Consider the following 60,948-nt stretch of genomic DNA (forward strand, 5'->3'; position numbering starts at 1 on the left):
ATAAGCAAGGTACATCAAGAAAGGATATTTTTTATAGCCTTCCCATTCACATGCTAGAGGAGGGTTAAGTGGATATTATGAAGTTCCTCCTTTAAATATCAGGCTTTGCAAAGCTCCCCAAGACAAATCTCTGATCTGAAACACAACCTTTACCTTCTACTCAGCATAAGCCTTATTACAAACACATACGCCAGGTAAACAGACATGGCCTTGCTTGTTCAAGGTTAAGTCAACACTGAGTGGTTACAAGCCAGGCCTGCTTATCTCTGCTCTAAAATCCTCTCGAGAAACAGCACAGGTCTGCATAATTTCAGCACACTGGAAATGTGATATGGGGGGATAATTTAATCATTCTTCCTCACAATCATACCAAAGAGATATAATCATAAACAAAATATCTGCTTCCCCATGCTTTCCACATAAACTGAAACTGAAGACAATGCCCTGTGTTGTGAGAACTGATGTCAAAAAGTAGATTACATTTTCACCTCGCATTAGAGTCGTTACGTGCATCCAAACATGGCAGAGGCAAAGTCCCACACTAGATCCACACACCGGAGCTCATGACATTAAGCGATTCTGCATGCGTACACATCCTCATACCCGTCCACTACACACACACACACACACACACACACACAGGTTGGAGCAGGAGAAGGATGAGCCCTCTCTTGCTTGGCAGCAGGTAGATAATGCATCATCATAGAGCCGTTAAGGAAGGTGGTTTGCCAGCTTGCTGACTGTCCTCCATCAGAGCTGCCCTTCAGACATTAAAAATGGCATAGAGCTTGATACCATGCCCCTTTCTCCTTGTGATTTAATGGAATTCCTTGAGACTAAAAGCACAGTAAATCAGGGGGCAATTATTTTGCTCTGACACAATGTTTGGATCGTGGGGGCAATGGATTTTTCCATGTTTGAGTTACATCACATCCTACCACACAGAAATACGCACACACACACATTAGTTTTGAACAACATCAGAATCTTCATGTGACACTTGGATGTGTTGTTGTACTCCTGCATTGGACAGTTGCCATCCAGACTGCAAGTTGGCAGAGGAATTCAGCTAAGGGCACCTGTATCTTCAGCATGGCTCTGGATGGTTGTTAATGGAGAGAGCCTAAGGAACAAAGCTTGGCAAACAAGCGTGGTTGGCAAAAAGACTCTCCTCAACACACCTGTCCTTGAAGAGGCTTGGGTAAACTGTTCATCTTTTAATGAAGGCCTCTGATACCCACTGGATACACACACTAACATAGTGTTGGATACAGAATATTTGTGTTGTTACGGAACACCGGAATAACATTCAGCCAGCGTGGCTGGAGTCAGTTGGATCTACTTTAGACAGTCTACCCAGTAGAACGCCAGATGGGAGGCTTCAGGTCCATTTGCTTCCTGATTGGAAAGGTACAGAGACGATTTTTATCATGACAGAATGTGAAGGGGGAAAAAAAGAACAATCCGTCTGTTCTCAAAGAAAAATCTACCTTTGATTCCTCCCAATGCTGTATCAAATAATGTTTTTCTGTTCTAATAAAGCCTGGCCCTGTGTCAGCTTATTATGCGACAGACTGGAATGCAACACAGTTTGTGATATTGGCTGCTTTAGTCCTTACGAAAACATATCGCCAGGCATACCTAAGTTTATGATCGGATATGCCGAGAACCAGTGCTTTCTCTTACTGTATGAAGATTTGGTTGACACATGTAACCCAAAAGTGAACAGAAGAGTGACACTAAACAAACTGAAATCTCCACGTCCTCCAGTCTGTCAACAAGGTTTTCATTTATCTCAGCAACCGAGAGATACAGTATTATTGTGTAGGAGAGAAAGGCTCCCGCGCCCTAATCATTCGAGGGAAGCAGGCTGTGGTGGAGTGTGCAAGCATTGCAAGACTGTGTGGGACTCCAGGGAAATGATTCTACAATTCTACATGCTGGTGAGTTTCATTATGGCTCTGGAACTCCCAAACAGCAAATAAAACGCTTTGCAATACTGTCCTCAGTAGAAACGTTTCTATCTTTAGATGGGAGAGCATCTTCAGGGGCTATTTTGAGGAACAAGTAACGATCAAGACTTTGTTTCTAACTGGTGGTAGCAGCTATTGTTGTCATTAGATAGTAATGTAGAGCCTAAGTAGGCTATCTACCTGACAGGGAAGGACTGAATTTCAGATCAAAGACAGGCAGAGCAAATCTAATACTTTGTTTTGAGTATTCCAAGCTGGTATGTCCTGAGCCAGCAATTTCCTGTGTGTGTTTGCAGTGGGTTTCTTTTGGTGTGTTTAAAAGAGCCGCTCCAGTGTTTCCAGAGTGCTGCTGTTGCTGCTGCTGCGCAGAGAGATGTTTGAACTGGGCCATTTGCAGACTGTTGACTTCCCCAACCCTGTTTATACAGTCACACAGAAAAAACATACACCACGCCGAGCGCTTTTAGCCTTTATCATCACCCAGTGCTCTCTTCAGAGCTCTTGCAAGCCCCCCTCCATGATCTGGGAAGAAAAAACATACACCACGCCAAGCGCTTTCAGCCTTTATCATCACCTAGTGCTCTCTTCAGAGCTCTTGCAAGCCCCCGTCCATGATCTGGGATTGCCTCAAACTGTTTATCATTCATAGTGTTGTTCCTAGACTGGGTACAGGCGGTGCAGAGAGTGGGGGATGCACCGTGGGCTCCCGGCGCACATTGTGTGTGCATGTGCATGGTTCAAAGTTCAGCTCAGAGTGACACACTCACACACACAGGAACAGCAGCTGTTGACAGAGGACATCTGTTGGCCCTCGGCACAGAGCGAACATAGGTGTGTGCTGAATGATCGATCTCATTATCGTCATAATGCCTTTTTATGAAAGTTGGCTTCTGTGTTAGTGAAATCCAGTCAAGGGTTGAATAAACTGCCTTCATTAAGTACTAGCAAAGTAAACCAAGGTGTACAAGGATGCAGTGTGTATATGTGTGTGCATTTTGGTATGTTGCACTGTGGACTACAATTTACTGAAATCAGCAAAAAGGTAGAATAAAAGAGAATGCTGAAGGGAGCCAGGTGACTTCCCCTGGGACTGCATTGCTGCACCTGAGCTCCACATGGGGTCATTTATCACAACCTGCTCTAAAGAAATAAGGAAGGAGCAGAAAAAAATGGAGGCAAGGGTAATGCAGTTTGACAACATGGCTGAGAAAGGTGAAAAAGAAGAGTGCATCATACAGGATGACCAGACTACCCTCAGTCAGTGACACCCTGTAGCACGAAATGCTGCATTCAGCCACTTATTCACTGTTAACTCTTTGTAGCCCAGGGAGATGAATCACGTCAGCAGACTTTCTCTCCACACTCGGCAATGGGAGTTTGTTGGCTGAGAATGCAGCAACAGAAAAACATTCCCATCGGCGTTCTGATCTACTTTCACGCCAGTTTGTTAAAATGCAATTTCCAATGTTGTGTATTGCCTGACGCTTGAATTCCAATGTTTATCTATCAAGCACTAATAGCCTAGGCTACTAGTCTTAGGCTATGTAAGGAAATACGACCATACAGCCTTAAACAGGAGCAAAGACTGCGTTTCTGATTATTACATGTGAATAGTCCATTAATTTAAAACAAACTTGAGCCATACGAAGGTTACCGGTTTAGTCGGTTATTCCACTTATTCAGTTAAATTTCGCCTGTTGTATATATTTTTTCATTGTTTCAATAATTCCCATATTAGTTAGGCTACATATGTTTACTGTGGTCGTATGCTGGTGTTCTGCATCAAATGAAATGATTAATTCCTAAACCACGTTTAGAAAGTATAATTCTATGGCGATAACGTGTCTATGGAGGTGTGTGGGATTCAGGGCAATTTATTTGTTCGTTGACAATCAGTTAAACTTCAAGTGTTCAAGTGTTTTTCACCTTGTCCACAGGGCGCCGACCAACACAACGAGCTAATGTTACTCACCTTGCCTATTGTCCATAGTAGTGGGGACAGGTGGCACGGCAGTGCTTTTCAGGATCTCCGTACTGGATGGCACGGAGGGTGTCGAGTGTTCAGTTGGTTTTCCAGTAATGCTCGGTAAGGCACTTGAAATACGTGGGTACATAGTAGTAGTTCCAACTGCTTCAGCCTCTGTTGTGATTTTAATGTTTGCGGTTACGTCCCTGCGTTTTACTGTAGGTTCCATTGTTTTAGTGGACTCTGTAAAAGTGCCAGGGGTGGTTGTCAGGGACGGGGTCATAGCTTCTCCTAGGGTCTTGGTGGTCGGAGTTGTTCTGGAGAATGCAGAAACAGTTAACATCCCTAGTTTATCATCGGGTAAGTGGTTTGGCATTGTGGTGGTGTTGTACAGTTCCAAAGGCGCATTGGAGACCGCACGCGGACGCCTTGAGATAGGCGAGTCATTGTTATCCCCGGCGCGAGGTGCAGCACGAGATGAATCAGTTACGCACAAAAATACAAGTAACCAAAAACCCGGGGATGCTAACATATTTAACTGACTTCGCTTCATGCTTGTCCTTCAACTCCCCATGTGAACCTCCGCGAAGTAATCCTGCAGGGGCGACTTCCGTGGGTGCTCCTTGCCCTCGTAGTAGAGTGCCGTAATAGACTCCGATACTTTGTGTTGCTTGTGTGGATCCCAAGGCACGCTCTGACAGCCCGCTTCTACTCTCTACTACTCTCATTACCCCAACCAAACACATGCAAGACAAGTGACTCCTGGATGATAGGCATGTCCTTCCACCAATGGTAAGAAGATGGGAGGGGTCAAGGTTGTCCGAATGAATGTTAGCCTACAGTAGTTTGAAACAACATTCTCAAACGACGTTTTAGATTAAAAAAAAAGAAAAAAAGATTAATGAATTTCAGCCACAGATCAACTAAATGAACTCACTATACTTAAGAATATAAAGAATAAATAAATAATAACTAATTACTTTATGATAAATAAATAAAAAATAGGACATATATTTTGTTATTTATATCTGTAACAAAGAAAGATAAAGTAACCTACATCATTTAAACGATCGTCATTTAGGGTAATTTCAAAAACACGGGTAATTGCTGGAATAGGCTATAATGATAACGCACATTCACAAAACTTTCTGCTTGTGTTTGTAGGCCTTTTTTCGGATTGTCATATACCGCCATCTTGTGACGATAGTGAATACAAACTATTTAGCCTACGTGGTAGGCCAACTGGAATCAGTTTGTTTTCCAGACAGAGGCTATCACAGGTAAGGAGGAGTCTGTGTTGCTGGGCACTTATTAATCAATTTTTAATTACAATATCAACATCCTCTTTAACTTGAGCTCGCTCTTATTAGAAATTCTGATGACTGAAATCATGCACAGAAATTTTTTAGAGAAATCTACTTATTTGAACAACCTTTCTTTCAATGTCACTTAGTCAGAGAAGACAGACAATTGAACTAGACAGCCTTTTTAAAAATGGTATCCCTGAAAAAAAAAACATTTCTCAATGTAACCATCCATTTAATTCACATGCATTTGATAGACCGTCTTAATTAAAAAAAATGTTTTCATCATAGAACTTTTGAACAGACGTGGTGGAATATTGGTAATGTCACTACCTGAGTATCGGCCAGGGTTCGATTCTCAAACCTGCCTTTGTGGGTCACTATTGCTTTGGCTAAAAGTGTTTGCTACATACCAGTTAAACTTTAACTTGTTGACTTGAGTTCTACAACTATTTAAACATCAGCTTCTGATTCTGCCAGTTAAACTTACAGTTAGACTACAGATAAGCTAAATCATGAGGTGAGATTTCTCTTTCAGCGGAGTGTGGTGTGGAAGAGAGAGTTTGTGTGACGTCATCAATGGTAGTGCAAGTATCAGTGCATGTCTTCGGCCAGAGGCAATTGAATTAAATTTGAAATAACGACATGGGAAACAAACATCATCACCCACTATGTGGATACTGTTTTTAGACTTGATTTAGATTTAGTGTTATTTCATATAATTTGTATTTTAGTTTATCTATCTATCTATCTATCTATCTATCTATCTATCTATCTATCTATCTATCTATCTTGACTAAACAACATCTAGTCTTTGGGTTAGAGTGTCTGCCAAATGAATGTCTAAATGCACATACATATGTATGTGTATATGTCTTAGAAGGGAGAGTTTACAGAAAGTGTGGTGCTCATAAGAAACGTCCACTTTGTCATTGAAACACAAGTGTCTGATGATAGGTTGGTTGCTATTAATAGAAGGGTTTCAGTATTGTTGTTCACACCTAGTAGCTGAGGTTAAAGTGTAGGCAGCTTGCTGAAACCATCGCACTAGATGCAAGGCCCCTGGCCCCCGCTCAATCAACCTGACAGGAAGAGCTTGTTTGTTCCTGTGAAATGGTGCGGCCAGTTTAGTTTCACCCTGTTTGGTGCGGCCAGTTTTGTTCCACTCTTTGTTGTTGGATGATTGAAAAAAGAAACATCACACCAAAGTACAACGTGGTGTAAGCCATTTACTAATTGAATTATGTGGTGGAGTAAAGATTACATGCCTAACAAGATGGAAAGGACTTAGCTGAATGAATGAGAATACGTGCATACATACATATGCCAAGTATGTTCAAGTCATCTTACATTCTCCTTACATAACAATCATAATATTTTGTTGCCATGATTTCAGTGATGAAATACACAAATATAAATCATAAAATGACACTTCACTGAAGACACAGAGCAATAACATGTATGTACACATACGGTAGCTCTTTTGGAGACACTCTAGGTAGGCCTAGTGCCTCTACTTTGCAGTCCTGACCTCGGAGTAGGTACTGAAGTCAGTATTCTGTTGCCTCTTTTTCTTGGGTCTTGGTTTCTGTCGATTGGTAGGTATATCCAGGGAGGCATAACAAAGGTCTTCATCCTTAAACAATAGTCAAATCCACATTGGGGTAAATATAGACAGTATAGAGCAAAGATTCTAGAGCGGAGCTCTGCTCTAGAATCTTTGCTATAGAGAGATGAGTTCCGGATAAGATCATATAATGCTATTTGCTTTTGAATATTTGTCAATATGGCCCCTTGATTGAAATACTCCCCTCCACAAAATGATAATACCACAATACATTCTCTGTTCTTGTGCGAGTACATCAGTCGCTGTGCATGTGAATACCTGTTTCCTGCTTTCCTTTGTGTTTGTAGGTCCCTGATACAGCTCCTTCTCTTCTGACCCTACAGACACAAAATAAGGAGTGATACACACACATTTGAACAATGTCCTTAGTGGGGAGCCATAGGTGAGGAGAACAGGGAGTGAAGAACCTTTATGACGGAGCAGACAGTACACACTAGTGGAGGAGATGTACCTTTATGACGGAGCAGACAGTACACACTAGTGGAGGAGAAGTACCTTTATGATGGAGCAGACAGTACACAATAGTGGAGGAGATGTACCTTTATGACGGAGCAGACAGTACACACTAGTGGAGGAGATGTACCTTTATGACGGAGCAGACAGTACACACTAGTGGAGGAGATGACCGCAGTGACAAGAACACATGTGGTGCACAAGCTGGCCAGCAGAATCCAGCAGTGCCCACATTCAGGAGGAGGACAACTGGGAAGCGTCGGTCTGGGAAGGGTGTCTGTGAAAACACACACACACGCACACACACATACACATGTGCATACATACATACACACACACACACATGTGCATACATACATACATACACAGAATTTACTAAACATTGCAACTCAAGCAATTACACACTACTTGTCATAAAATAAAAGCAGTGCCCACATTCAGGAGGACAACTGGGAGGTGTAGGACTGGGCAGGGTGTCTGTGAATACACACACATTTGTATACATACTGTACATACATATTACATATGGCAACTTAAGCAATTACACACTACTTAGTCATAAAATAAAAGCAGTGCCCACATTCAGGAGGACAACTGGGAGGTGTAGGACTGGGCAGGGTGTCTGTGAATACACACACATTTGTATACATACATACATATTACATATGGCAACTTAAGCAATTACACACTACTTAGTCATAAATTAAAAGTTACATTACTTGCCTTGAAAAGACACCTGGAATTTCATACCAATCACTTCTTTGTTCTTCTCTTTCTTTACTACTGTACAGTAATAAAGTCCAAGGTCGTGCTCTGTGATGTTCTCGATGCTCAAATCAGAGGATTTAGTTGAGATACTCTGTCTAACACTGAAGCGAGGTGGGGCAAATCTCTCTGACATGGTGAGTTTTGGCTGATTCACATGAGAACATTCCCTACCCCATTCTACATCTGCCACATCTGTTTCAAAGTCACAGTGCAGGGTGATGTTGTCTCCTGGTTGGACTGCGTGTTGAACGACTGATGCTCCAGAGATGCTCTCCACACACAGGTATATCACACCTTTAAAAGTATACAATGTTTAGCGTAATTAGCATAAAACGAAGAGCAAAAACAAGCACATAAAGTGACAAAAAAAGGTTCACTATACTTACACACAAACACGACAAGGGAGCCACGCAGCTTGTCCATGTCTGTGCCCTGTGACTGTCAGTGCTGATGTTTGTAGGGGTCTTTGATGCGGATTTCCGTTAGGAGGGGCCCAGTGATTGGTCAGGCTGATGGAAAATGTTCATCTTTTTTTTGTCACCAGGCTGAAGCGAGAGATAGTACGGACTGAAACAGTGTCAGCAAACTTCAAATCAAACTAAATGAGCAGCGTGAATTTGCCTTGAGAGGCATTCACAGCCTCAGTCTTTACATTTCAGTATTGAATGAAATCATTCATATTAGCAAAACTAGGCTGATCACAGGCGTTGATCATCTTAAAGCAAATAAATAACTATGAACTGTTCTTTACATCATAGTATCTTATTTGATCAGTACACAAATCATCATCATCTGATGGATTGATATCAATCTCTCTGAATAAGTGTATGGACCATGATGTTTCACTAGACCAGCTCCAAGAAGGCAAACCTATGCTTACAGTGAGACTGACAGCCAACCCTACATCATTCTTATTAACATTCTTTCACGAAGATCTAGGTGGGTATGGACAATGGACAGTCTAATGGAAATGTCAACATACCCCCACCCTTTTTCTCTCTGAATGCAGTTCAGAGAGGATGTGCATTATGTGCCTGCAAGTTAATGTATGTGATGTTAAGGGTTTTAAAATCACCCTCAGTTAAATACCATCAGGACAAAAGGTGAATTTCATTAGTGCAAAAGTAAATCTTTAGTAGTTTAATTGATATCCAGGGTCAAGTTTGATATCCAAGTTCATTGTTGAAGACAGCTTAAGGTTCCATGACATAATATATATATAACATGCTGAGTAAATGCCATGATTATCACATGAGTGTACCGGTATTTCATAAAGAGGATAAATATAAGAACTTCAGTGGAAGTTAAGCCAACAGGAAGTGCCCAGGAAATGGTATATACAGAGTACAGTGCCGACAGAGACTGTGTAGTTGGTGAAGTCTACATGACCATGTGTGAACCAAACACACTATGTCACATGATCTGTGTTATATAGTGACAATGTTTATTCAGAGATCTGTGGTGTTCCTGAGATTCAGAACACCATAGCAGAAAGGCTGTGCATAACTGTACAGTATAGTATTAAACAGATACAAACAGCCATGCTCTGGTTGTTTCCACTGCATAGATATCAAGAGAGCTACTGTATGAAGTATGCTTTTAGTATGAGGATTTGCATGATAGAGTGCAGAAACCTCAGGCAGACCCATCATGGTAAGACGCAGCATTGCTGAGGCTCATAGTTCTGTAGTGTTACGACCCCCTGTGCCCCTTCAGGTCCTCTTCTGTCAGTGCACAGGCAAGGCTGGGCCTGGTTAGGCTAAAAGCATCCTATGCAAGTTTTTTACCTTAATAGTACAGCAGCTTCAAAGTCAATTTGATGGTAAACAAACTTGTAATAGGAAGAATCGCACGCTTAGCATAGCTGGCATGAGAACCGTGAAACATTAGTCAGTATATACGGCTCTCTGTCTTTGCCTGTTTAGATTTAGTTTCAACTTTATTGTCACTGTCTTGTTAATGAGTACAAGTACAGAGACAGCAAAATCCAGTTTCCAAAAAAGCGGAAAAGTGCAATGTCATATACACAGAACAGGTGGTGCAGTAACAGTATTTGACATAATAGTGTAGTGCAGTGTAGACAATAGTATACAGTTAAGAAAGTGGTATGGTTTAAGAGCAGAATAGATATGGATATGCAGTATGAACAATGTATGAACAACATATGTGCAGTGTAGTAGCAGTAACATTATAAGAGTAGTAAACATAATATAGATAGAACATTATAAGAACAGAATAAAGTGGATATTCAGTAAGAACAGTATAGACAGATATGTACAGTATGTACCGATATGTGCAGTATAGTAACAGTAACATTATAGAGTAGCAAAAATGTGCAGTATGAACAGTATAAAGAGCATTCAAATATGGCTATGTATAAGAGTAATTACATTATGTACATTTTTATAAATATAAATACAATACTATGGGTGGGATAGGGTAGTGCAATTGTCCGGGGGGCCGGGGCTATTGAGGGGCAGCCTTGATTGTCCGCCTCCTTGTTGTCCCTGTCAAGGTTACCATGGTCGTGGACACATCAACAGGCACAGGCAACCTCGAGTAGGCTACTCATCACACATGTGTCACATGAAAGAGCCTTTTCTCAGCTTTTAAACGGTGCTATAGCCACTATTTGCTGTGATAAACAGTTCGCGAGAAAAATTCACTTCAAGAGATTTAATAATTATTCTCTGTGCCCATCTCCACATCCATTCGTCTCGGTGGAATATCGTAGGCCTACACACTCTTCACGCAACACATGACAACCCATGAATCAGAATAAACAGCAGACCTTACCGAACACAAAGGTGTAAAGCATTCCCGTGTATAGTTAGCTGTTCCAGAGTAATCCGGTTTTGAAATAAATTGTAGAAAATTTCAACATGGTCTTTCGGCTTTAAGCATTTCTTAAAACTGAGCTGTGCTTACATTGCCTAGATATCTGTAAATAGGCCTATTAGAGAATATACAGGCAGCTTATGGTTAAGAGTTGTCAATGTAGCCTTAATGATTCTTTTCACAAAATGCTAAGCATGCATGTAAGTTTCTTAAAACTGAGCTGTGCTTAAATGGGTCAATGCATGATTTCATAACAGACCAAATAGAAAATAAATGTCAAATATAGCCTACATATGTATACATATTAAAATCAGATTATGTGCTACACAGTATAGATCAAGTTGGACAGTAGCACATTTTAATCATGGGTAGTTGGACAGTAGCACATTTTAATAATTTTATATATCTTATTATTTATTTTATATATAGTGGCTGCTGAAAGAGTTGAGTGGCTTTTCCTTTTTTTTTTTCCGGGGGAATTAGTGTGTAGTGTCCCCACCAAAGCTCAGACCAAACCTACGCCCTTGCACTCACTGGTCCAGAAAAGCAACTGTTGCATCAAAGAATTTATAACCACATGCTCTCATTGATTGTATGATTGCACTATTTGTGGTATTGTCGTGGCCTTTATTGAAATATATCCTTTAGTTTATATATCTTTTATGTAGTATCTTTATTCTGTGTAATATCATTGTTTTGTGAAACTGAATTCTGTAGTATGTTCAGTGTGGGAAAGGAAGACTGGTTTAAGGGAAGAGCAGGCCTGGCAGAAAATGGCATAGATAAGGTTTGGTGACAGGAAATGTATACAAAACCTAAAGAATGTATGAATGACAGGATGAGAGGGCAAAGGTGAAGTACCATACGTTACTTGGTCAGTTATCTGTAAACAAAGTGGGTGCTGTCTGGGATGACTTGAAGGGGTATAAAGGCTGGACAACAGCCAGAAGATGTTAGCTCACTGCTCACTGCTCACTTTGCTTAGCTTAGCTTTCACTTACTTGCTTTCTTCACTAATGCTCCGGAGTGCATTAAAGCCATCATCTGCAGTATACATCCATGGTGTGTGGACTTCTTTTGAGTTTGTATTATTTAATGTGGATTTTGACACCACATAATTGGCGAGCCAGCCAGGAGTTGGAAAGGACAATATTTAAGTATCATCTCAGGGTCCGGGGTTTGGTCAGGGGAGAAGCTGATGCGCAACTTAAAATAAGGTGAGCAACTTTGCTTAATAGCAGCTAGTCTCCTCTGATCAGGCTGTACACTGAGTTATGAATGCTTGTCTAAAACGTCCTCCAGTCAAAGAATCTTGCTAAAACAAAGACCAAGGGATTAATACTGCAGATTATGGTAAGCATTTGTGTGTACACTAATGTAAACAAAAGTTCTGCATGTGGAGAACTAGGCAAATTCCTGCATGTGGAGGAATACTATAGCCATATCAAAGAAGTTTTGCATGAGGAAAACTTAAAGTTCTGCATGAGGAGAACTGACTCAATTCCTGCATGAGAAGGAATGAGAGAGATAAAAGTAACAGTTTTGCATGTGAAAAACTGAAAGGTCTGCATGTGAAGACCAGGTCTGCATGTGAAGACCTCATTTCCTGCATGTGGAGGAAATAATATACTAACAAGTTGAGTACAGCTGATATCTGATATCAGGTCTGAATAAGTTGAAGTTGAAACACTCCAAGAGTGAGTGGACATGTTGTGTAAAAGTTGTGGATGTAAAGCTAAAAGAGAATACAAAGAAGTGTTGAATGGAAGTATAATAGATTTTTAGTATATGTTGCTGGTAGAATTAGAAGTCCATGGCAGAGCATTGGTAAAAGACGTCATATATTTGCATAACTTGTGATTAAGGAGAAGAGGCTGTGTGTGTGTGTGTGTGTGTGTGATACCAGGCAGAGGAGCTGCTGGTTGAAATAGGAAAAGGTGGGGGCTTGTGTAAACAGAGCAAATGCTGGGGACAAAGGATGTAGATCTGAGATGGTTAAAGAATGTTGAACTGGGAAATATTGGAAAATATTTCACTTTGAAAGATGTTTGGGGAATGTTTAAAACTGCAAAGTGTTGGGTTGAATGTTTTGGTCTTCCATGATCAAGATATTAGAAATGGTTGATAATGAGAATGTGGTAGTGGGAAAATGGTTTTGAAAGGTTGGTAACGCCAGAACAGAATGGTTCTGAATTACAGTGGGCAGTTGTCCGCAGAAGTGGAGTGCTGCTTGCTGAGAATATAATATTGCCATAATAGATGGTCAAGGCAAAAGAAGAATAGTTTCATTGCTTGACACTGGGGCTGTCATAGTCACTTTGACCTTTAAAAATTGAATTTGCAATAATGAGAGATACAGATACAGTTCTGCTGGTTTTTGATTTTCTTTAAAATTCTATAGTTCTATGTTAAAACATTTTCATGATACTGGATAAAGGCAAATGATATAAGTGTTTACATATTTTAGTCATATAGCTTACGTGCATAAATAATTCATTATGGTAGTATTCCCATAATGTATAGTGTATTGGCTGGTTAAGCTAGTCTCTTTAGGTTTCTGTTTTGTTTAAAAGGTCATTTCATGTTAGCATTGTTTATAATAAGATTATTATTACAAGTTAAAGAGAGCTTGTGGGAAAAATCACATCTGTGCTATGCTGTGGATGAGTAGGCCTACTGACAGATGCATAAGTAGGCCCATCGTGATTATGGAGTTTTAAGATCCAGGATTTGGGATGAACGCTGATGGTGGTTCCAGGTGTTGGAAAAGTGTTGTTGTGTCAAGTGTTGATTAAAAGACTAAGATATATTATGTATAAGAAGTAATATGTTGGCAATTGATAGGTTATATTAGTGGTAGCCTACTAATGATATATATTAGCTTATCAGTAGGTGGTAGGTTCAACTGTTAAATTAACATTGTTAAGGATATGATAATCATGATAGTAGTATTAACAATAGGTCTAATTAAATAGCTTAGCTATTAGCATGACTAGGCTAGGTTAGCATAGTATTATTAGGCTCAGATAGCTGTTGGCATTATTAGGCTAAAGCTGGGTCAGCAACTGGCATTACTACACTGGATAGCAGTATTGAAGTTAATTTGGTTCATGGTAACATTGTTGAAGCTTAGGTATGCTACTCATACATCAGAAGACTTTAGATAGATTTTAGAAAGATTTTGTGATGGATTATAGTTCATGGAGCACCACAGTGTTATTGGGGGAAAATAATTGAATTTAAGACTCCTTTGGATAATGTTCTAGACATATATAGGAACTCAATAAGGTTTATCAATAACTCATATTACAGTTATATGTTTGGTGTATTGTGGTATGTGTGTTATGAGTAACATCCTACCTTGTGGTGTTATGGGTGATAATATACAATAAGATCAGGTATTGTTTCCATGTACATTTACAGGTAAAGGTACAGGTGACTGTTTAGCTCTGAAGAGGTGGTTTGGGCAAGGTCATTTGGTTATAAAGCTGTCCTGCTATGTGGAAAATGTTTATGGCTATAGGCTATGGTTATAGCCTTCCCACATAGTCCTTTTTTTGTTAAAAGTTGGAAAAGGGGTTTTGTATTGTTCACATCACGGGTTGCATAAGCCAAGATCAACTGACATATGATAATAATCAAAAAAATGGTTAATATTTGAAATAAGGTGACACTGAAAAAGACTGACTCTGACTGACTTAAAACGTTTTGGATTACTACTTTATATTTAACAATCTAGATGATGGGGATATTGATGGTTTCAGAAGATCTCTGGGGATATTTAGTTTCTACCTGTCAAATGGTTTGAAGAATCATATGGTATAAGGCAGCAATTGTTGTTAGCACTGGGGGGTTATTTGATGGAAAGTGGTGCTAAGCTGTTTGGCCCTATAGAGTATAATTTGTTATTTGTATAGCTATATTATAATTTAGATAATACTGTTATAATTAAGTGGTTATAGGGTTATATGGGGTGTTAGTTAATTTGCTGTTGGGGGTTTTAAGGGGGCTCAGTACAGAGGGAACTGAGTAGTGACTCCCTTAGTAAAAATGAGTTTGTGAAATGTACTGTGGGTCTAGTTATTTCTAACTAAGAATATGCATAGCTTAAACTTTTTGTGTAAAAAATCATAGAAATGGGAAATTGATTTGTACTTTGTATACATAAAGAGTTTTGAGTATATCTAGCCTACATTTATGCTTAGATTTATACTTAGAGATTGTATATGTAGTATAGTATATTTATACTGAAGGAAAGGTTTAAGGATACTTATTTACCTATAGCTAGAGGTTGGATAGATAGATGGATGCTTTATTGATCGCCAAGGGGAAATTTAAGAATGAATGTTGAATGTTGAGAGGAGGTATGATAAGGTATGATAAGGTTAATTTCATAAAATGCATTTAGTAAATGTTAATATTACACTTTTGATAAAGTTACAGTGCTAAAGGATATACAAATACATGGAGACAACTGGGGAATTATACTTCAATGGCTTAATTGATAAATTAACTGGAAGTATGTTTTGGTAGTGAGGAATGGCATAATATATTAGACCATTCACTGTGGAATGCAGCATATGGACAGTAAGAGCCTCAAAGGTATAGAATTATATAAGATAATTACTCTAGTAATGTTTAGAGAAACTGGGTAAGCTGACTAAGGGTAAAGGGAATGCCATGGTCAACCAAGTAAGTATGGAAAGTTGATAGTCACCTATAAGGTAATAAGTAGTGTTACAGAAACCCCAGGCTAAAGTAAAATGACTTAGTCTAAAGACTAAGTGTTCCACTTAGTGGAATCCCCATTCTGATAGTTTAAGAGACCAAAAGGGATGAGTGGGTAAACAGAACAATGAAAAAGTGTTGCAGGAAAGTGGTTGAGAGAATGAGGAAATATACAGATTTATGGCCTATACAAGAATTAATGGATTTAGCACTGTTACAAAGATCAGGGATTACATGAAAATTGACAATAGTAGAGCTATAAGAAGAATAGGTCAGTCATAGTGGAAATAGTAGGAAAAAGAGGTATTTAAAATGCTCAAAAACATCTTGACATCTTGATAGATTAATACAATAGGAGATAAGAGGCAGAAGTAAGGAGATGACTTGGGAGTGAGTGACCATACATGTAGGAATAATAATAGATGCAGATGTTATAGGAAGATATAAGGGATAAAATGTACAGTTAATGGTAAATTACAAAAGGGCAAGATAAAGTAGATGATAGATAGAGAGTAATTTAATAAATACTACAATCTGCCTGCAGCATGAGTTCCTCATCCCCTCCAGCTAAACAGTAAATGTAATGCTGCCTCTTATATCTAAGGGGGGAAAGGCTCATTACCAGCCGTGTGAGGACATGCTGATGTGCAGGGGTTAATCCAAGTACTCCCTGTCCTGACTGAGTTCGGAGCAAGTTCAGCACAACAGTGCTGAGCATGGACAAACTGAAAAGAGATAAAGACTCTGAGGCCTTTGTTAAGGCAACAGTGGCAAGCTGGAGAGCAAGGAGGGAACTTGGAAGTGCAATGGAAGCGCTTGCAGCATCAAAAAGACAATACAGGCGCCTACAGTAGGGTGGCCTAAGGCTTCAAGTCTGGGGAAACCAGTAGCAGCACCATCCTCAACACTATGGCAGTAGGAGCAACCATCACAGGTGTTCCCAAACCTGTCAGTCTACTGGCCTATGGATACCTATTATAGTGGGCACAGTCAAGCCCATGGCAGCCACAATCTCCATGTCAGTGGGGGTGGAGACTCAGACAAGATGGGAATAACTAAGGCAGAGTGAGAGGCAATTACAGAGGAGGCATCATGTGAGAATGGACATCTGAAGCAAGACAATCATCAGTTTGTTTTGACTGTCAAAAAAGTGGACAAAAGAAACAGGACAGGGAGAGGGAGGAGACACCCTGGCACTGAAGGATGAGCCCAACGAGCATGCCTTCCTCTTCCCTTGTGAAATAGTATAGTTTTAAGGAGGCCTAGTGAATTCTACAAGAGAAGGTTTATACCAGTACTATCAAAGGGAGTTGATGAGGACACCATGCTGAGGGACTATCTTATGGGTAAGCCCACCTGATACCCAACGATGCCCAGACTAGGTAGAGAGAAGGTAGTTAAGAGATCGATCTCAGGGTAAGTAGGTAAATACTTTGTTAAGCAAATTTAAAGTATGATTTACTCTTATTCTTACCTTTATTATATTTTGATTGTTATTTTGAATAGAAGTGACTACTGTTTAATTAATTGTAAATGCAAATGTTTTAATCAAATTAAGTGACAAAGTGATAACATTGCTATTTTTAATGTCAAATGACACTCCATTAATTTTTCAGGATAGGTGGTGGTGTAAGTAGGTAAGACTAACTTGGCTATGTCCTAGGGACAGTTCCCTAGTGGTCACTCACACTCAACAAGTCTAAGGAATAGAATTATTTAGCTTTAATGGGAAAAATAAAGTTTGTAGGAATATTAAAATGATATAATATCTGCTTTACATGTAACTAATGTGAAGCCAAAAGATCTTACGTACTATACTATGACATTTGATAAAGAAAGCAATAGATAAAACAAAGAAAGCAGAGAAATAGGATTGATAGAATAAGAAAATAGAACTAGGATTTACTAATAGTTTAGATAGCCTAGATAAAGTAGTATAGGGCTAGAAGAGGTAAGCGTAGTTTTTGAAGAATAAAACCTTATAAAAATCTATGACATGCAAAGAAATTTAACATAAGAAAGGTATGTTGAAGAAATGATGAGATTACTGCATGTCCTAGAACATCTAATTAATATAGCTTGCATAATAACCAGTCTTCAAGTAGTATTCCAAATTGACAATAAATAAAATAACAATGCTTATAGGGAAATTTGTTTAATCTCTATGCAAAAAGAGAATAGATGGGATTAGGATCATCATAAGTCATTGTCAGAAGATTAAAATGTTTTATTATTTCAGAAATAGAAAAGCAGGTGGAAAGCTGTTGGTCTTCATGGAAGGAATGAAGGTCCACCAACTCTATTCTGTTAATCACAGTAACAAAGGGGGGCGAACCCCTGGTATAATGTTAAATTGTATGATTTGTTACATTTGTTACCTTGGGTTAAAGATTTTTTATAATTTTCACTTTCATTATTTGATTAATGTTTTATTTGAATGTCCCTTTGGAGAAAAGAGTCTGCTAAATTCCATAACTGTAACTCTAATGGTTAGTGGCATTTATATGATACTAACCAGATACTTTCCCAACAGATACTTGATATGGTGCTTTCCTTTGCGCATATTTGGATCTATGCGCAAGGGGGTTGTAGGAAAGAGGAATATTTTTATTGAAGGATTTTTTGATTTTCATAGTTACAGGAAGTTATTGATGATAGTCTAACAAATGTCATGTGTATAGTCATAATATCAGGAAAGTGATAGTGTTGTCTAAGACACATATAGGTCCCAGAAGGATCATAAAAACACTTAGTTATTGATTACATTGATATGATAAAAATAAGAAACTTTGGTAGAGGTTTGTAGGGGTTTTCAGATAATAAGGGCAAATGACACTTTAAAAGGGAGAATTGCTAAAATATGTGCCTCAACAGATTTAAACTGGTTTGATGCCTTACGCATTGCTTCAATGCAAATAAGGTCACAACAAAACCAGAGTAATTACTTTTTGCATTAAAGATAAAAGCTGAGAGGTCCATCAGAGGCCCACCTTTGGATCAGCTCCGAGGACAAATTAGAAATGATATGGAATAATTGTCATTCATTCACAGAACAATTTATAAGCAGGAAAAGGACTTTCGGAAGGACCTACAGGAAAAGAGTCAACAACCTACAGTATACTGCCTGGGGACAGAAATGGTCCTGGCAGTGGTGGGTATAGTGTTTTTGGCATGTATGCTCCTGTTCCCCTGTTGATTGTAGACTTCCAGGCAAGGAATCCAGTGAGGAAGGGGGGACATTGTCCCAGCAACATCTGCCCTGATAATAACCAGGGAATGGACAGAAAACTGCAGAGATCCCAGTCCATGACATACCACCAAACCACCAGGAAATGAGCTATTCAATTGTTTTTTTTCACAAACTGTGAGGCCACAAAGAAGAGTCAGGTAACACAGAGATTATTGACTGACGAAATCTTATCAGCCACCAGGAATCTGGAATATTGACGAATTTTCCAATATGAAAGAAGTCTGTTATGTGCTTGGAGCACTAAGAGAACAGGTGGCTGCAACCTTCTGGGTAGTTATGCACCACTGGATGATGTTGGATCAGATATTAGCCAAAGAAAATGGAGTGTGTGTCAACATAGGAGTAGTATTGTAGTAGTAGTATAAGTAGTATTGTTATTCCCATAACATAGCTATGGCAAAACTAATAATGATAGAAAGATAGTTTAAGGGGGCATTAGGAGGATTAGAAATATGGCTAGCACAAATAGGAATAGTTGTAGGAATAGGTTTGCTTGTATTTGTGCTTGTTTTCTCTTTGTTTTTTCCTTGTTTGAGATCCATAGTGCTTAAAACAGTGGCTGGGAGAAATGGATCACAAATGCCACTGCTGTTGATGAATGAAGCCAATGGCAACCCTTGTGGAAGGAGATACTAGTGCCAGGACAGATGACAAGGAAATGGAAACATGACAGTGATGCCAGTGATGCCAGAACTGATGCTCCTCATAGAGGAGTGGAGAAAGGAGGAACATTAGGATACAGTATGCTGGTTGGAAGCAAAACCAGCTCTTTCATTGATGAAGTGGGATTGGGTGTGGACTCCACTCCGTCCAACAGCCAAGCCACCAATGTTCTCAAAGCATATGAGATGGAGTGCGGAACTAAGACAATGGCTTTTGTTTTTGTGAATTGCAACATTCGTAACATACTTCACACTTGAAGCGCAGCATCCAACATTTGCTAATACATCTGCGATTGCATTTACACTCTGCCATCTCCGAGGAACAATGGACTAAAAACTGTGTGTAATATGAATATATTATTAATAGTTTGGTGTTACTTTGTTTCCAGAGAAGAGGGTCATTATAGCATGTAACCTATCTTCATGTAGAAGCTTAGAATATTATAGGGCTAGCCCTATCTGAAAACACCCATCAGGAATTCTTATGTGATCTGTTTGCTCATTTGATGAATTTATGGGGATGGAAAAGCATATGTGTAGTTGAAGGAAAGTTTCTCCTCTTGCTTGTTGTAAACAAGTGTTGCTGTAATAACAGGACAGTAGAAGAGTTTCCCTTATGAAGGTTTTTTCCTCTAAAAACAATGAAAAAAAAAAGAGGTTTTCCCTTAAGGGTTTTCGCTTCCACCGAGAGGATTTGAAACTTGCCATTCTATTTGATAATAACACTACACTATTGGATTTGATTTAAGTGAGGGTTGGTTCAAGGGTGTAATAACAGTACTAATATAAGAGTTTGATGTTTATCAGTGGTATTGGGGACAATTGCTTAATATTATAGTTGCTGCTGTGGTAACTGGTTTGCTTAGCTGACTGGTTGTAGTGTGACTCAGCTTAGCAGCTGTATTTTCTTGATAGTAGGGGATGTGTTAAAATAGTGATAAATGTTTGATCTTGCTGCATAAGTGAGCACTTCATGCTCAAAGGGGGGAATGTCGTGGCCTTTATTGAAATATATCCTTTAGTTTATATATCTTTTATGTAGTATCTTTATTCTGTGTAATATCATTGTTTTGTGAAACTGAATTCTGTAGTATGTTCAGTGTGGGAAAGGAAGACTGGTTTAAGGGAAGAGCAGGCCTGGCAGAAAATGGCATAGATAAGGTTTGGTGACAGGAAATGTATACAAAACCTAAAGAATGTATGAATGACAGGATGAGAGGGCAAAGGTGAAGTACCATACGTTACTTGGTCAGTTATCTGTAAACAAAGTGGGTGCTGTCTGGGATGACTTGAAGGGGTATAAAGGCTGGACAACAGCCAGAAGATGTTAGCTCACTGCTCACTGCTCACTTTGCTTAGCTTAGCTTTCACTTACTTGCTTTCTTCACTAATGCTCCGGAGTGCATTAAAGCCATCATCTGCAGTATACATCCATGGTGTGTGGACTTCTTTTGAGTTTGTATTATTTAATGTGGATTTTGACACCACAGTATGCAGGCATTGTACAACGGGGGCCCCATATCCAGAATTCACAGAATCATCACATATCCAGTTCAAAACAACAATTAAATTAGAAATAGTCACCTACAAATGACAGAGGGCGCTTGTTTTATTGAGCAGGTCTTGCATAGAAGCCATAATAAGGCCATCTGTGTATTATTTGAAATTTTAGGCTATGGTATGTTTATTTTTTCTTCACACAGGATGTTAGTGTGCCGTGGGACATTTTAAGTGTCAAAAGTGTGCCGTGGCACAAAAAAGGTTGAAAAACACTGGCCTAGGCTGTATAAGTGCCCTCCGCTGGCTGATGTTAACATTATTGCAGTTTAACCGTAAACAGCAATCAGAGGTCTAGTTTTATTCCATAAATATATTGTTTTTATAGACGTATAGTTGCACGCGCTACTGCACCTACTGTAGTGCGGTTCTGTCAACATAAAAAAAAAACTACGGGTAGCCTACAACCGCACAACTTGGTGGAAAAGTGTAGCGCAGGTTAAAGAAAACCCATTCATTTTTGGAGCTGATACTACTCAAAAGGAACTTCAAAGTATTTCCCATATAATATAGTAGGCCTATCCTTTTAGCTCACAACGAAAGTGAAACTTGGAAAGTGGTCTCTCCACCGAGTGTTAGCCTACATTAGATGCACAATCAATCGCGAGTCGATGCAGGTAAAAAGTAGGCTATCAACTGGTAGGTTAGTGACGAAGGTATTGCAAAATGTGATGACGGCACACAAACTAGGGCAAAAACGTTTAGTAGGCTATACACTTGTGGTGATAGCCTACAGTTAATGTGAATCGCGGACTATAACCAAAGTAAAGGAGAAGATTTGCACCAAATAAAGGCTGTGTTTGTGTTTCTACAACATGTTGGCACAAAACGTAATTTCTGTCAACTATGACGATGTCTATGTTCAGTAGCCTATATTTTTCATTTAGTCAAGCAGTGACATGTGGTTTAATGCATGGGGTAACATGACGTGAGACAGACAGAAGATGAGCCTGTCTTTAGTAGCCTATTCCTGAATCCTGTCCCTCTCAATTTCAAATCACTTTAAAACGGTGTGATTAGCAACCAGAATTTTTTTTTAAATCCCGGAGAGAGACACCCCCGGACCCCCGTGTTATTGTGATTAGGCTATAGGTCCCAATCTAAATGTTTGGGTTCAGTTTATGAAGTGTTGCTACAGCATAATACTGTGTGTTTGTTATTTATGGGGGGGATTTTTTTTTTGGGGGGGGGGGGGGGGGGGGGGGGGGTTGTCGGTCCAGTGGTGGGCCGGAATAGGAGAAAATTGCCAGGGCCGAACTTTGCTCCCAGTCCGACCCTGTACACACGTCTGCACTCCCCAGTATTTGAACTTGTAGGCAACGACAAAACAAAGTCTTACACTTAGTTATTTACTTTCACTACTGATTGACAATCGTAAACATACCCCTGACAGCAATAATTTTAGGGTTTCAAATTATGAATTGGCATTAAACACAGACACCCTCCCCTCCCCCAATGAAATGCTAATGTACTGGTTCCAAGGGCTATCAGATCCAAGACAAAGGATGTTACCTTGCTATACTGAATCCATATGTCATGAAATGTAAATGTACTCATGTTTGGTATCATTGTAATAGTCTCAGTACAAGGATTGTAATGATTTAATTGTAAGAATGTTTGGAATGAGTGGAGTGATATTTCTGATGTATAGGATATCTCTCCTCATGCTGATTCAGATAAGAATGCATAGGTGTGAAGTAGGTGTGTGTAGGCGTGTCTGATGCCATCTGGAGAACCAACCACGTGGGCTTGTTTTGCCGCCAATTCTTTCTTTGTTTAACCCATACAAAAGTGACTAACTTGCATTGTTAGAAGAAGAAGAATTAGAACTAGAAGATGGAGTACTGAATAAGAGAGAGAGAGGTTGATCCAGCAGAGGACATGGCCTACATAGACCATAGACCATTTTTTACCCTCTCTGCTTGTAACAGAATAAACCTGATTCCTGAGTGTTCCTGAAGTGTGCCAGTCTAAGTTAATATTAAGTAATTATATCCACCCACAATTACTTTCACCCCGAAAGAAGCAACATTGACCCCAAACATATTTGAATGACTGAATAAAAATCCAAAAGGACATTCATCCAAGCAAAACAACACAGTCTTTGCATTGTGTTTCCAGGGACTTGTTGCTAAGGTCCCGCCACTTGTCAGACTTATTAACAGTGCGCTCTCAAAATAGCAGTGTAGAACGGCACATTTCACTTTAGACCAGGTTTTTCTTGGCCAGTGCCGTTACCAACGTTAAAATAGCAATTTATGATCATGCGCCTGACCACACCTAGTTTTTTCATCGTCACACCCGTAGGTGCGCTAGGTTAATTTTACAACTCGTTCAAATAATGCATCTGGCGAAATTATGATAATTGTGCCGGCCACAGAACAGACTTGTGTGTAAGATAAGGCCCTGAGTGCCTTTACACTACAGCCTGAAAAAGAACATGTGAGCAACCCAATTACTGTTGAGGTGAAAATAACAGATAAACAAGGCTGGAGTGGCTGATTGGTCATTTATTGCTCACAGTTACCAAATCTTCTATAGAAGCATTTTATACAAGTGAGCAAGTAGGCCTAGGACATGTTTAAGTTGGTCAGTCTTGCAAGTCAGAGATGAGAACGATCTACATGTTGAAATAGGGAAGCTATAAAGAACTAAAAGGGAATGTCAATCCATCTTTAGAGAAGATAAACATAAGGCGGCGTTAAAGGAATTATCTGGAGTAAAATGCACTTTAGATCAATTTATGGATGATTGGGAGTACATACGTTGAGTTGACATCCAAATCATGTCATTCGGATGTGTTTTGAGAAAGTTCGATGTTTTTAGTCAAAACTCGTTAGCGTGGAAGTGAGAAGGGCATATTATTTCGCCGCTACAAAACGCTATTTTTATACCTCTTCTACAGTTCCAAACAACATTACACTTACGTGGTAGTGAGTAGAGGGTCCCTAAAGCCAAACCGAAGTATCCCGAGGTGACGAAATTGTGAATTTCCAGAGCACACTTGGCAATCGACTCCTACGGACTTTCCCCTAAAGATGGCAGCAAAGATGGAAACATTTCCGGAAAGGTACTGGCTTGATGAAATTCATTCTGGACTCTCTATCCGACCACATAAAGACCTCGGGATACTTCGGTTTGGCTTTAGGGACCCTTTACTCACTACCACATAAGTGTAATGTTGTTTGGAACTGTAGAAGAGGTATAAAAATAGCGTTTTGTAGCGGCGAAATGATATGCCCGCGTCATTTCCAGGCTAACCAGTTTTGACTAAAAACGGTAACATCGAACTTTCTCAAAACACATCCGAATGACATGATTTGGATGTCAACTCAACGTATGTACTCCCAATCATCCGTAAATTGATCTAAAGTGCATTTTACTCTGGATAATTCCTTTAACACTGACACTTTTTTCACCTTGAGTGTTCCAAAATAGTGAGTGGTGCGAGAAAGATGCAATATTATTATAACATGAGGCACGTTGTAACAGTCAGTCACTTCATTCCATAGGGAAACAATTGAATTTGAGTGTCTTGAGAAAAAGTGTGTCAGTCTGAACGACCCCTAATATAAGTATATATACTTTTTTGATCCCGTGAGGGAAATTTGGTCTCTGCATTTAACCCAATTGGTGAATTAGTGAAACACACTCAGCACACAGTGAGGTGAAGCACACACTAATCCCAGCGCAGTGAGCTGCCTGCAACAACAGCGGCGCTCAGGGAGCAGTGAGGGGTTAGGTGCCTTGCTCAAGGGCACTTCAGCCGCGGTCCACTGGTCGGGGCTCGAACCGGCAACCCTCCGGTTACAAGTCCAGAGTGCTAACCAGTGGGCCACGGCTGCCCGCAATGCAGATTACAATGGACAGGCGACAGTTCACGGCAGAAATAAAAAAAACACATTGGTTCCAAGTCAGGTTTATGTCGTCAGGTTTATTTAGATTGATATAAATATATATATATATATATATAGATAGATAGATAGATACTTTATTGATCCCCAAGCACTTTAAAAACAACATCAGTTGACCAAAGTGCTGTACAATACGTAGAAAAGTTGAGAAGGTAAGTAATGATCAGGCATCAAACAATAAAAGAGACATTTGTACAACACTCAGAACTCACAAAAGCAGGGGGAGAAAGTAAAAAAAAACATAAATGAAAGCAGTAAGTTATGTTATACAATAAAAGGAATTAAAATTAAAATTGAAAATAAAAAAGATAGAATAAGCACTTACAGAGTTAAAAGCCAGGGAATAAAAGTGAGTTTTAAGATGTGATTTAAAAACAAGAAAGAGCCAGTCTTATATGCAGTGTCAGCTTATTCCAGAGTTTAGGGCCAATTACTGCAAAGACCCAATCTCCCCTGCTCTTTGACCTTTATGATGGCACTACAAGGTGGCATTGGTCAGTAGACCTAAGTGCCCTTGATGGAGCATGTGGTTTTAAAAGATCTGACAGATAAGAAGGTGCAAGCCCATTTAAAGATTAAAAAACAAATAATATAATTTTAAAACGAACAACCTTAACATACCAAAACATGAAGAGATTAAGCTTGAGCAAAACATCTGCAGCCACTGGACTGCGTTACTCCATGTTCCTGTAGATGACTACGGTGGTCGTGGTGTCTTCTATGAACGTTGTGGTCGGATGGATCTTGCTATTCATGAATTCTTTTTATAAAATAGGAGTAAAAAAGAAAACAGTGTTCATAACTTCTCAAAGCAAAACAAGCTGTTAATGGCTAACGGTTTAATTCAATAGAGAGTGCAGTGGTGAATGCATCATGTGTACAGTATGCCTGTGCGAAAGAGACTGCACCTTTTTCACTGGTGAAGCAGTACACACAGGTGGAAGAGATGATGCAGAGAAAAACACAAACGGGACACAGACTGACCAGCAGTATCCAGCACTGATCATGACCTGGAGGAGGACCAGTGGGCTGGGGGCTGGGGAGGGGGTCTAGAGAAAACAAACACACTTTAAGGTAAATATACATGGATATTGATATGTACACACACACACACACACATGGATGCATACATACACATATACAGTATACAGTATATATATGTGCATACTTACATACATATGTACTGTACACAGAATTTACTACACATAGAAACTCAAGCAATTACACACTACTTAGTCATAAATTAAAAGTTACATTACTTGCCTTGAAAAGACACCTGGAATTTCATACCAATCACTTCTTTGTTCTTCTCTTTCTTTACTACTGTACAGTAATAAAGTCCAAGGTCGTGCTCTGTGATGTTCTCGATGCTCAAATTAGTGGATTTAGTTGAGATACTCTGTCTAACACTGAAGCGAGGTGGGGCAAATCTCTCTGACATGGTGAGTGTTGGCTGATTCACATGAGAACATTGTCTACCCCATTCCACATCTACCACATCAGTTCCAAAGTCACAGTGCAGGGTGATGTTGTCTCCTGGTTGGACTGCGTGTTGAACGACTGATGCTCCAGAGATGCTCTCCACACACAGGTATATCACACCTTTAAATGTATACAATGTTTAGCGTAATTAGCATAAAACGAAGAGCAAAAACAAGCACATAAGGTGACAAAAAAAGGTTCACTATACTTACACACAAACACGACAAGGGAGCCACACAGCTTGTCCATCTCTGTGCCCTGTGACTGTCAGTGCTGATGTTTGTAGGGGTCTTTGATGCGGATTTCCGTTAGGAGGGGCCCAGTGATTGGTCAGGTTGATGGAAAATATTCATCTTTTTTTTGACACCAGACTGAAGCAAGAGGTAGTACGGACTGATATGGTGTCAGCAGACTTCAGATCAAACTACATGAGCAGCGTGAATTTGCCTTGAGAGGCATTCACAGCCTCAGTCTTTACATTTCAGTATTGAATGAAATCATTCATATTAGCAAAACTTGGCTGATCACAGGCGTTGATCATCTTAAAGCAAATAAATAACGATGAACTGTTCTTTACATCATAGTATCTTATTTGATCAGTACACAAATCATCATCATATTGATGAATTGATAACAATCTCTCTGAATAAGTGTATGGACCATGATGTTTCACTAGACCAGCTCCAAGAAGGCAACCTATGCTCACAGTGAGACTGACAGCCAACCCTGCATCAAGTTCTGAATGCCAGCAACATACCTCATTGTTATCTCTACCCATGGTTATGCAGAACTACATCAGCAATGTGTTTTTTCTGAGTTTGCAAATATGATACAAAAAATATGAAATAATGATCTTTAACAGCCATGATGAAGATGTTTCATGTTTGTAGAATTGTAGAAGTGTGAAAAGACCAAGCTAACCACATACCTCAGTAACTATTGGCGGTGTAGAGATACGTAGGTTTTTCAGATTAATAGTGACATACCTTGTTTGACACAAATGTCTGATCAGTATTTGAAGCTGTTATTTTAAGGTTAGAAAAACTACATTGTGTTGCTTTAAAGTGCAGCTTCATCTGAAAGAGCATAAGGAAATGTAGCCTGGTAAACCAAACTCATTCACGAAGATCTAGGTGGGTATGGACAATGGACGGTCTAATGGAAATGTCCACATACATGTGCCCTCCCTTTTCCTCTCTGAATGCAGTTGTGCATTATGTGCCTGCAAGTTAATGTATGTGATGTTACGGGTTTTAAAATCACCCTCAGTTAAATACCATCAGAACAAAAGGTGAATTTCAGTAGTGCAAAAGTAAAGCTTTAGTGTAGTTGAATTGATATCCAGGGTCAAGTTTGATATCCAAGTTCATTGTTGAAGACGGTCATTACCGGGAAATAGGTCCCGACAGGGCGAACCGGACCCTGACGCGCAGTGGAGGTTTATCACATAAGTGTATTTCATAGAGGAAAATTATAGTTTATATAGCTTATCCGTGTCCGGGTCTGCTTCAGGAGGTGGGATCGGGCACGGTCCACTTATCCGTGTCCGGGTCTGCTTCAGGAGGTGGGATCGGGCACGGTCCACTTATCCGCTTCAGGAGGTGGGATCGGGCATGGTATGGTTGGGCTTATGATCGCACCTATGCAATGATTCTAGAGCACAGCAGCTCAACCGTGCCTGGGTACAGTTTGATCATATGCAGTGTGAGTGCGGACCAAGAATGGGAGAGAACCGTACTCCGGCACGGTACAAGTGAACCGTGCCCAGTGTGAGTACGCCCTAAGAACTTCAGTTAAACCAACAGGAAGTGTTGAGGAAATGGGTGACCACGAACACCTTGACAGAGATACTACGGATGGAGTAATCTACTTGACAATGTTTTACAAAGTCACACTGACATTATAGCAGAAACTATAACTGTATAGATGCTCAGGCTATTGCCACAGCATAGACATCAAGAGAGCTGTGTGCATCTGCTACAGTACGTTGCAGTTCATAGATATAGTAGTATAAAGCCCATATTAGGTTTATAACACTGGAATGACTTCAAGTGCACACCCCCTCACTGTTTCATTGATGTAGATTTTGAAGTTTCTCTCAGAAAACAGAACAACTCCTTGCATACGAGAGTCTGAAAGCCCTATTATTTAGCTCATCACAATCTGTATCAAAATAGCTCCAATCTATAAAAGGCAGTGCTTATACAAGCCAGAAAATAAAACTAGTGTAGTCTCTTTTCAATGTTTTATTGCTTAAAAGGAGCCAATGGATAAATATGTCTAGATTATTAGATTAGTTATAGAAGCCTTTTATTTCAGATGTATTGCCTCTTTCATTGCTTGAAGAAATTACAAAAGAGATGATGGATGAAAAAAGCAAAAAAGATGAGAAAATCAAGGCCTCCTTAACGGAACATGGCAGCATTTTGGGAAATGAGCTCATTTGCTGTCTACCCCAGAGTTATATAGGAGGATACACACAGATCAAATGTTCTTATTTACATGTTGTGACTTGTGTATTACCATGTGCAGAAATAATAATATAAAACCAGACACAGCAATTTTCTAAGCAGATAAGCACAGCTACCTGGGCGGACATGAGAATGTATTTTGAGAATGTATCTGCTTAGAATATTGCTGTGTCTCATTTTATTTTGATATTTCTACACACGGAAAATAAACAAATTTATCGGACTTCTGATGAAGACGTGGCACACGTCGAAACGTTAGTCCTTATGTTGACACCTTAAATAATAAAAAATACTTAAATTCCACATCTTTGTCGCTCTGGTGAACTCTCTCTCTCTTACTGGATTCGGTCCTCTCCCGTCGATGCGCTAGATGTGACCTGCAGTAGCGCGGAGGTACATTTGTTTTCTAGGTGATGATTCTACTTTGTACCAGTCCTGACCTCGGAGTAGGTACTGAAGTCAGTATTCTGTTGCCTCTTTTTCTTGGGTCTTGGTTTCTGTCGATTGGTAGGTATATCCAGGGAGGCATAACAAAGGTCTTCATCCTTAAACAAGAGTCAAAATACAGATCATTTTAATATCAGATTGTATTATGTTTTATGTATCAGAATACACAAAAATATAGACCATAGATCTTATTGTGTGTAATTATACTCCCTCTGGGAAACTACATACATTTACTGTACCTATGTAAGTGTGTCAGTGTAAGTCAGTGTCTGTACATATACCGTTTTTCTGCTTTGCTCTCTGTTTGTAGATCCCTGATACAGGTCCTTCTTCTTTGACCCTATTGACAAAAACAGTCGAAAGATAAAATACATGAACCCACATTTTGTATTTTAACATGATATTGAATTGAATTGAATTTCCCCTGGGGATCAATAAAGTATCTATCTATCTATATCTGTCCAAAGTGGAGAGCCACAGATCAGGAATGAAGAGCGAGAGCAAAGTACCTTTTTTGGAGAGGAGACAGTACACACAAGTAGAGGAGAGGAAGGCGGTGACAAGAGAGCATACGAGACACATGCTAACCAGCAGAATCCAGCAGCGCTCACATTCAGCAGGGCAACTAGGAGGCTTAGGGCTGGGACTTGTGTCTATGGGAAAACACACACACACACACACACACACATATATAGTCATGTATAGACATACTACAGATGATATCAAACAGAAAAAACAATAACAGTATTGAAAAACTGTGTTCTAGGGATTACCTCCAAATACCACTTTGAAAGCATTGCCAATTGCCTCTGTTTTCTTTGCTGCATTAGAACAATAGTAGAGTCCAAGGTCCCCCTCAGTGATGTTCTCAATCCTCAGAACACTGGACTTAGAGTCGTTTGTTGTAACACTGAAGCGAGGTGGAGCCCATATGCTTGCTATGGAGAGTGTTGGCTGATTCAAGTGGGTGCAGTTCCTATGCCACTCTATAAGCGACACATCTGTGTCCGAGTTACACTGCAAGGTGACGTTGTCTCCTGGTTGAACGCTCATCTCAACCTCTTCTCCAGAGACTCTCTCCACGCAGTAGAATATCACACCTGAAAGTGTAGTAATAGAACATGAACAACATGTTTGACAGTTGTAGAGGAAGATCAGAGGTACAAATGTGTACTCACACAAAAACACGATGAGACTGACGCTCAACCTGTCCATCTCTGTCACTGAGCAGGCTGATTACTGCAGGGGTCTTTGATGCGGATTTCCGTTGGGAGGGGTTAACTTCACCATAGGACAAGTGCTCAGTGATTGGGTCATACTGATGGAAAATTTTCTTTTTTTAACACCACAATGATGTGAGAGTGAGACGGCAGAGGCAAAGAGGTACAGAGACCTCACGACAAACTAAATGAACAGAATGGCCTGCCCTGCAACCTTTTACATGCTGGACACAACTTCATGACTGTCGCAAATTAAATAAATTATATTTGTAACAATGGTTTGCTACAGATCATGATCAGTCTAAACCCCATTAAAGCCAACCCTGTTCCTTATGGGTAAAAGGAAGTGTGTATATGCTGTTTTGCTTTAAAAGACCTGCAAGGCCTTGAGCTCTCTTCATATATTACAGATACTTATTGTGATGGTAGCCAGCGGGTACAGAAGCTGTGCAGTAAGAATGTAAATCTTCTTCTTGACACCTTGAAATGTGCTTGTGACAGATGCTAGCACCCTTGGGTTTTATCCTACGCCCACCTCCCAATCCGAGGTGTTGCAAGTTTGTAGGTTTGAGCCTAGTCAGGATGGCATGATCAAAACACAAAGCAGGTTACACCAAGTTAACTGCTGTTCATAGACAGTTTGTTGTTTGTTTGACAGTTTGTTGTCATGCTGTTTGTAAGCGCAAGACCCAGCCATGGCGTAATTGTCCAAAAATGACATATTCCAACGTCTTAATTGATATATGGGTAGGCAGCATCAGACAGCAATTTTAGTTTTTCTGTTTGGTGTTATCGTTGACAATGGAACTCTAGAGGTGGAGAAGCTGTGAAAGTGGGGTGAAGAATGTGCCTTATTTTTAACATGAGCGAAATCAAGGAAGTTACCAGTGGTAGGAGGAAGGATAAGGTCAACCACGTATCTCAGAAATTTGGGGTTAAGTGCACAATGGTGAAAGCCAGGTATTGAACCCTCAACTTTTCAGGCTACTGCATGGCCCAGGTCCTTCACACTACGCTACCACCCCCCTATTATAACTACCGCCAAATCATGACTTTATAGAGTGAAGCAGACACGCACAGTCATGCTCTAATTGTATTCACTGTGTACTGCACCAGTACCGTGCACGATGCAACCACAGCACATGACATCTAATGAACTGACTGAAGTGTGGCCAGAAGTAGACATGACACGGACTTCTAGTACATACCACACACCAAATGACGGTTGCAGTTGCAACGTTTCAAGGACTTTCAGTTAAGAAAAACAGAGCATGTTTGTTTAAATCTGCATGATATAATGCAGAAACCACAGGCAGAAATGCCATAGTTAGCCACAGAGTTACCTCCAAGTCCCTTTCCACTGCAGTCTGTCAATTTGTCACTGACAAAGTGACAATTTTATAAATCCTATTATGCCCAAACTGACCATTCTGTCATGTTCCAGACGAGAGCAATGCTTTCATCTAATAGATTCAGGGCTTATACAAATCAGAACACAAAGCTGGAATAGCTGACTTATCATATATTGTTAAGGGTTACCAAATATGTCAACATGATCTATAGAAGCATGTATTACTTGCAAGTCAGCAATAAGAGTAATGCACTAAATCATTGCTTTCACAGCTTAAAGAGATATGCTGTGTGATGCTATACAGTCCTGCGCTGAACTCATCCCAGAGTGCAGTGCAGTGGTTGTGTTTCTGGGTCAGGCTGTGGCCTGTTGCAGATGACGTTCCAGCACGGTGTGGTGCCTGGTAGTTGCACTAGACGGTACTCTTTCACTAACACACCTCAAACACAAGGGGACACCAGCGTGTTTCTTTGGCCTGGTAGCTAATGACTAGCTATTTAAAGCCATGAAGTAGCTATAACGGAGAATTTGGTTTGGCATGGTCAGACTGGCATGCTCAAAGGTCTACAAGTGCCTCTGTGTTTTAGCTCTGGACGGTCTGGGCTCCTTGGTTGGGTTGGTTCCCCACCTTCTGGGAACATTGTGGAAGTTAGGAGATAAGAGTGTCAGGCGCGGGATGGTCATTGTGAGGAGACATTGTGCAGGCTGGTCCATGACTTGGAGGTAAACTGGATTCCTCTTGCATTGCATCCACTATTAGTTTGTACACTCTGACTTCCACAATCTTGCACACACCTAGGTTAGGGACTTTGATCTGGGCAACACATACAACCCCTAGACTTGTTGCAAGCATGTTGCTGGGCCTTGACTTCCTAAAATCACAAAAAATTATACTTGTGTATACTATGCCCCATGTATTTTAAGGAAGAACATTTATTTATTTACGATACATTATAAATTCATTTTTTAAACTAAGGCATTAACATCAATTTCCGAAAGATATTTTTTTTATTCCTCTTTAGTCAACTTTAGCATGGGTGTGTAAACTTATGAGCAGAACTGTATGCATTTGGCCAATGGTTTCATCCAAAGTGTCTTACAGAGACCAGTTGCAAGGACAGTCCCCTTGGGGCAACTCAGGGTTAAGTACCTTGCTCAGAAGTACAATGCTGGCAACTGGCAATCAAATCCATGATTTAAAAAATAAAAGAGAGAGAGAATTCAACACAACAGGTAATGCTGATGTCAGGTTCTACTTTGTACCAGTTCTGACTACAACAGGTAATACTGATGTCAGATGTCAGGTTCTACTTTGTACCAGTTCTGACCTCAGAGTAGGTACTAAAGTCAGTATTCTGTTGACTCTTTCTCTTGGGATTTGACTTTAGTCTACTGGCAGGCATGTCCAAGGAGGCATAGCAAAGGTTTTCATCCTTAAACATTTGTAAAAATATAGAACATGTTTCGATAAACAATATACAAAATATTCCAAATAAATATAGATTTAAATCTTCAGATTTTTTTTGTTTACCAAAATCCAACAATGTGCATATGAGTACCTGTTTCCTGCTTTTCTTTCTGATTGTAGATCGCTGATGAAGCTCCTTCTCCTTTGACCCTTTTGACAAAAAAAAAAAATAGTGATAGGAAACAAAAGCATTATAGGCTCCCAAAATCTCTCAGACAAAAACCCACATTTTGGTTTCTACAACAGATATCTGTCCTGAGTGGAGAGCCATGGGTGGAGTGAGGAGAGTGAAGTACCTTTTGTACGGCGTAGACAGTACACGCAAGTAGAGGAGATGAACGCGGTGAGTAGTATACATGCGGGACACAAACTGACCAGTAGAATCCAGCAGTGCCCACATTCAGGAGGAGGACATTTGGGAGACTTAGCACTGGGCAGGGGGGTTTCTATAGAACAACACACAAACACACATGTATATGTATAGAAATATACACACATAGATGATATCTCACAGGCAAAACAATAGCAGTATTTGAAAGTTTCACCAAATGGTTCCCTTTTCTGTAGCACATCAGTCTTTGAGCCGGTGCAGTAGTAAAGACCAAGATCACCCTCAGTGATGTTCTCAATCCTCAAAACACTGGAATTAGTTGAGGTTGTAACACTGAAGCGAGGTGGAGCCCATATGCCTGCTATGGAGAGTGGTGGCTGATTCACATGCGTGCAGTTCCTATGCCACTCTATAACTACCACCTCTGTTTCTGAGTTACACTGCAGGGTGATGTTTCCTCCTGGCTGGACTCTTTGCTCAACAACTTCTCCAGCGATTCTCTCCGCACCACAGAATATCATAACTAAATAAAAATAACAAGTAAGGTGTCAGCATCTATAAAACATGAACAACTGTAAGATCAGTGGTAAAAATGTTTAAGCTACTACTCACACAAAACCATGAGGACGGTGACACCCAGCTCGTCCATCTCTGTGACTGAGCAGGTTTTTACTGCAGGGGCCTTTGATGCGGATTTCTGTTAGAAGGGGTTCACTTTACCATTAAAGACAAGTGCTCAGTGATTGGGTCAGACTGATGGAAAATTGTCATCTTTTTTTTTTTTTAAACACCATGATGATGTCAGAGTGAGAGGGTTGAGGTAAAGAGAGGCTGACACTTGTTAAACTAAATGAACAAGATGAAATAACCTTTCATGTTTTGGATATCTTCACCTTAAATGAAACAGTGAGTGTTTTCAAATTTAGTTTATCACAGACCATGGTCAATCTAAACCATATCAAAACCATAAACTGTCCATGTTTTCGATAAACCCTCATCACATATATACCTAAAACACTGGCATTAGTAACTGCTGATTATGCTTCGTCTCAAGACCACTCATCCCTAGCTGTGTTCAGAATTGGTGCACTTGTTAAGCAAAGAAGTTTAATTAAACACACTTTATTTCTTGCCATCTGACCTTTTAAGTGACGTTGTAGAACCCAACCTGAGAGACTATAGCTTGGGCCACACCTGGGAGGGGCTTTGGTCTGCTGTAGCTCCCCCTAGGAAAGGTCCCCTCTAGCATCACTAATGGATACAAATGTGATAATCATATACATTGTACCCCATGGTGAAATTATGCTATGATGTGAATGTATTTTTTATAAAAATGATTGATATACAGTAGTTTGAGAAATTCAGTGATGAGGAGGCCAAACAGGAAGTGTCCAGGAAATGGTTTGCCATATGCACCCAGCACAGACAGAGATGCTACTGAGATTAAGTGGCCTACTTAACCAGAAGTGGAACACCAAAATGTATGATTGGTGTTGTACACTGGTTTATGACTGTGCTTATTTAGAGATCTGTGGTGTTTCTGAGATTCAGAGAGACAGCACATACCATGACAGTGTAGAATTAAGCAGAAAAGCACTCTCATGTTCAGGGTAATTCACTGCACATATAAGACAGCTGTGAGTAGCATATACTGTACAAAATGCTGTAAACATAACACTGTCTTCCTATACATGAACCATAAACCATGTGGTGGTTGCAGCTGCATAGGACCCTAACAGAGCACTTAGCGTACAGGTGACAATCTGCACAGTAGAGTGCAGACACCACAGACAGAAATGCCATACAGTAGGTGGTTACTCCGAGGGCCTTATTTTGACTATCTAAAATGCATGATCTGGTCGGGAAAACTGTGATTGCTCGAGTTGCTGCAGCCAACAGCTAGAGCAGACAGGCAGCTACAGTGCTACACTGTGGGGGCATGATTTTAAAGAAAGATACAGAAGTATAAACCATTACATTCACAAAAGCATCGACTTATACAGACTTTCTTCTCATATGATGGCAGAAACCGGAAGGATACTTTACATTTACTTTCTTCTTCTTCACTTTACAAAGGTAAAAAAAGTACTTCAGTGTGTCTGCAGATACCTTCTCCGTTTATGTTTAAAGGGGGACTATGCAGGGATTTTTTTTAGCTTAATTTACCTTAATTTAACAGCGTCGAAGTCATTGGAATGGTTATATGACTTTTTCCGGGTTTAATGCTGGCTGTTTCGCTTCCCCCTAGCATTTGTGAGCGGAAAAAGCAGCCTTGTAACTTTGGTTCGGCGAGCTGCCGACCTCAGTCAGAAAGTCTTGCTGTCTCGCAATGAAACAAATTGCTTTATGGCACTACACACACACACGCCAGTCACCACTAGAACAAGGTAGCGATGGAGTTTATCAGATATCCGTCATGGCAGAGCCAGCGAAAACAAGCAGAAAGAGAGTAAACCGTTGTTGGAGGAACATGGAAAGAGGAAACGGCAGAATGACCAAGCGAGGAGTGTCATAGAATTATACTCTGGACCTGTAGGGGGAGCTCTGTAGAGAAAACTGCGAGCGAAAAGCAAGAAAACAACGAAAAAATTGCCAAAACTGCATAGGGTTCCTTTAATGTTTTTTTCTGAACTTAGTTAAAGGTATACTATGCAGTTTCAGGATTTTTTGGTGACTCTAGAGCTCCCTCTGGAGTTGTGATATATCTATATTTCACTTTGCTGTTGTAAATAGCCTACTTCTCATGGCTTGTCTGCCCTGTACACAATGAAAATGTTTTTGTTGTGGAGGCAAAGGACTAACAACAGGCAAAAACTATCTCCAAAGAGCTGTATCTACTGACAAGGCAATGTTCCACGATTCTCGCAAGATGTCTTCAGGTCGGCAATTCTTAAAGTTGTATTGCTGGTTTTCTCGGCAGTGCCCGCTACAGCTATGCATTACGGCTGTGCTAGGTGAACTATTCCCCTATTACAAGTATGTTTACCATCAAATTGGCTTCATCGAGGTTGTATTAAAGTCAAATCTTGTGTATCTTTAATGGCTAAAAAGAGTGATTTACCTTGATGTAGTGAAGTTGTCTTCAAAGGCTATAGGTTGGGCTATTCCGTTGTAAATGCATACTCCGGTGTTATTCTAAACTGCACTGATTGACATCATTTTGGTCCTTAACAGAAATGTACCCTCATTATCATCCAAAACTAGAACCTAGATTGTTGTTAGTCGGGAGTTTCCCTTCAGGTTGTTTACTCATTGCAGTTCCATACCTGCTGGCTACCATTACACAGATGTAGAAACAGGAAAATAATAATACAGTTGGAATCATATTTAATTAGTTACTATTTTTATTAATTTATGCATTTAGCCAACATTATTATCCAAAGTGACTTACAGAGATCAGCTTTAAGGATAGTCCCCTGAGGCAACTCAGAGTTAAGCAAGTGGGAATCAAACTCATGATGTTCTGGTTTCTGTGAAATCTGACCGTGATCTATAATTTTTCAATACAGAAGACGGTGTTTACACCATTCAGACAACAATATACATTTCTACTTGTATATATAAAAAATAAAATGTCATGGAAGCATTTTATTATGCTCCTCAGTATCAAAATGTTCTATAAGCACTATCGTAAAACCACCAATTACCAACCCTTTCGTTTGAAAATTCTAAAACAACAATGTTTTTTAATACTTCAAAATAACATATGATTAATTAACCTTACATTTTTCAGTAGCCATAGGTGTGCAGATTAGAAAAAAATCTAGTTTGGTTCTTACCGGGGCTTTTACTCCCTGAAATATCCGATTTTGTTTACCACGCTCAGAGTTTAATGCTGGGCTGGTGGGTGCCTATTTCCAACCTTTCTCACGGCACATCAATGGTTAGACTGAGAATTCTCGTTGCAAATCAAAATTCCACTGGAGCTCCAAGCGGATTTGTACAAGCAGCCTTATAACACTGTTTACAGCTCTTCGAGTTACGGTAAAATGTAATTTTTGGTACATAGCTAATTTAGATACACTTATGGTGTGGGTGCTTGCGTTCCTTTAGGAATCCGCCGTCTTGGTTTGTATAGAAATGAATATTAAGTGACACATACACGTAAGAGGTTGGAAATAAGGGACAGTTGGTAATAGGTGACGTTCCTATATCAGTTTTCAAATAAAAATAATTTTCATTACTAAGCAAAAAAGAAAAAAGAAAGAAATTGCAATTAGACTTAACAAGAGACAAAAACAAACCATAATGTAACAACATCCATAAAAACAGCCTGGAACGCAACAAAAACAGTCTGGTGCAGCCTGGACCAGGCTGTTTTGTTGATGTTTTTGGAGCCTGCACTGTACAGTGTATTCAGGGGACAGGCAGCTAGCGTATCATGAGGAGATGGTTGCTGTATGTGACAAAACATTCTTCAACTAAGAAACCGTGTAACATCGCTTAAACATCAGAATGACACATTGGAAGCATGACGCATTACATATTCAACAACACTACATAAACCGCTTATTGTAAAATAACAGTAAGTAAGTAATTATGTGTTAACTTAAGTATGCATTGTAGTACATGGTTAGGCCTATTATCACACACACATTCTTAAATTTAGCTGGTTTCAATGGTAAAATATATCGGAAAGTAAATCCGTAAATACCAGATAATTGTGGAATCATGGCAGGAGAGAAGGCTGAAGTCTCAGCACAGCAGGTAATACTTCTAGTTTGTACCAGTTCTGACCTCTGAGTAGGTACTGAAGTCCGTATTCTGTTGTCTCTTTCTCTTGGGATTCGGCTTTTGTCGACTGATGGGTATGTCCAGGGAGGCATAGCACAGGTCTTCATCCTTAAACATTTGTTAAAATATAGATCATGTTTAGATATAAACAATACACAAAATAGAAAATATTGATTAAAATCTTACGATCTTTGGTATGCTAGAATGCAACAATGTGCATACAAATACCTGTTTCCTGCTTGACTTGCTGATTGTAGATCCCTGATGAAGCTCTTTCTCCTTTGAATCTTTTGACAAAAAAATAAAATAGTGATAGAAAACAAAAACTTTATAGTTGCCAAAATCTCTCAGACAAAAACCCACATTTTGGTTTCTACAACAGATATCTGTCCTGAGTGGAGAGCCGTGGGTGGAGTGAAGAGAGTGAAGTACCTTTTGTACGGAGTAGACAGTACACGCAAGTAGAGGAGATGAACGCGGTGAGTAGTATACATGTGGGACACAAACTGACCAGCAGAATCCAGCAGTGCCCACATTCAGGAGGAGGACATTTGGGAGACTTAGCACTGGGAAGAGGGGTTTCTATAGAACAACACACCAACACACACATTCATATGTATAAATATACACACATAAATTATATCTCACATGCAAAACAATAACAGTATTGAGAAATGAATTTACCTTCAAAAATCACTTTGAAAGTTGTACCAATTGGTTCTCTTTTCTGTAAGTCAGCCTTTGCACCGGTGCAGTAGTAAAGTCCAAGATCACCCTCAGTGATGTTCTCAATCCTCAGAACACTGGAATTAGTTGAGGTTGTAATACTGTAGCGAGGTATTGTCCATCTGCCTGCTATGGAGAGTACTGGCTGATTCACATGGGTGCACTTTCTGTTCCACTCTATAACTACCATCTTTGTTTCTGAGTTACACTGCAAGGTGATGTTTTCTCCTGGCTGGACTCTTTGCTCAACCACTTCTCCAAAGATTCTCTCCACACCATAGAATATCATAACTAAAAAAAAACAAGTAAAGTGTCAGCATCAATAAAACATGAACAACTGTAAGTAAGATCAGTGGTAAAAATGTTTACTACTCACACAAAACCTTGAGGACTGTGACACCCAGCTTGTCCATCTCTGTGACTGAGCGAGTTGATTACTGCAGGGGCCTTTGATGCGGATTTCCGGTAGAAGGGGTTTACTACCATTAAAGGACAAGTGCTCAGTGATTGGGTCAGACTGATGGAAAATGTTCATCTTTTTTTTAACACCATAATGATGCGATAGTGAGAGAGTTGAGGTAAAGAGACTGACACTTGTCAAACTAAATGAAGATGAAATGGCCTTTAACCTTTCATGTTATGGATATCTTCACTACTGTCTTAAATGAAACAGAGTTTTTTTTTTTCCAAATTTGGTTCATCATAGACCATGGCCAGTGTATACCATATGAAAGCCATGAACTTTTCCTTATGGGTAAGAATCATCATGTTTTCAACAAACCCACATCATATAAAACACTGCCAAAAATGCTGTGTTCAATGCTGGTGCACTTGGTCAGCAAAGAAGTTTAATGAAACACATTTTATTTCTTGCTATCTAACCTTCTGAGTGAAGTTGTAGAACCCAACCTGAGAGACTCTAAAGAGCTTGGGCCACACCATGGAGGGGCTTCGGTCTGCTGTAGCTCCCCCTAGGATAGGCCCCCTGTAGCATCCCTAATGTATGCAAATGTGATAATTACATACACTGTCACATACACTGTACCCCATGGTGAAATTATGTTATGATGTATATGTTTTTTTTATATAATAATAGCTATAGTTTGAGAAATTCAGTGATGGGTAGGCCAAACAGGAAGTGTCCAGGAAATGGTTTGCCATATGCACCCTGCAGACAGAGATGTTATTGAGATTAAGTGGCCTACTTAACCTTAAGTAGAACACACCAAATTATATGATTGGTGTTGTACAATAGTTTATGACTATGCTTATTTATAGATCTGTGGTGTTTCTGATGTTCAGAGAGACAGCAGAAACCATGACTGTGTAGAAATTTTTTTTGTCACATACAGCTAACATCACCTCACCATCCGCTACCTGCCTGTGCACCGAATACACTGTAAAAAAAACACGGTCTCTGTTGACAGCCTAGGCTCCAAAAATGGCCATAAAACAACTTGAGCAAACCTAGCCCATAAAAACATTCCAGCAAATTACCAACGAGATGCACGTTTGGGAGAGTTTCAATTGCACAGGAGGGAGGGGGAGGGAGTAGCGAGCTAGCTCTCTGTTTTGTTTGAACGTCAGCAGAAGTGACGTTACCCTGCATCGCTTATAGCACCTTTAAAGCAACACCAAAGAACTTTCCCTCTGTCGCACACACACTATTTGTTTATCCAGCACCGGCTTTGCAAATAACGATGTCCACAGACTAGGGGTGTAACGGTACACAGAAGTCACGGTTCGGTTCATACCTCGGTTCGGACATCACGGTTCGGTACGAGTTCGGTACAATGGAGGAAAAAGCAAAACAAAAATGCAGAAAGCATTTTTTTTTTTTTACATGTCTCAGGCTGTACCACCTAGTGTCATACAGTCTCTTCCCTGAGCTATCTGCAACAGCCTGAAGTGTGTAAGATGTAGGCTAAACAGTACAAACAGTACCCAGACTCCATCTGTAACTTGTAAACAAAATAAGACAATCAGCTATAAAACTGAAAATAGGCCTACAGCATCTCTTATTTCTGAAAGTGCAAATTACATAGGAAAATTATTTTTAAAAATCCACTTAAGCAAGACCTTCAACATCTGTGTTTAGTTGTATATGGAAGGGTCTACAATTTGCCTCAATATTTTTTTATTGTGTGTAAAGTAATAATCTAGCCTACTAACTGTGAAAATATCACACTATTTTGCCTTTTTTTTTAAAAACGAAATTGGCTCCTTTCATTTCATAAACAGACTACAACTAGAAGTCACGTGACTTTGCCCTTTGACGTTAACTCACCGTAGCATGGTTTGTTTATTAGCCTGGTTAGCGTTGTCACTTTATTTTACTGTCTATGCACTTAACACTATCAGAACCTCATGTGAGAAGTTACAAGTTACCCCAACATAAAGGTAATTACCACGCGATTTACATAGCTTTCTGTCATTACGAAATCATTTAATTTAAGCCATAGGTTTTGGCCCTATTTGTATGTGTATCCAAACGCTGCTGAAGCGCAGGGGAAGTTTTTTCCCCTCGTTTCAGTGATTGGTAGCCTACATCATCTGGGTGATGGCTTCGAATATGTGTAGCATTTTTTCCACTCACATACCCAACAACTGCTTAACAACGCCGACACACAGTTTCATCTTATCCACCACTCTTTCGCCTGTACTAACGTTACTGTAACTGAAGCTGCTGCTAATGACTGACGGACTCGACCGACGACCTGACAAAAAAAACATAGGCGCCAATCAGAGCGTCAGAGCTAAGGCGAGGCTACAGATTAGCGTTAGGTGTCGCTAAAGAACTCCCGTAACTCTCGCTAACAGTAATTGCGCATGACATTAATTAATCCGCACACGAGTTTTATGTATTTTTATACCGTGTATTCTCTGTGTAAATTCATGCACCGAACCGTGACGCCCGTACCGTTTCGGTTCAATACGAATACATGAACCGTTACACCCCTACCACAGACAAGGTAGAATATTTTGCATGACTTATAGAAGTACAATGTATTACGGCATCAGATGCAAGTCAAATTTGTAGTTTCTTATGTCTCATTCCATCGAACTACAGATCCGCTACCCGATCTGGCAAACTTACATAGTGCGGTTATAGCCGATAGAGGGCCGCGAAGCAAATGCAGAATTGCCGTTGACCCTGTTACGAGTTGATGAACCACTGAAACGATTTTGGAAACATTATTTTAAGGTACAAAAAACTCTTTGGTGTTGCTTTAACTTAATATGCAATAATAAATTAACTATTAATTAACTAAATATGCATCTTTTGCAACAAAGTGTAAACATAACTCGGATACAATAAAGAGTAGGGCTGTCAAACGATCAAAAAAAATTAACTAATTAATCTCATATTATGAAATTAATTTATTTAGATTAGTCGCGATTAAAAAGTATATCTCCCTAAAGACCAAAGCTTCTTAAAGGGCATAATCAGGGCTTTAAACCAGAATTTTTTGCCAATTGGTTCGTTCTGAACAGAAACAGTATTTTAACGTTTCCGGTTTTGGTTCCCAACCTAAAATTGACGTTCCCGAGGTTGTCCTGAGCCCATACAATGACAGGTGTGGAAACATGTCTGGTGTTGATGCAGTGTCATCTGAGGTCCAAGAGACAACGACAATTCAGTGTGTTTTTCAGCAGTTTTTTCTTGTTTGGATTCTTTTGTTTGGATTCTTTGAATCTTTTTTATAATATTATGTCCTGTAGACGATAAACCCCCCAAATACTTCACAATTTCACCCTAAGAAGCATTGAAATTACATTGTTTCATCATTTGTGCACACAGGTTTACACAAAGGGGCAGCTGTGGCCTACTGGTTAGCGCTTCGGACTTGTAACCGGAGGGTTGCCGGTAGGCACGGCTGAAGTGCCCTTGAGCAAGGCATCTAACCCCTCACTGCTCCCTGAGCGCCGCTGTTGTTGCAGGCAGCTCACTGCGCCGGGGTTAGTGTGTGCTTCACCTCACTGTTTGCTGAGTGTGTTTCACTAATTCACGGATTGGGATAAATGCAGAGACCAAATTTCCCACGGGATCAAAAAATATAGATACTTATACAAAGTGATGAATACCCCTACATCTTTACTTCTAAGAGACCCTGCCTCTCTGGGATGCTTACTTCTAAGAGACCCTGCTTCTCTGGGATGCTTTTTCATACCCAATCATGTTGCCAGTTACCCTTTTGTTTTCTTTATCATTACACAACTTATCCAGCATTTTGTTATCCCCGTCCCAACTTTTTTTGAAACATGTTGCTGGTATCAAATTCAAAATTAACATATATTTTCCATGAAATAGTCAAAATTTTAATTTTCAACATTTGATACATTTGTTTTGTTGTCTGTGTCCTTTTTGCAACTAAGTTGCCCTATACGCACAGTGATGCATATGGTGGTAGCGGCAGCACTGATAACTGTGCTTTTAACATCATGAACACAAATTTTTCACCTCCAAGCTCCTCACTGTTCCTCTCCATCTTCAGCTAACTCATAGACAGTAAAATAGGCCCGCTTCACAACGGGAACGTCGCATGTCTGATGTGTGTCAGTTGCGTGGCAGCTGCATGGCGTTTTCTATGTCTTTGCTTACCAGAAGCATATCTGATGCGGCGCTGCGGCGGCCTCTCTGCCAATTCAAACTTATTCTCACGTCATTTTTTCTTTACTGTTTTGAATGGAAACGTGGAGTGAAAAATAGGCGTGAGTCCTATTCCTGGCATGCACGCGTTTTCGGCGCGGCTCGAGCCGTGTCTGAGACGTGCCTGTCAAGCAGGCGGTGTGCAAGGAACGCCCCTGATCCACTAGCACGCGATGCGAACACCGCAACGCAGTATCCCTATTCATTTCTATGAGAAGCGAATTCCGCACCCGCATAGGATTCTGGGTATGCGGTGCGACGAGTGCTGTGGCTGCGGCGCGTCAAAAAGTTCAGCAATCCCCAACTTTATGCAAATGAATCTGTCCATCGCGAGGCGATTATCCAATAGTAGAGCAAAACGCAGGGGAGGTCCATCATCACATAGCCTAAACAAAACCTAATTTTCCGGTAGTGTGGTTACCGCCAACGTACAGAAACATGTCAGATGAGAAAAAATAATCATAGCAGTGTCTATATTTCCGTGTTTGTATGATGTTTGGCTAGAATCCTACAGAGACAACTTCATGATTGAAATGACCGCCCAACTTGCAAACTAATTTATAGATGTGACTTTCCCTCGGTAATTTCAAAATAGTGGAGGGAAACATTTTGTTTGGTTGTTTACTAGGCTACCTGCTCTTGCCCTGCCGTTTCCACACATCTACAAAATGGAACGCCCATCAAAGCGTCTTCATGGAGGGTAGCGTCGCGATTTGGGGAATTCGCATTGCGTGCTAGTGGATCAGGGGCGTAACCTGTTAACATGGGAGCCGAAATAAAATCGGACACGCCACGCAGCTGAGACGCTCACGCCTCGCACCCGGTGTGAAACGGCCCTCACGCCCCTGATCCACTATTTACTCTCACTACTGACTGATAAGGAGCTACAATCGTAAATATACCCTGAAAAAAGCAACCCTTACCCCAATCATATTCGAATGACGGAATAAAAATCCAAAGCAAGCACAACAGCACAAGTCGTGTCTGGCAGAATAAATATAATAGTGCTGGCTACAGACTAGCGGCGAGACTTGGGTGTAAGATAGGGCCCTGAGTGCCTGTGCACTACAGCCTGAACAAGAACATGTGAGCAACCCAATGACTGTTGAAGTGAAAATAACACAGAAACAAGGCTGGAGTGGCTGATTGGTCATTTATTGCTCACAGTTACCAAATCATCTATAAAATGCATTTTATACAAGTGAGCAAGTAAGCCAAGGAAGTGTTTAAGTAATGGTCAGTCTTGCAAGTCAGATATGAGAATGCTGCACATGTTGAAATGGGGAAACTATAAATAGCTAAAAGGGAATAGCAATCCATCTTTAAAGAAGATAAACTTATGCAGACTACAATATTCAATCGACAGTTCACTGCAGAAAACAAGTTACACATTGGTTCCAACCTTGAAATACAAAAACATGAAGTGATTACAACTGGATCAAATGGACTGTGTTACTCCATATTCCTGTAGATGACTACGGTGGTTGTGGTGTCTTCTATGCCCATTGTGGTCAGATGGATCTTCTTATTAATTAATTCTTTTCATAAGAAAAATAGAATAGAATAGAATAGGAGTAAAAACAGTATTCATAACTGTGCAAAGCAAAAGAAGCTGCTAGCGGTTTAATTCAATAGAGTGTAGGGGTGAATACATGATACATGTGTGAGCGAGAGAGACCGCACCTTTTTCGTCACGGGTAAAGCAGTACACACAGGTGGAGGAGATGGTGCAGAGAAAAACACAAACGGGACACAGACTGACCAGCAGTATCCAGCACTGATCATGACCTGGAGGAGGACCAGTGGGCTGGGGGCTGGGGAGGGGGTCTAGAGAAAGTGTGTGCGCACACACACACACACACACACACATACAGACACACACAACACAAGCACAAACACACACACACACACACACAGAGACACACAAACACACCGTACACACACACATACACACACACACAGACACACACACACATGTTAAAATATATGCAATATACATACAGTAGATGACATGATATTGATATGTACACAGAGACACACACACACATGTGGATACATACTGTACATACATACATACATACATACATACATATTTACATACATATGTACACAAAATGTATTACACCTGGAAACTCAAGCAATTACACACTACTACATAAAATAAAAGTTACATTACCTGCCTTGAAAAGACAGCTGGAATTTCATACCAGTCACTTCTGTTTTCTCCTCTTTCTTTATTCCAGTACAGTAGTAAAGTCCAAGGTCGTGCTCTGTGATGTTCTCAATGCTCAAATCAGTGGATTTAGTTGAGGTACTTTGAACACTGAAGCGAGGTGGGGTAAATCTCTCTACCATGGTGAGTGTTGGCTGATTCACATGAGAAAGATCCCTATGCCATTCTACTCTTACCACATCTGATTCAAAGTCACAGTGCAGCGTGATGTTGTCTCCTGGTTGGACTGCGTGTTGAACGACTGATGCTCCAGAGATGCTCTCCACACACAGGTATATCACACCTTTAAATGTATACAATGTTTAGCGTAATTAGCATAGACGTTATTCTTATGTTACTCTATTGCTGTAAGTCGCTTTGGATAAAAGCAATGTAAATGTAGAAGTTGAACAATTGTAGTGGAAGATCAGAGGTAAAAATGTGTACTCACACAAAAACAGGATGAGACTGACAACCAGCTCGTCCATCTCTGTAACTGAGCGAGTTGATTACTGCAGGGGTCTTTGATGCGGATTTCCGTTAGGAGGGGTTCACTTTACCATTAAAGGACAAGAGCTCAGTGATTGGGTCAGACTGATGGAAAATGTTTTTTTAACACCATGTTGATGTGAGAGTGAGAGAGATGGCAGAGGTGAAGAGACCGACACTTCCTAACAAACAAAATGAACAGAATGAACTGGCCTGCAACCTTTTACATGCTGGATACACCTTCATAAAGGTCATTAATTAAAAAGATAATTTTAATGTGATCTGTCTAAACCACATTAACTGTTTCTTATGGGTAAAAGGAAGTGTGTAGATGCTGTTTTACTTGTCATATTGCTTTAAAAGACCTGCAAGGCCTTGAGCTCTCTTTATAGATTAGAGATAAGATAACTATTAGTGATGGTAGCTGGCCGGTACAGTAGCTGTGCACGCACCAGCAGCTGTAGCAGGTTTGCGTCTGGGCAGGATGGCGTGGTCAAAACACAAAATAGGTTACACCATGAAGTTAACTACCTGAGACCACTTGTTCCAAGCTGTGTTCAAAGTCACCAAAGAAGGTCATCTTCTTTATAGTTGTAGGTCCAGGAGCATGTGTGGAGAGTGACTCAATCAAAAGGCAACAAGAGTGAGTGAATACTGTTGATTCGTTAGTCAAGGTGTTGGTAACTGCAGCATGAGTTTGAATGATCTCAGAGTCTGAGGCTGAAACCTGCAGTCTGTTGCATGCTGCTTGTATGTGCAAGACCCAGCCATGGCGTAATTGTGTGAAGAGGCTGTGTGAAAGTGGGGTGAAGAATGTGCCTTATTTCTAACATGAGTGAAATCAAGGAAGTTACCAGTGGTACCAGTGGTAGGAGGAAAGATAAGGTCAACCACGTACCTCAGCAGGGGCGTTATTAGAGGGTGGACAGGGGGGATGTGTCACCCTCAGCTTTTAAAATGGTGGTGTTTGTATCCTCCAACATTGTCATCGAAAAGATGGACAAATGCCAGCGACAGAGATAAATCAGTTCTAACTACTGACCAATTATTCTAGCGGCAGGCTACACGCAAGATATCCCAAACAAAAACGAGATCGCAAAAGGAAAGCAGATAGAAAGTACTGAAAGAAATCTACAACATGCGTGCAGTTTTCATGCGCACGGGGCAGAGAGCACGCACAGGTCTTGCAGGTCTTGTTGGTTTCTGGTGGTAGCTTGCTAATCACACACAATGAACAATATGAAAACGAAAGGAACTGCAGTCGCACAGTGCAGGCTAATCGGAAGGTACAAAGAAAAATATTCAAACATCATGCAGAAACCACAGGCAGATACGCCATAGTTAACCACAAAGTTACCTCCAAGTCCCTTTGTACTGCAGTCTTACAAAGAACGTGCAATCCAGTGACCACTGAAGTGACATACATCATATCCTAGATAGCAAAATCAGATTGGCAGATAGCGGACCGCTGGTGGTATGCCGCCGGTGACGTGCCACATGTGGTCCACCGTTGGACCATCATCTCTTTAAATTTAACTTGTCATGAATATTAAGAAAAGTTAATAAAAATGATATATGGAGTACAACTAAACAAATGAAAAAGATTTTAGACCAATAGTGGCACAATATTGGCCGCCAGAGAACCGATGAGCAAAATGCCAGCGGACCGTCAGCTACAGTATGCCCCCAATGGACCGACAGTGGTGCGCCAGCCTCTTGCCATCTGTGATTAGCCCCATATTATTCCCAATCTGACCATTCTTTTAATGTTTTAGACTACAACAATGCTTTAATGTAAGAGATTCAGATCACAGTCATGGCAGCTGCTTTTTCATTTCGGCGCCCATTTTAACAGGTTAGAGCGTGCGCTCTGCCTGCGTGACACGTCTCAGGCGTGGCTCGAATCGCGCTTTTAACAGGAGACGCAAGCGTGTCAATCGTTTCCATTCAAAAGTGAAAGTGAAGAGATGTTTTGCGCCACATCAGAGACGTTTCTGGTATGAATGCAACTTGAAGTCATGACGCAGCAGCAACAAAACAGACATGCAACGCACACACCACGTCGGTGGTCTGAGTGAAACCTTAAGGCATACATGGGCAGCATACGGCCCGCGGGCCACATCCGGCCCGTGGGCTTTCCCTGACCGGCCCGCGTAAGGTCCGTGAAAGAACAATTGTCAAGAGCATAGCATAGAGATAATGCACGCAAATCAATATCGTTGTTTTTTTTTTGAAAGCGACTGCTATTTGTACGCCCATACATTTGTGCGTGGATGCATACGACGTAAACACCCTCACTGGTGCTGGTGAATAGAATTTATGCTTCTGCGTCGACACAATGCAGTTGCCTTTACGTCGGCGTAAACCTTTCAAAGTTTTGTGTCTCTTATGTCTGCGTCGCTCACCACCGCAAAGGTTGTTAGAACGAACTCCTACTGCTGCTCGTTGGCGATACAAAGTGTTCATTTCAAAACGTTACTGGCAGATAGACAGTTTACAATCGGATAACCCCGTAATTGTAACCAAAATATGTCTGAGTTTATTTGCAAAGCTTATGTAAGCGAACTAGTATGATGCTACTACCCACAGGTTGCTTGAAGCAGCCGGCTCAACACACAGATCGAGTTGACCAATCACAGTTATGTGCATAAAGTTAAAGCAAAAACATAGCCTACATTTTTAAAATAGTTTTCTTTGTGCATGTTGATTAACTAATGACAGCCTACTGTTGTCTGCTCCACATTTTCGTAGTCTAATTCTACATAGAGTTACTTTAATGATTTAATGATGAAATATTGCTGAGTGTTGATGAAATGGTGGCACAGGCCTATCGGTTGTACTGACTCCTTCACATTTCCATGACCTAGCCTAATTATAGATATTGTAGTACTTTTTTATATCAGTCTTTGTAAACTGAAAAAAAAATGTCAATGTCAAAAAATCATTTTCGAGAATGAGGATTAAATACTGGACATAGATTAAATATTGCTGTTTTTCCTTTTTCTCCCTCACATTTTCATCTGTTCTTACAACTAGTAAACAAAACCATATGATTTACTTAATGTTATACAAGAACAGAATAGAATTGAACAGAATTGAGTTCAGACTTGAGTTCGGTATTTTGGGTCCGGCTGTCACGGTACACAGAAGGAGGACTAGGAGAAGTGAACACAGTGATGGAGATTCATTGAATGGTCAAAAGTACTTGTAGGTCCAGAATACAAAGCAAAGCAAACACACAGGAGATCAGACTAAGGCAACTAAAGAGAGAGGGCAAAGTCCAACAAAGTTCATAAGTCCAAAACTTAACTGAATCCAACGAATACAGAAGCGCAGGCGAGGGAGCGAGTCTTTGGCTGGGTCTTTCGTACAGCATTGACGAGGCCAGACAAAGTGTGTGTGTGGAGGGAGGCCTGATATAGTGCAGCTGATCAGCTGATTGATCAGCTGCAGGTGTAAGGCTTCAGTAGGTAGGGGAGAGAGAATGAGTAACAGGAGTGTGAGTCTGATGAGTGGGTGTGGCTGGGGAAGTGGCTGGTGCAGAGTGAGGTGCTGCTGAAGAACCTGGCAAAGCTGTGACAGTACCCTCCCCTCCGTAACCCTCCCAGTCAACTAGGTATTCCAGGCGGCCCCTGCGATGCCGAGAGTCGAGGATCTCGTTGATGGCATAGACCGAACCCTCGTCCAGCAGAAGCGGTACTGGGGGATCAGCAGCATCACCAGGTTCTGTGGAGGAAGGAGAATGGGGTGAGTGGTAGGGTTTCAGGAGAGACACATGAAATGTGGGGTGGATCTGGTAGCTGGTTGGAAGTTGGAGGCGGTAAGTGACTGGATTAATCTGGTGTGTTATGGTGAAGGGGCCAATGTATTTAGGACTTAACTTTCTGGAAGGAAGTCGCATCCGGATATCCTGGGTGGAGAGCCAGACCCTTTGGCCTGCTTCATACTGTGGTGTGGCTGACCTCCGAGTGTCTGCGTGCTCCTTTTGCCGACGGATGGCTCGCTGCAGGTGGTGATGGGCCTCACTCCAGACCTGCTCGCTCTCCCGGAACCAGGAGTCAACGGCTGGGACCTCGGAAGAGTCTCCGGACCAAGGGAAAAGTGGAGGCTGGTGACCGAGTATGCCGTAGGGAGTTTTGTGCATACTCGGCCCAGGGTAGGAAGCGACTCCAGGAGCTTTGGTGGCGGTGGCAGTAGGTGCGGAGGAAGCGGCCAATCTCCTGAATCTTTCGTTCCGTTTGCCCGTTCGTTTGAGGATGATATCCTGAAGTTAGACTCACTGTTACTCCCATTAGCTGCAGGAAAGCTCTCCAGAAACGAGAGATGAACTGTGGCCCCCTATCCGATGCCACATCTTCTGGGATTCCAAAGTTGCGGAACACATGTGTGAACAGGGCTTCGGCGGTGATTGCAGCTGTTGGAAGGCCTTTCAACGGTATTAATTTGCATGCTTTGGAAAAGCGGTCGACAATCACCAGGATGCACGTGTGGCCCTCTGAAGGGGGAAGGTCTGTGACGTAGTCCACACCCAGGTGTGACCATGGTCTTCTGGGAACTGGCAAGGGGGTTAGCTTCCCTGCTGGGAGGTGTCGTGGGGTCTTTGCCATGGCACAGTCTGCACACCCGGCTATGAACCCTCGGACATCCTTGGCCATACCCGGCCACCAGTAACGATCTTGCAGAAGAGAGAGTGTGGCATTGATCCCTGGGTGTCCTGTGCCTGGGGAGGAGTGTGCCATGGTTAGGAGTTGAGTTCGGAGACTGAGCGGAACATAAGTGCAGTTAGCAGGAGTGTTGGCTGGTGCAGGATCGTCAGTAGTGGCCTCATGGATCTGCTCATCTATGGTCCACTGGATGGGGCTCACGACCATATCAGCGGGGAGTATGGTTTCAGGCTGCTCCTCACCTTCCTCCGGGTGGTGCAGACGGGAGAGTGCATCAGCTTTGCCATTGTGAGATCCAGGGCGGTAGCTAATAGAAAAGTTGAAGCGGGTGAAGAACAAGGCCCATCTTGCCAAACGGGGATTGAGGCGCCTGGCTTCCCTGAGGTACTGGAGGTTTTTGTGGTCCGTAAGAACCAGGAAAGGATGTTTAGCTCCTTCAAGCCAATGGCGCCACTTCTCCAGGGCTAGTTTAATGGCTAACAATTCTCGGTTGCCGATGTCATAGTTGCATTCCGCTGCACTAAGCTTTCGGGAGAAGTAAGCACAGGGATGGAGGCGGGGAGGGTCTCCATGGCGTTGCGAAAGAATAGCTCCAACTCCAGAGGTGGAGGCATCAACCTCCACAATGAACTCCCGGTCTGGATCTGGATGACAGAGGACCGGCGCTTTGGTGAAGGATTCCTTCAGCAGGTGGAAAGCTTGGGAGGCTTCATCATGCCAGGAGAGGGCCTTAGGTTTCTTGCGGAGCAAAGAGGTTAATGGAGAAGCGAGTTGACTAAAGTTGCAAATGAATCTTCGATAAAAGTTGGCAAAGCCCAAGAAACGCTGGAGGTCCTTGACGGACTGTGGAGTGGGCCAAGACAAAACCGCTGTCACCTTTCCCTCATCCATGCTTACCCCCTGGGCGCTGATGTTGTAGCCTAGAAACTGGGTGGAAGTCTGGTGAAAGGTGCACTTCTCGGCTTTCAAAAAGAGTTGGAACTCACGCAGCCTAGCAAGGACCAGGCGTACATGCTGGATGTGTGTCTGGAGATCGGGGGAGTAAATGAGGATATCATCAATAAAGACTATGACAAATTGGTTGATGTAATCTCTGAAAACCTCATTCATGAACCCCTGGAAAACGGAGGGAGCATTGGATAATCCATAGGGCATCACAAGGTATTCATAGTGGCCTGTAGGTGTGATAAAGGCGGTCTTCCACTCATCCCCTGGACGAATGCGCACAAGGTTATAGGCACTCCGTAGGTCAAGCTTGGAAAACACAGATGTACCTCGTAGTTGTTCTAATGCAGCAGGGACAAGTGGCAATGGGTAGCGGAACTTCACTGTGATTTTGTTGAGGGCACGGTAATCAATGCAGGGCCTAAGACCCCCATCTTTTTTGGCCACGAAAAAGAAGGAAGAGGCAGCTGGGGATTTTGAGGGACGTATATATCCCAGCTCTAGGGCTTCCGTAATATATCCTTTCATAGCCTCTTGCTCAGGGAGAGAGAGTGGGTAGACCCTTCCATGGGGTAATGGCTGATCTGGCACTAGATCAATCGCACAGTTCCATGGTCTATGAGGAGGTAACTGGGCTGCACGTTTTGGGCAAAAAACATCACGGTAGGTAGCATATTCGGGTGGAACAGTAACGGGTTGATTAAACTTGGGGCTTTCTATCGATGTAGCATTAAGGGGAACAACCAGTTGGGGGTTGCGTAGAAGTGGGAGTTCAGGGAAGCAAGTGACCTGACATTGATCACCCCAACTAAGAACTTCACTATTAGACCAACAGATTGTAGGTGAGTGTTGCACTAACCATGGACGCCCCAAGATCAAATCAGTAGTAGACTCATCAAGTACAAAAAACGAGATAGCCTCAGCATGGAGTCTCCCAACTTGCATTTCAAGAACAGGTGTTTGGTATTGAACCCGCTTGCGGGCTAGAGGCCTACCTACTATGGAGTGGATGTTGAAGGGGGTCGCACAACGGGTCTTCGGGAGCTGGAGGCGCTGGCAGAGGGAGCCGGAGATGAAGTTCCCAGCTGAACCGGAATCGATCAGAGCGGAGGCCGTATGGGAGGACACAGAATCCATTAGAATTACAGGCATGAGAGGAAGTTTCAGATGAACATTAGGGTTACATACAGTACTCACCACCGGTCAGGGTGGTCTTGTAGAGCATTGAGCAATGATGTGGTCTGAGGCTCCACAGTAGAGGCATAAGCCCTGAGTGAGACGGCGGTGGCGTTCAGTTGGTGTAAGCCGCACAGTGTCCACCTGCATGGGCTCAAAAGATCTTGTGGAACTTGCTTCCCACCTGGGTGGTGCTTGTACTGGTGGTGGGGCTGAGCGGAGTTCTTGTAGGCAACTGTCCCTCCGGTGAGCAACTCGGACTGCTAGCTGGATGAACCGTTCCAGTCCCATGGCATCATCGTAGGTAGAGAGTTGGAGACACAGGTTGGGCTCTAGTCCTTGTCGGAAAGCTGAGATGAGTGCGGCCTCATTCCATCCACTGGCTGCAGCGAGGCTGCGGAATTGGAGGGAGTATTCGGTGACTGGTCGTTTTCCTTGTCTCAAAGCATGCAACTGGGCCTGGGCCGATGAATCACCCTCTGGGAGCCCAAACACTTCCGCGAAATGCTCCACAAAGTCGTCCACGGATGTCGTCGCAGGGCCATCGAGGCTCCATACACTTTCTGCCCATTGCAAGGCACGCCCAGAGAGCAAAGAGATGATGTAGGCAATTCGACATCGCTCTGTTGGAAACCGGTGTGCTTGCATCTCCAGGGCCAGGGAGCATTGCAGGAGGAAGCCCTTACATCCCTCGGGTGCACCAGAATAGGGCGTGGGGTTGACTACTGGGCTGGAGGGGACTGCTGGTGGAGGAGCACGGGATTCTGCAGCTGTGAGGGCCTGGCGAAACTCATTCACGAGCTCCCGGAAGGGGTCTGCATTTTGAGGCTGCATTGCCTGGTCTGGCCTTCTGTCACGGTACACAGAAGGAGGACTAGGAGAAGTGAACACGGTGATGGAGATTCATTGAATGGTCAACAGAAAAGTACTTGTAGGTCCAGAATACAAAGCAAAGCAAACACACAGGAGATCAGATTAAGGCAACTAAAGAGAGAGGGCAAAGTCCAACACTTAACTGAATCCAACGAATACAGAAGAGCAGGCGAGGGAGCAAGTCTTTGGCTGGGTCTTTCGTGCAGCATTGACGAGGCCAGACAAAGTGTGTGTGTGGAGGGAGGCCTGATATAGTGCAGCTGATCAGCTAATTGATCAGCTGCAGGTGTAAGGCTTCAGTAGGTAGGGGAGAGAGAATGAGTAACAGGAGTGTGAGTCTGATGAGTGGGCGTGGCTGGGGAAGTGGCTGGTGCAGAGTGAGGTGCTGCTGAAGAACCTGGCAAAGCTGTGACACCGGCCCTCCTCAACAGTCCCAGTTTGTCATGTGGCCCCTTGGGGAAATTAGTTGCCCACCCCTGCCTTAAGGGTTACCAAATATGTCAAAATGATCTATAGAAGCATGTATACTTGCAAGTCAGCAATAAGAGTAATGCACTAAACCATTGCTTTCACAGCTTAAAGAGATAATGCATTCTGATAAGATATAGAGCTTAAAAGAGAAAATCTATACATCCTTAATGAATGTAGTCTACGGTACACCGTACTGTACATGGTAGAAGTTTCTATCTTTTGAGTTTCCAGCATGAGTCTGTGTAATACACACAGGTGGAGGAGATCATGCAGAAAAAAACATAAATGGGCCACAGACTGACCAGCAGCATCCAGCACTGCTCTAGAGGAGAAGAACATGGAGGCCACACACACACACACACACACACACACACACGCACACACACAGAGACAGAATCGCATTGTTGTACTGAAGCTTGTTTTCACCTCTCCTGTATAAATGGCTGTACTGACACTGCTAGTGGGAGTGTTTGTGTGTGGGTGTGTGATGCTATACAGTCCTGCGCTGTGCCTGCCATCTCACAAAGTCTGTGCAATGCAGTGGTTGTTTCATGGTCAGGTTGTGGCCTGTTACAGATGACGTTTCATATCATCTGAGTGTTGGACCACTGACCGCTGAGCCTCGATGGTATGTTTATACCTCGCTCTACATTTAGTCTATATCACACACACACACACACACACACACACACATAAATGTTAGTCTATATCACACATAAAACAATTTGACAATTACGAAAAATGACGTTACAGTATATTTCTTTATTCTTTACTCCAGTGCAGTACTAGTTCAATCCTGAGGTCAATTGATTTAGTTGGGGTTCTATATGACACTGAAGCGAGGTGGAGCCCATTTGTTAAACACAACAAATGTTTAGCTGATACTTTTGAGTACAGTTCCTGTGCCATTATATACAGTATTTACCCATATTTGGTTTCAAGTCAAAGGGAAGGGAGATGTCTTCCTGTTGGACTCTGCATTCAACAATTGATGTGCCATATGCCATACATCACACCTAAATATATGTTCGGAGTGATTAATTGCACCCGGGTATTTTTAGTGGAATGGAGGCATTTTTTTTATTTACACCCAAACCAGAGAATGAGGGGAGAACTGCCACTCTCGGAAAACTTCCGGTTTCTGAACTGGTTGCAGTTCCTTCTGTGGTTCCACATGAGGGCGCTCGTCCACGAGTGCAGAATGCATGGGGGTCTATGGAGCTGTACCCCTCAAAATCCACTTTTCTCGGGATTTTTTTCCAAGTCATTTGAATATTGTATTCGAAAGGGGAGGCAAAGAAAATACACTTGGTTGAGTATTATATTTTTTAAAGTCACTTAATTGTTCTAAAAAGCCTTTCAAACGTGTCAATGACGTCACTCATTAGCACAATGCTAACGTGTTATGGGCAACAACGACCCAACCTGTAAGAAAACAAAAGGACATAAGTACTCGTTCATTCAACTTTTGACCTATAACCCATGTTGAAGTTATACAAACTACAATCAAATCTGAGATTTGTCAACGACAATCAGGTGAAAGAGACAAATTTAGCCGTCTAGCTCCATTGACTCCCATTCATTCTGCACTCATGGCGATCGCCCCCAGTGGAAATCTGGTGGAACTGCAACCAAAATTCGGTACAATGGGACTTAATACGGAGTGGCCAGGCTCTCCGTAGATGGGCTCTGCCCAAACCTAAAAACTGGAAATGCGTGCTATCCAACATGGCGGACCATTTTGAGAAACGGTAGGCCTAGGGGATGGCCTACCTAGGTCCTAAGTTATCCTAACAAGTTAAGATTTTTACAACAAGCTTTCTGATGGAAAAGTGGTGTTTAATATGCATAAACTTTGTTCAGTGAACGCATAACACCATTACCCTGGAAATCCAGAGTTCTCGAGAGAGCACAATGGAATTGTCTCTGCGAGACACTCTGGCAAAAAGCAATAATGCACGTTACTTTTACCCCAACATTCCGGGGAACCAGCTAAACTGATGAAGACAGCGCTGCAACGTTGGAGGACAGTACACATTGGTCGTAGTGTTATCCGATTGCGTCGAAGTCCGAATAGGTCTAGTGTTATCCATTTGCGTGCAGTGAGATTTTTAAATGCATGCTTGTTGCCGCCCCTCGAGTTGGGCCATTACATTGTTCTTTGCCAGACCCTTAATCTTTCTAGATTATCAGGGTCTGGATTTTCCAGGCTATAACACCATCAGTTTGTAAGCGAAATCAAGAATTACGATCTTTCAAGTTGTTTACCGTTACCTAGCAACCAAAGCTTCTAGTCATTCAACTTTTTAGCAGTTTTAACGTGAACAGGATGAGGCTTAGTGTAGCGGAGAGATAATCAGGATATGGCTCCAGGATCTATGGTTTGAATCTCGGTGAGAGTGATGTCATTATATTCATTTTGGACTGAATATTTGCATGGCAACACAAAATGTTGTGAAAGTATGTATGAACGACTCTCTCTTGGCTTTAGTGACGTTATCTCGCGGCAAATTAGCTTGAGCCAACTAAACAAAAACAATCATTGTTATGGTGTGCCTGGTAGCAGTGCACTTTCACCAAGACACCTCATCTGCTTGCTTCTTTGACCTGGTAGCTACTGACTAGCTATTTAGAGCCATGAAGTAGCTTTAATAGAAATATTTGGTTTGGCATGGTTGGACTGGCCTGCTCGTGGGCCTACCAGTGCCTCTGTGTTTTAGCCCAGGACCCTTGGTTGGATTTGACCTCTTCCTGTTTGGAGAGGTCCCTGTTTAGTGTGTGTTTTTGGCCGTTTTCATTTCGTTTTTGCACACAGTCTGGTTGTTCTGAGGAGACGGTGTGTGGGCTGGTACAGGACTTGGAGCTAAGCTGGTGTCCTCTTGCATTGCATTCACTATTAGTTCATCCTGACTTCCACATAATCGCACACACCTAGGTTAGGTACTTTGGTCTGGGCAACATATACATTCCTTGTTGCAGGGCTTTGACTTCCTAACAATCAAGAGACAAACAAACCAGACCTGATATCAATGCAGAATAATTCAAACGTAACCTGTCAAACAAACAGGACTTGAAGTAAGTATGGGTACTAAGTAACCATAACGTACACAAAAGCATCGACTTTCTCCTCACAAGATGGCAGCAACCGGAAGGGGGGCAAGATAAAGCACTGACTGCACAAACAGTCCTTTTTAAACCCTTGCTTTACACTTACAAAGGTAAAAATACTTCAGTTTGTCTGCAGAGACCCTCTCAGCAAAGACATTTAATGTTTTTTACTGAGCCTAGATAATGGATAAAAAGAGGAATTTTCTTTGACGTAGCGAAGTCAAAAGTCTCCAATGGCTATGCTATATGATATTTAGTTGTAAATGCATATTCCGGTCTTACTCAAAACTGCATTTCGCTTGGGATTTTGGTCCCAAGCGAAAATGTAAAAAAGTTGTTGTTAGTCGGGAGTTTCCCTTCAAGTTGTTTACTAATTGCAGTTCCATACCTGCTGGCTACCATTACACAGATGTAGAAACAGGGAAATAACAATGCAGTTGGAATCATTTTTAATGAGTTACTATTTTATTCATTTATGCATTTAGCCAACATTATTATCCAAAGTGACTTACAGAGACCAGAGACCAGCTGCAAGGACAGTCCCCTGAGTTAACTCAGGTGCTTTGCTCGGAGGTACATTGGTGGCAATTGGAAATCAAACCTATGACGTTCTGGTTTCTGTGAAATCTGACCGTGATCTGTCATTTTTCAATACAGGAGGCATTGCTCACACAAATCGGAAAACAAGACAAGTTCCTTTTTGTAGCAGAAATGTTATGGAAGCATTTCAATCTGCTCTTCGGTATCAAAATGTTTTACAAACACTTCTGTCAGTTTTGAAATTAAAATAATGCAGTGAAACATTGCTTTCATTACTTAAAAAAGAAAGATTGCATTTACACATAAAGACAAAAACAAGACCAAAGTAATGTTATATTAACAAAGTCAACAGTACACTTAAACATCAGCATGACACATTGGAGTCATTTACACAGTACATTTTGAACAACACTACATCAACAGCTTATTTTATAAATAAAGTGTGTTATGTGTTAAGTATGCATTGTAATATACATGGTTAGGCCTATTATCACACAAACATTCTTAAATTTAGCTGGTTTCAATGGTAAAATATATCGGAAAGTAAATCCGTAAATGCCAGATAATTGTGGAATCATGGCAGGAGAGAAGGCTGAAGTCTCAGCACAGCAGGTAATACTTCTAGTTTGTACCAGTTCTGACCTCAGAGTAGGTACTGAAGTCCGTATTCTGTTGACTCTTTCTCTTGGGATTCGGCTTGTGTCTACTGGTAGGCATGTCCAAGGAGGCATAGCAAAGGTCTTCATCCTTAAACATTTGTTAAAATATAGATCATATTTAGATAAACAGTATACAAAATATTCAGAATAGAAAAAATAAATCAAGATCGTCTGATCTCTGGGGTTCCAGAATGCAACTCTGTACATATGAATACCTGTCTCCTGCTTTTCTTTGTGATTGTATATCCCAGAGAAAGCTCCTTCTCCTTTGACCCTTTTGACAAAGAAAATAAAATAAAATAGTGATACAACACAAAAGCATTCTAGGTTCCCAAAAATCTCTCACAAAAACCCACATTTTGGTTTCTACAACAGATATCTGTCCTGAGTGGAGAGCCGTGGGTGGAGTGAAGAGAGTGAAGTACCTTTTGTACGGAGTAGACAGTACATGCAAGTAGAGGAGATGAACGCGGTGAGTATTATACATGTGGGACACAAACTGACCAGCAGAATCCAGCAGTGCCCACATTCAGGAGGACAATTGGGAGGCTTAGCACTGGGAAGGGTTTCTATAGAAAAACACACAAACACACACATTCAGATGTATACACACATAGATGATATCTCACAGGCAAAACAATAACAGTACTGAGTAATGAATTTACCTTCAAAAATGACTTTGAAAGTTTTGCCAATTGGTTCCCTTTTCGGTGCCCTTCCCTTTTCTAATCCTGACACGTCAGTTTTTGAGCCGGTGCAGTAGTAAAGACCAAGATCACCCTCAGTGATGTTCTCAATCCTCAGAACACTGGAATTAGTTGAGGTTGTAACACTGAAGCGAGGTGGAGCCCAAATACCTACTATGGAGAAAGGTGGCTGATACACATGGGTGCAGTTTCTATTCCACTCTATAGTTACCACCTCTGTTTCTGAGTTACACTGCAAGGTGATGTTTCCTCCTGGTTGGACTCTTTTCTCAACCACTTCTCCAAAGACTCTCTCCACACCATAGAATAGCATGACTGAAAAAAATAACAAGTAATGTGTCAGCATCAATAAAACATAAACAACTGTAAGTAAGATCAGTGGTAAAAATGTTTACTACTCACACAAAACCGTGAGGGCGGTGACACCCAGCTCGTCCATCTCTGTGACTGAGCAGGTAGCAGCGAGTTGATTACTGCAGGGGCCTTTGATGCGGATTTCCGTCAGAAGGGGTTCACTTTACCATTAAAGGACAAGAGCTCAGTGATTGGGTCAGACTGATGGAAAATGTTTTTTTAACACCATGATGATGTGAGAGTGAGAGGGTTGAGGTAAAGAGACTGACACTTATGTCAAACAAAATGAAGAAGACAAAATGGCCTTTAACCTTTCACATTCTGGATTATCTTCACTACTGTCTTAAATGAAACAGAGTGTTTTCAAATTTGGTTTATCACAGACCATGGTCAGTCTAAATCATATCAAAGCCATGAACTGTTCATGTTTTCAACAAACCCTCATCTCATATTCTTGAATTTCCCCTTGGGGATCAATAAAGTATCTATCTATTTATCTATCTATCTATCTATCTATCTATCTATCTACCTAAAACACTGTCAAACATGCTGTGTTCAATGCTGCTGCACTTGGACAGCAAAGAAGTTTAATGGCATTTCTTGCCATCAGACCTTTTAAGTGAAGTTGTAGGACCCAACCTGAGAGACTGTAGCATGGGCCACAAATGGGAGGGGCTTTGGTCTGCTGTAGCTCCCCCTAGGAAAGGGCCCCTCTAGCATCCCTAATGGATACAAATGTGATAATCATGTACACTGTACTCCATGGTAAAGATATGTTATGATGTGAATGTATTTTTATAAAAATGATGGGTATAGTTTGAGAAATTCA

The 60,948-nt window shown here is 41.3% G+C and overlaps 1 protein-coding gene and 5 long non-coding RNA genes across 8 annotated transcripts in view; all 6 read right to left on the reverse strand.

Moving 5' to 3' along the window:
* The window catches only part of LOC143122753 (multiple epidermal growth factor-like domains protein 9), a 70,512-nt gene extending 65,900 nt beyond the window's left edge, over positions 1-4,612 (reverse strand). The window contains exon 1 of one of the 2 annotated variants that reach the window (XM_076283606.1): positions 3,946-4,612. In XM_076283606.1, coding sequence (XP_076139721.1) covers positions 3,946-4,492 — 547 coding nt within the window. In that variant the 5' untranslated portion in view covers positions 4,493-4,612. The remainder of the gene's footprint in view (positions 1-3,945) is intronic. The other variant, XM_076283605.1, reaches the window with a different exon arrangement.
* Positions 4,613-6,477: 1,865 nt separating this feature from the next.
* Positions 6,478-8,519, reverse strand: LOC143122350 (uncharacterized). Of its 2 annotated transcripts, none has more exons than XR_012986646.1 (5): positions 8,478-8,519; positions 8,047-8,385; positions 7,454-7,600; positions 7,129-7,187; positions 6,478-6,879 (listed from the first exon to the last, which is right to left on the reverse strand). It is a non-coding gene; the product is annotated as an uncharacterized LOC143122350 (long non-coding RNA). The 2 variants fall into 2 exon arrangements; XR_012986647.1 differs by having other exon boundaries at positions 7,278-7,600.
* A 20,153-nt stretch (positions 8,520-28,672) lies between these two features.
* LOC143122351 (uncharacterized) lies at positions 28,673-30,652 on the reverse strand. The gene is made up of 5 exons (XR_012986648.1): positions 30,619-30,652; positions 30,214-30,540; positions 29,950-30,093; positions 29,722-29,780; positions 28,673-29,538 (listed from the first exon to the last, which is right to left on the reverse strand). It is a non-coding gene; the product is annotated as an uncharacterized LOC143122351 (long non-coding RNA).
* A 6,547-nt stretch (positions 30,653-37,199) lies between these two features.
* Positions 37,200-39,648, reverse strand: LOC143122352 (uncharacterized). Its single transcript, XR_012986649.1, has 4 exons — positions 39,229-39,648; positions 38,977-39,126; positions 38,773-38,831; positions 37,200-38,652 (listed from the first exon to the last, which is right to left on the reverse strand). It is a non-coding gene; the product is annotated as an uncharacterized LOC143122352 (long non-coding RNA).
* Positions 39,649-45,106: 5,458 nt separating this feature from the next.
* LOC143122353 (uncharacterized) lies at positions 45,107-46,616 on the reverse strand. Its single transcript, XR_012986650.1, has 4 exons — positions 46,585-46,616; positions 46,098-46,437; positions 45,605-45,748; positions 45,107-45,459 (listed from the first exon to the last, which is right to left on the reverse strand). It is a non-coding gene; the product is annotated as an uncharacterized LOC143122353 (long non-coding RNA).
* Positions 46,617-58,327: 11,711 nt separating this feature from the next.
* Positions 58,328-60,301, reverse strand: LOC143122354 (uncharacterized). Its single transcript, XR_012986651.1, has 5 exons — positions 60,168-60,301; positions 59,724-60,080; positions 59,484-59,627; positions 59,274-59,332; positions 58,328-59,146 (listed from the first exon to the last, which is right to left on the reverse strand). It is a non-coding gene; the product is annotated as an uncharacterized LOC143122354 (long non-coding RNA).
* Positions 60,302-60,948: the final 647 nt, after the last annotated feature.

This window comes from Alosa pseudoharengus, unplaced genomic scaffold (assembly GCF_046254945.1).
Source record: "Alosa pseudoharengus isolate Yale_2024_CS ecotype anadromous, Long Island Sound unplaced genomic scaffold, YU_APseudo_1.1 YU_APseudo_1.1_scf_14, whole genome shotgun sequence".
NCBI classification, from domain to species: Eukaryota; Metazoa; Chordata; class Actinopteri; order Clupeiformes; family Clupeidae; genus Alosa; species Alosa pseudoharengus.